This window comes from Hoplias malabaricus, chromosome 5 (assembly GCF_029633855.1).
Source record: "Hoplias malabaricus isolate fHopMal1 chromosome 5, fHopMal1.hap1, whole genome shotgun sequence".
Lineage (NCBI taxonomy): Eukaryota > Metazoa > Chordata > Actinopteri > Characiformes > Erythrinidae > Hoplias > Hoplias malabaricus.
The window spans coordinates 26432391-26486175 of NC_089804.1; the positions used below are offsets into that span (position 1 = coordinate 26432391).

General features: G+C 39.2%; 2 protein-coding genes and 1 pseudogene across 4 annotated transcripts; 1 reads left to right on the forward strand and 2 right to left on the reverse strand.

Moving 5' to 3' along the window:
• Positions 1–445: 445 nt before the first annotated feature.
• LOC136697287 (bactericidal permeability-increasing protein-like) lies at positions 446–18640 on the reverse strand (annotated as a pseudogene).
• A 206-nt stretch (positions 18641–18846) lies between these two features.
• On the forward strand, positions 18847–26977 carry cdk5rap1 (CDK5 regulatory subunit associated protein 1). Of its 3 annotated transcripts, XM_066670581.1 has the most exons (15): positions 18847–19425; positions 20117–20184; positions 21357–21456; positions 21715–21818; positions 21914–21948; positions 22054–22154; positions 23199–23403; positions 24482–24602; positions 24870–25103; positions 25240–25337; positions 25428–25483; positions 25564–25694; positions 26241–26390; positions 26499–26639; positions 26833–26977. In XM_066670581.1, the coding sequence occupies exons 4-15, from the start codon at positions 21741–21743 to the stop codon at positions 26941–26943; spliced, it is 1461 nt and encodes a 486-aa protein (XP_066526678.1). In that variant the 5' UTR covers positions 18847–19425; positions 20117–20184; positions 21357–21456; positions 21715–21740; the 3' UTR covers positions 26944–26977. The 3 variants fall into 3 exon arrangements, with proteins under 3 accessions (XP_066526678.1, XP_066526675.1, XP_066526676.1); XM_066670578.1 differs by lacking the exons at positions 18847–19425; positions 20117–20184 and having other exon boundaries at positions 20873–21456; XM_066670579.1 differs by lacking the exons at positions 18847–19425; positions 20117–20184; positions 26833–26977 and having other exon boundaries at positions 20873–21456; positions 26466–26599.
• Positions 26978–27041: 64 nt separating this feature from the next.
• On the reverse strand, positions 27042–37298 carry LOC136696312 (bactericidal permeability-increasing protein-like). The gene is made up of 16 exons (XM_066670582.1): positions 37178–37298; positions 33831–33951; positions 32960–33074; positions 31652–31783; positions 31214–31369; positions 30471–30534; positions 30321–30381; positions 29697–29788; positions 29427–29603; positions 29027–29086; positions 28411–28578; positions 28260–28327; positions 27888–27930; positions 27747–27810; positions 27586–27662; positions 27042–27250 (listed from the first exon to the last, which is right to left on the reverse strand). Exons 2-16 carry the CDS (start codon positions 33937–33939, stop codon positions 27209–27211), a joined length of 1428 nt encoding a protein of 475 aa, XP_066526679.1. The 5' UTR covers positions 33940–33951; positions 37178–37298; the 3' UTR covers positions 27042–27208.
• Positions 37299–53785: the final 16487 nt, after the last annotated feature.

A 53785-nucleotide genomic window follows, 5' to 3' on the forward strand; every position in this document is an offset into this window, starting at 1 on the left:
AAGTAACCTCTGCCCATGATTGTGCATTGAGGAGGAGTTAAAGTGTTAATTAATTATGACAGTAAAAACAATAAAGCTACAGGAAAAATGTCAGACAGTAAATGATTTCTAAAAACCTAATGTAATCATTTAAAAGAATGGGGATTTAAATGTAATAAATGAATGATTAAAAAAAAAGCTAACTGAAGCTATAACCAGATAATCATATGCATATTTTGAAATATATTGTCAATAAAATTAAGGCATATCAATAAATAGATCAAAATCACTAAATACATTGACATGCATCCAAGAATTGTTCATATTTTTAAAAATAATTATTTATTGTTTTGAATCTCACTTGCATGATAGAAAACCTTTGCTTTTCAAAAACATTGTAAAGCAAATATTCAGTATATATATATATATATATATATTTAAGAAATACAGGTTGATTGTGACTTACCGTAGTGATGGATAGAGTGGAGCACATGGGTCAGGCATCAACAGGCAGCAGCAGAGTGCCAGCACTACAGCTCTCTCCATCATCCTGACTAGACCTGGACACACTGACCAACAGGGAAACACACTCAAAATTACATTTCACAAAACGCTGACCAACTCCTTTCTTTCTTTTTTTTAATCACTGCGGTGGTCATTGCAAAAGCCGCTGACAATGAAACCTGAGGCTGTTTTTCAATACAGACTTACAGATCGGAACTCTAAACGATTTGGTTCCTTAATCATAAGGATCTTAAGTAAATTTGATATTTTATTTTTTTTTTCCCTCAGGTATTCAAAGTCATTGGAAAATATTAGGTTTCAGAGTTAGCATCAAGATAGCATACGTTTATATGCAAATGTTGTGTAACCGTGTTCAAATTACAAGGATTTGTTTTTTTTCCCCACATGTTCCTTTAAAAAGAATAGAATTTTGCCCTTATAAAAACACATACAATTTATTTGCTGAACTGAATATACTGGTGGGAATTAATTATGGCATATATATTGTTATATTTTCCCAATATTTTATATTCTGCAAATAAATACACATTGATATTGGCAGAAGAATTTCATATTTTAATGAATTCTCCTCTGGAGGTGTGTTCATTTATTTTCAGGAATAAAATCACCAGGAGTATTCAAAGTGTTGCCTATGTTGTTAATATAATATGACATATACTTAATGCTAAAAAGTAGGCATCTCAGAGCGTGAAATGCCCAAGTTAAGATCAATTAATTGTAATCAACTCACCTGGTTAATTTCTGTTAGGACTGGTGGGAGGTCTGTCCGGTGGTGTGAAATGTGAAAGAATGGAAGAGAGAAGAGTCCAGCAGTAGGTTAGTCTTTACTGAGGTTTGGTGTCATCCTCCAGCCTTCTCCAGAAAGAAATGGTACTGACAACTGTTGTAGAGTGGAGGAGAATCATCAGCATCAGCAACAGTAAGAGCTTCTGAAACTCTGCTACTCACCACTGTGGAGAAAACCATGTGACATCACTTCACCTACAGTACTGAGAAAGCCTTCAAACACAACTTTATTAATGCAGTTACACCCAACCCCACTCACTCTCTCTAGGCCTCTGTTCTATTTAATGAATTGCATTAAGATTTTAACCAATGTTTAAACATTAAATATATTTATTATATATTATTCCTTTACAATGCGTGATTCAAGAATAGGTCAAACAGAAAATGATAAAACAGAGAAGCTCATCATTTATGACAAATCATATGAATGTCTGTGGTAGAAAAAAGAAATGAAAAAAATTCTTAGATATTATAACATACACGCACAACACTGAGACAATATTTCCTGCAAAATGTCTACCAAAATGTCCAATACATAAATTTAGGTGATTTATTTTGGATATTACTATGTTACATAAGCACAAGTTAGAGCAACTTTAAAGGAAAATATTTGAAAAACAGCAGTTTTGGCCTTGGGCATGTGTGGCAGTGTCTTCACTTGTTGTACCACCATGCTGCTAGTGATTAATGTACAGATATATATATGTGTGTGTGTGTGTGTGTGTGTGTGTATTATAATAATGAATACCCTTTTTGTGAGGTAGTATACTACAAAAAAAGTGTTCAATGAACTCTTGCAGTATTTAACATCTTCAGTATTGATTTGACGTTTTCAGCCTCTCATTACATTTTTAGTACTATTTAAACACTTACAGTGTTCATAAAAATGTCTTTATGTACTTGTACTGATTTGTTTACGTCTCTTTTTTGCTTCGTTTTAAATATGCCCTTTATAAAATGGCAGTGAAGGGGTTACATATGAAGCCCGTTAACTCGTGGACATAAGAAAAATAAGAGTCACTAATTATACGGCTTTCGTGTGCAATTAGTGAAAGTATTGATGCCCATAATGTTCTGTTTTTGAGGGGATTGGTTTTAAACTATTTCCGTAAAACACTAATCCCCTTTATGTCTGTCATATTTTATTAAGCTTTTATTTTGAAAACTACAAGCTTTAGCAAACTCGCTAGCTTCAGTGTCACAGTGTGAGGTTACCCCTGAATAAAAATGTTTTAATATTTAAACGTTACCGTGTTATTAACCCGTTAAATGTGTTAATGTGTATATGTTAAATAACGGAAATCTTTATTTTATGCGTGAAACAATGTGTTGTTTCGAGCTGTTCGTTCATTATTAGGAGAACACGAATTCTATATCTTGTTGCTAATGTAGTCCACATTGTATCAGAGCTCCTCTCTGTGCTCCATGTCCTCTTCATGAGGTAGATAGTGATAGTTTTTTTATTTAGAGATGAAGCTCTGCAGCAGTCTCAGGCTCTTTGTGCTTTCTGTGCAAGCACGTTTGCCTCGACGTGTTCACAGACACAGACACAGATGTTATTGCTCAGTCTCTGCTGAGAACGTTGAGAATTCAGAAACAAGTGTGAAGAGATTTAAAACGAAACTTTCCTCTGGTCCATCGTTTCAGGATTTTATTAAGGTTTCATCAACCTCCAAGTCTCAGGAGTCAAGGTTTGTAACTGTCTGAACAAGTATTCCTTAAAAAGTGTTACTAAAGCAACTGATTAAAACAGGTAAAAGTTGATATTTTATTGTACTAGCCATAGTGATCCACTGTGGCAGGTGTTTGTGTATACAACACAGGTTTCCTGTTTCCTGTTATAGCATGAGGAAGGTGAGTTCCAACCTGGAATCACTGGGCACGAGACAGGAACACGCTCTGGATGGTGCACCTGTCCATCACACACACAGCTATGGACACTTCTGAGAAGCAAACCAGCTTTTCTGTTTATATAGAAAACTACTATAGAGCACAGAAACGATTCCATAATCAACATGCTCACATGTGACAATATGGAGACCACTGTTAAAGTTAAAAGAACTCATTCCCTAGTCCTTTGTAATGACAATCAAGGGAACTTTTTACAGCATTCCAATAGGAATCATCTTTTTCTGCACTGTAAAGTTAGGATAATTATGTATAACATATTTACAGTTAACAGGCTCCAGTCACTGCTACCTACACTAGAAAATCAGTGCAACTGTCTCAAAAACTGATGTAGGGAGGAGAAATGTTCCCTATTTACAGTCTAAATGTAAACAGAGAAACGTGTGGAGTGTACTGTAATTAAGACGAATAAATAATTTCTATATTACACTGTTAAGATTCATTCTCTAATCACTGTTCCCTACACTGGAACTGCATCACTGAGGGATTCTAATACTGCGTTTGGTTTTTCAACAGAAAACACATGCTTATCACCGTCTCCAGGATGACATCCCTGCGGAGGTAAAGCAGAGGCGTCTGGAGGAGCTCATCTCTTTTGGAGGCCGTCTAGGGCAAATACTCTGAAACACTTGCGCACTACATTGAAACATTTGCACAACACACCGAAACACTTGCGCACTACTATTGAAACATTTGCTCACTACATTGAAACACTTGTGCACACTACACTGAAACACTTGCGCGCACTACACTGAAACACTTGCGCGCACTACATTGAAACACTTGCGCACACTACACTGAAACACTTGCGCACACTACACTGAAACACGTGCACAGTACACACTGAAACATTTGCACTACACTTCACATACACATATACACACACATATATATATATATATTAAACATGACGTGTGTGTGTGTGAGAGAGAGAGAGAGAGAGAGAGAGAGAGAGAGAGAAGATGCACTCAGCTGTGTAGCACAGGGTACAATCTTTTATGACTAATTCCTGTGCTCTGTGTCTTTTCAGAGATGAACAAACATTTGTTCTTATTATTTTTTATTAGTCTTTTCATATTTGATCAGCCATTGCGTGTTTCTGGTAACAGTGAGGATATCCGTAATTTTTTGCGTGATGTCCTGCGTTGTGTGGAATCCATAAAAGATGACCCGCTACACAGACACTACACTGAACTGGAGCACCACACAAGAACCATTCAGTCAATCATACGTGTAGTTGGGCGCAGAGAAGGTCCTGTGGTGAGAGAATGCACGACTCTTTTGGAGTCTTTATATCAGTGTCTAATTCTCATTTTACAACAATCTCCGGACCAAAGACATCAAGGCAACAATATTCTCATAATTCCTCCAACAACTTCCAGGGGCACGTCCGGTCGCCCACGGTATGATTTAACAGCAGACCAGATTATCCACTGCCTAAATCTGGGATTTAATTGGCAAAGAATCGCTTCCATTTTTGGAATTGATCGACAAGTGTGCAAGTGTTTCAGTGTGTAGTGTGCAAGTGTCTCAGTGTAGTATGCGCAAGTGTTTCAGTGTGTCATGTGCAAGTGTTTCAGTGTAGTATGCGCAAGTGTTTCAGTGTAGTATGTGCAAGTGTTTCAGTGTGTCATGTGCAAGTGTTTCAGTGTGTCATGTGCAAGTGTTTCAGTGTGTCATGTGCAAGTGTTTCAGTGTGTCATGTGCAAGTGTTTCAGTGTAGTGTGCGCAAGTGTTTCAATGTAGTGTGCGCAAGTGTTTCAATGTAGTGTGCGCAAGTGTTTCAGTGTATTTGCCCTAGACGGCCTCCCATACATCTCTGTGTTTAGAGAGGAGGCGAATAAGGTCAACTCCACATTGATTGGCAGCACACAGCTCGTCCTAGTGGAGGGGGTGAGTATTACATTTGAAATGCGAGGAGAGTAAGCTGGTGATAAGCAAAAGTAATTAATGAATTCCTTATTTCAATAACAATTACGTAAATGTTTCTGGATGGTGCAGGAAAGTAAAGGGTCCTGTCAGGACCTCTGTGGACGGAACGATGGGAACTTGAAGGTGATATTTCCCAGAAAGGATTTGCTCTCTGAGACCACAGGCACAAGAACTGTCCCTGTTAAACACTCTCACCCTCTTTACAACACTCTCAAATTAGTAAAAAAAAAGTACATGTAGCATTACTAAAAATAAAAAAGAAATAAAGATTTAAGTGGTTACACATCGCTACCTTAAAGATGTGACGACTGGCTGGAGGAGTAACACAGGCCCTGGCTGTATGACGGGAGGTGGGGGGTGGGTGGAATAACGGAGAGTAGTTGGTGAATGTGGGGAGACGAAGCGTAGATACGGCTTAACTTAGCACGAATTTTGATGTCTGCTATTTACACTAATGCTAAATTGTTAAAGCTACAATGTGCTAATCTTAAAAGCTCACTCAAGTCTGGGCGCGCTGGGAGACTCACCTATTGGGGTCAATGGCCATTTCCAGTCGCCGGCTCAGGTTCGTTTCTAGAGTCATGGTTCGTTGGTGGAGGCAAAAAATATTCAAATGCCCGGTTCACATCTTGGAAAGTTCGTTAGTATAGGCGTTCATTAGTAGAGGTTCTACTGTATTCTATACAGTTGGTATACATGTTTTTATGAACCTCTCACCTTTCTTGAGACATTTGAAATATTTTTCACACTCATCTCCTTTGAAAAAAGTGTTTTTAAGCAAACCAAATGATTTACTTTTTATTTTATTATTGGGCAAAGATTGATGCTGCAGTTATGGCCCAAACAGCCGCAGAAACATACCTTGTAAATATAAAGCTCTGTGTTCACCAGGTTCATACGTCCAATGGCAGGGACAGGATAACCTATCTTCAGACGAGCTGTGGAGCAGGGTGACTTTAATTTAAAAAAATGCTTTCCAGCAAAAAAGTCATGACAATTGTGTCATTTACTCACCATTGACCTTGGTGACAGCAAATTTCAAAGCCATCTTGAAGATGTTCTCAATGGGTGTTACCTGTTAAATATATTCATGGTTTTAGTAGAGATTTTAAAAAATATTTTATCAACCTTCAGATAGGCAAATTATTATTATTATAATATTTTTTTTACCTCGAATGGCCCAACATAGCTTGTTCTTAATGTCATGCCAATTCTGTGACAGAAAATGAGTGCATTAAGATAAAAAATGTATATGTGAATATTTTTCTATATTAAATTGGTTTTAAATCAGTTTTGTCCAAAATAAATTTTTTTTTGGTTAAATTTCCTAAATAATGTTTATTAAGAATTTTATTTTGTGTGACGTTTTAACTGATTACTCATTTCTTTGATGTTTGTTGCAAGAAAAAAAAAAGCCAAGATGAAAATGTTAGTACAATCCAAAATATCCATTGGTAGTTGGATTGGTGACTCAAAGGTATCCGTGTGTGTGAGTGAGTGGATGTGTTGCCCTGCGAAGAACTGGCACTCCCTTCAGGGTGTGTTCCTGCCTCTTGCCCAGTGATTCCCAGGTAAACTTCGACCCCACCGCAACCCTGAACTTAATAAGTGCTTAGAGACTATGAATGCATGAATGGATATTATGTTATTGCAAATAGGAATTTGTATCAACACTTCAGAAAATTGTGTATGGCAGCATAGCCTTAAATTATCCTGGATTACCAATAGTGCCTTACTCCTTAAGTGTCAGAGCTCCAGCCACTTTAAGCCCAGTCACATAAATCTCTGCAGTCACGCTGGCGTTCTGTGGGCAGAAAATATGTCATTGAAAATACCTCCAGTCCAAACATTGCCCCAAGGTCACTTTTACATTACTCACCACATTCAGGGTAAAGAGAGGAGCCAGGGTGGAGTTGGGCTGAATGGCGTAAGCTGTGACCGTGCTGTTAACCTGCAGAGTTGCATTGCTGGGCTCGAAGGTGACGTTTGGTTCTTTCACTGTCTTCACCAGGAGCTTCATCATCAGGCCTGGGTACTGCTTAGCGATCTGAGAGAGACCAAGAATCAAGCTAGATATCTGCTTTAAAGAATACTTCATCTTAATATGTTTAATATGTAAAATGCAATCCTTGCTTTGCATTTCGCTTTGGCACATTCACAGCGCCACGCATTGGAACACAACACAGTTGAGCTGATTCAATTCTTACACAAATTCAACATTTTATTCTTTAAATGGAAATCGAAACTCGTGGTTTTTTTTTCTGGTAAGAGACAGCGGTATTAAATCAATGTAATGAATATTTGTTTTTGATTATGGCACATTTTCTGCACGTCTGTGTTCTCAATACACCTGTAATCTCAGGTGTATTGCATTTCAATGAGACATTTATTCTTGAATTATCTCATGATGTAAAGCAATACAGTTGTGTACTGATTACATCTCTAGGTGATTGTATTCAATTCTGACACTAGTTCAACATGTAATTTTTAAAATGCAAATCCTCATGTGTTGTTTTTCAGTAAATAAAATTTTATACTAGCACAACCCCTATTTATAAGATATATCATTTTAAATAATAATAATGTTTGGTCCCTAAGATATTTGCACGTTACTCCACCTTCACTGGAAGTTTCTCTGAGTAAACGGCTGCATTAGGAAAATGACAAATCCATTTTTAATTAAGCTGGGTGTGGCATAGTGTTGCAGCAGGTAGTATCGCTGTCATACAACTCCAACGTCCTGGAGTTATGTGTTCGAGTCCTGCTCCGGGTGACAATCTGGGAGTAGTTTAGTGTGTTCTCCCAGTGTCTGCATGGGTTTCTTCCAGATACTCCGGTTTCCTCCCATGGCCCAAAACCATAGGTTGGTAGATAAGCGCTTGCATGAATAAATGAATGAATAATTAAACTGGAGTTGTGTCATGTTTTAGGAGCAGGTAGTAGAGTACATTTTGTACGTACCTTCAAACAAATAGGTGAATCCAGATATAAACACATGATGCTAAATGGCCTTTTTCAATTAAATTATGACCAAATAGTTTTAAATTTAACATTTTTGAAGTGGCAGTGTTGTAAGTTATTTTGAGACACCTATTTATGACCTTCAACCAGAATCCAGACACTTATTGGAAACTATAGGAAGCGTTTAGAGGCTGTTGTTTCTGCGAAAGGAGGATCTACTGAATATTGATGTATTTTTTCTGCTGGGGTGTCCACATTTATGCACCTGCCTAATTTTGTTTAAACAATTATTGCACACTTTCTGTAAATCCTATAAACTTCATTTCACTTCTCAAATATCACTGTGTTTGTCTGTTATATAATATATTTAACTGAAATTTCTGATCCGAACGACCAATGATTTATAAAGGAAAATCCTGGAAATTATCAGGGGTGACGAAACATTTTCATACCACTGTATAAGAAAAAAGTGATTTACTTTCAACTTGCTTTTGCTACACAAGTCAAACGCACACAGTGTACTCTCGACCAGGAACGACCGTCCACCTGAAGGACTGCATCGGGTACTAGGATTTCACCCAGGACAGAGCGCCAATCCATATCTGGGCACACACACATTCACTCACAAATACAGACATTCATTCACATACACACTCATTCACTCACACACCAGGACAGTTATTAGACAGAAGCCAATTCACCTACCCTCCATGTTTTTGGACTGTGGGAGGAAACCGGAGACCCCGGAGGAAACCCACGCAGACACGGGGCTCCACCCAGATTGGGCCTGAACCCAAGATCCCAGCGCTAGGAGGCGAACATGCTAACCACTAAGCCACCGTGCCTTAACTTATGGCATAAGTTAAGTGACATATTTCAAGCCTTTTGTTATATGTTTTTTAGTGACTTACTGAAATCAATTATCTCTAATATTACTAACTACTAATTGGTCATTTTTATATTTTGATGTGGCACTGTATAATCGGACATCTGGGAAACAGTAAAGAAACTTAAGGAAACAGTAATTAACAGGCATCATTAGGCACAGTACATAATGAAAGTGAGAAATTTAAGGCTTCGGTGTAATTTTCAGTTAAATAGATGTGTTTATAATACCATTTAGAGTTTTCAGATGGAGATTCATCTTATTTATTGCATCATAAACTAGAGGACAGATCTGAAACAAAACACATTTGCTTTAGTACATATAAGTATCATAAAGGATTTATTGTTGTTTACTGTTTGTTTAGTTCCTACCTGGCCCTCTATGGCATTGCGCAGTTTGTCATCAATAAAACCACTGAATAGATTGTACAGCCAGCTGGTTTCGGAGAGAACAGTACAAAATAACAATATATCGAATGTCAGTCACTGTGCATAACTTGAAGTAAATCTCTCAAATCCATAGGTTTAGGATTGCTCTGAGCTCAGGGAAGAATAACTGTTGAGGTTTCTGATCTGGTACAGATCTCGGATCAAAAGTAAAACTAAAAAAACCTAAAAAATGTGGGAACAGAGAATGATGACTTTTTCTCTCATTGAACACGTGAAGCAAATGTGGACAAACTGTAAACCATATTTAGAGAAGTAGCATGTTGTGCTGTTACGAGAGGTTTCCCATTCACTTTCATTCCTACACTTTTAATTAAATTGACGGGAACACTATTCTACAGTCATTGTCCGTTTTATTATCTCCACTGATCATATAGCCAAATGTTGCATTGTTTTAACCCTTGTGGCTCACTTTATTAGTAGAAGAAAACTTGAGGAGAGAAAATCGTCAGCAGCATGACCTGACTGACTGGGTGACAGAGAGAGAGAGAGTGAGAGAGAGATGCTAAAATCTTGCTTAACGGCAAGTTTTCATTTTACTTACAAAATTCATTCAGGGCATCAAAAAAAAAAGGAGTTTCATTCTATGTGCAAGCATTATTACTTTGGTGTGTCAATCACTTGCTTAGTACCCAGCGATTGACTAGATTTCTCCTGTTTCTAAAATCTGAATAAAATTCATGAAAGACTAAATATAGTTTTTAAAATTACTTCCATAAATGATAGAGCTCACATTTTGTTTATTGATTAAGTTTTTTTCTGTCTCCAAACATTTGGCCTCCTGTTTTTGTTGCCTTATGTATTTCCCTGCAAGGCTTTGAATATACTGCCTGATTCCAAAATACATACTTTGTAAAAGACATAGTGCACTATTTAGGGAGCCATGTGAAATGCAGCATCTGATATGTAAGTAGTAGGTGACATTACCTGGCTCCACCAGAAAATGTAATATGGGTGCTGCCTACAGAGGCTGCACAGTTGAGCACGATGGCTGTTGGCCGGCCAGTTTCATCACTCTTAACTGCGATGTTGGAGGATATTGTCAGTCCACTCACATCCAATGTAAAGATCCCACTGTCCGATCTAAAGAATCAAAGGTATTCAAGAACAGACCAGTTATACCTGACTTGCTTAAATAATAACAATAATAATATAATATATTAAAGTTGCACATACTAGGATGTTGTCTTTGGGTTAGGCATTTTAATTATTTAGATGGACAACAACAAATGTTTCTTTTTCTTAATAGGGTTCATAGACAAGTGCTTAGTTTAATTTGGGAATGTGGGGCTTATGAGGAAAATGTTTTTTTTGGAACTTATACTAAAATATTAGAGTTCACAGGCTCAGGCATCAGTGCCTATATGATTAACATCCCTATGATTAACTAGGATAGTTCTGCTTAGGGTAGAACAATATCTAGGCCTTACATTAATTTTTTTAAAGCATTACAACATGATAATAACAAACCTTTTTTTGTCAACATCTGGTCTTAATTTCTTTTATATATGAATAAAAGCCTAATAATTATTTCACTTATAATTCAGTAGTTACTTGGAACATCAGTCTCAGGATTTGATAACACCGGGCCACAAGAACTTTACTGATTTCAGCCACTGCACTCGGATGATAAGTTTTGGATCAAGCTAATGCTAGTTCAGATTATTTTACAGGTCAAATATTGCACCATTAATCTAGAAAGCACTCTGGGTTTTCATAAACCACTAGCTGATATTTGGCATTGGGCATGGAGATCTGTGGCCTTATAAGGTTTTTAATATATATATATATGTGTGTGTATATATATATATATATATATATATATTACATATAACACTTGTAACTGTAAATCAATTCAAGTATCATCACTGTCCAATTAAAAACATGTATTTTTAAAAATTAATTTTATTTGCTACATTATTTGAACACAACAGGGGTCCTTCACAATGTGTGAAAATTATATGACAAATGTACCATTAGAAATGGTCCAGAATTACTTGGAACCAAATCTTCGTACATTCACTTCACATTCACTGAAAGGTTTCCTTTCTCCTCTAAAGTTGCTATTTTGGGAGATACATGTTTACTTGAACAGTGACGACATACCAATTGGGAGGGATCTCTGGACACTTTGGGACATATATCATCATTTGATTCTGCTTACATGAAGCCCATTAAGTATTCTACTCCCCAGTTGCCATACAGGTAAATGAAGGCATTGCCTATGTACAGAGTGACACCAGTACCAGGCAATAACCTAACATCAGATACGGGGAAACCCAAATTCATGATGTGTATCCTGTTGAGAAAAAGAGAAAACAGCTGTGAAACAGGTCAGCTCTATGTAAAATCCTAAAAGATAACTCTTTTTAGTCTTTTAAGTTTTTACTTTATTACAATGGTAATAAGAAAAGAAGAGAAAACTTAGTTATTCATACATGTACAATATATCATCACTGTCCAATTAAAAACATGTATTTTCCAAAATAGTGACTTTACAGGGGAAGGTAAAAACCTTCTTAACTTAAGTGGAAATGAATGTAAAAAAATTTATTCCACATAATTTTAGAACATTATTGTTGGCCTATTCATCATGAAATCTGCACAATGTGAAGAACAGCTGCTTTGTTCACTTATACAGGAATTATGACTAGTGTTTTAATATATACACATTTATCATAGATATAAAAGGGGGTATGGTTCTGAAGCAGGTAGTGTGCAGTCACACAGCTTCAGAGGCTCTGGGTGACTGTGAGGAGTGTGGTGTGTTCTCCCTGTGTCTGCATGGGTTTCCTCTGGGTGACTGTCTGTGAGGAGTGTGGTGTGTTCTCCCTGTGTCTGCGTGGGTTTCCTCCGGGTGACTGTCTGTGAGGAGTGTGGTGTGTTCTCCCTGTGTCTGCGTGGGTTTCGTCCGGGTGACTGTCTGTGAGGAGTGTGGTGTGTTCTCCCTGTGTCTGCATGGGTTTCCTCTGGGTGACTGTCTGTGAGGAGTGTGGTGTGTTCTCCCTGTGTCTGTGTGGGTTTCCTCTGGGTGACTGTCTGTGAGGAGTGTGGTGTGTTCTCCCTGTGTCTGCGTGGGTTTCGTCCGGGTGACTGTCTGTGAGGAGTGTGGTGTGTTCTCCCTGTGTCTGCATGGGTTTCCTCCGGGTGACTGTCTGTGAGGAGTGTGGTGTGTTCTCCCTGTGTCTGCGTGGGTTTCGTCCGGGTGACTGTCTGTGAGTAGTGTGGTGTGTTCTCCCTGTGTCTGCGTGGGTTTCCTCTGGGTGACTGTCTGTGAGGAGTGTAGTGTGTTCTCCCTGTGTCTGCGTGGGTTTCGTCCGGGTGACTGTCTGTGAGGAGTGTGGTGTGTTCTCCCTGTGTCTGCATGGGTTTCCTCCGGGTGACTGTCTGTGAGGAGTGTGGTGTGTTCTCCCTGTGTCTGCGTGGGTTTCGTCCGGGTGACTGTCTGTGAGGAGAGTGGTGTGTTCTCCCTGTGTCTGTGTGGGTTTCCTCTGGGTAACTGTCTGTGAGGAGTTTGGTGTGTTCTCCCTGTGTCCGCGTGGGTTTCCTCTGGGTGCTCCGGTTTCCTCCCATGGTCCAAAAGCACACATTGGTATGGGGATTGGTGACTCAAAAAGTGTCCATAGGTGTGAGTGAATGATCAGTTTGTGTGTCAGACTCTTGGCTTTGTCACACATAAAATTTTTATACTAACTTTATAAATTGAGGGCAGTGAACTGGGCAGTACCCTGTAAAGACTATTCGTCTCTGAGAGGTGCTGTAAATATTGTATATTGTTATTGAAACATTTTATATTACGATATATATTAATTTTGAATTGTGTCCAGCCCTAGATAAATTAGTGCATTTTATACTGATATTCATTTCAATATTCACCTCCATTTATTATATAAATTAAAATAGATGTATATGTGATGTGTCCACGACCCTGAATTGGGAAAGTGGTTACAAACAATGAATCAATGAATGTGATATGTCTTATTTTTGACTGTGGATGGAACTAAATGGTTGTAGGGCAAAAAGTGTCTGTGCCTTCATTGCAGGTTTTTAATGTCCAAATAAAATGCTTTCATTTTTATATATGGAGGATAGTGCTAACTACCCTTTTAACAATATTAACACACTGTCAAACTTTCATAATTTTATATCTTATTTCAGAAAAGCTGAGCTGGGCTATTTGTTGGCATAAATCTTTATATTTTGCATGCCTGAAAAATGTTATGCTGTAGCTAGAAAGCTACAGATCCAAAATAACAGTAGTAAGAGGAGGCCTCCTCACCGTGTCATACTGTAGGATACCTCACCAATTGGAAACACAGACTCTGAGCCAATTATATCGAATATTGATGCTTTTGAGTTTTTCCTGCAGGATTGTAATCCCGATCTGGCGGCCTGCAGTCAAAACAAATACACAAGCACTTTTTACACAGCCACAACAGGGACTACAGCAGCATCACTCAACTGCTACCTTGTGCAACACTTTATTTTTCTGCTCTATTTCTGGGTCAAGTAATGTTTCCATGTTTTTCAAGGTTTCTGTTTGTTTGTTTTAAAATATGGATTGCCATTTTATCAGCTATACCTGCTATATATATGTGCAACTTGTTGGTTTGCAGTTACAGACTGTAGCCTGTTTTAGCTGCAAACTGTTAGACCTCTACTGTATTCATTTGTGAAAAATGGCAACTGTGCTATCTTTATAAGAAATGGTGATTAAAAACTCTAACTTGTTTTTACAATTCTCCAGACCTATCTCTAGTTATTTTTTGACCAGTGAATCCATGGAAACACCCAGCCTGGATTCTGCTTTAATTTGTTTCCCTTTGCCTCAGAGAAAATACAACACATTTATATAAATCACAGTCAGGATCAAAGTGAAAAGGACTGGGAACACTAAGAGCTGTGGAAAATAGTAGTCCTCTGAAGTAACTTTGCTGAATTCAAATATTTGTGGTCAGGTGATTATCAATTAATTGTGACCGACATGGTAATTGATGACCATGTGGTGGTCCCTACACTGTAGAGGTGAGGGGCTATATTCAGTAAATATATACCTACAGTGCCTACCTATATGGTGGGTCTTTCTGATAAAATAGCTAATCATTGTATATGAAAGGTAAATGTACCTAATGGACTGGAAGTTGTATTCAGGCTGATTTGTGATATACTCACCATAATCCAGTCCCTTCTGAGTCACTTTTGCCTGAACTCCAGGATTACTGCCTGAAGCCTCTGGACAAAGCAAGGTCAGCAGGGTCAGCACCCACCACAGTGTCACCATGTTCACTCTGACCTACGAGGAGAACACACAGTCATCACAGTTGTCCAGCAGCAGGTACGTTGTCCCTCCTCTCAACCAATAGGTTTCCACTAGAATAAATATCTAGATACAGAAAACTAATTCTGTTTACACTGGTGTTAATTGTGGAAAATATTAATCTCTGACCACCCCTGAAAGCGGTTTGTGTGATCTAACCATAATCCAATCACTTTGCATCTTGAGGGTGTTTACATCTGGCTTATCATGCAAGTCAATAAAAATACATAAGTGATCAGATCACAAAAATATATAATAATGCCAGGTGTAAACAGGCCCATTGTTTGGACAAAAAACACCAACACTAAGAGCTTGCTGAGATCTCCCCCATCTCTTGCTGCCTTTCTCATTCCTCAGGTCGACTGCCCTTTGCCATAAAATGAGCAAACTGTAAGAAAACGTTTATATCTGTTCGTTCATTCATTCATTAATTCATTCATCCATTCATTCATTATCTTTAACTGCTATTGGACGTAAGGCAGTAATACACCCTGGAGGATGCACCAGTCTTTCACAGGGCAACACACACACACTTTTTTGAGTAGCCTACCAAAGTGGAAACCTACTCGGACACAATTCAATGTTAATATTTATCGCAATATAAAATGTTTCAATAACAATGATATAATTTTTAAACACATTTTCAATATTTCAATATACAATATTTATAGCACCTCTCACAGACTGCCCTCAATTTCTAAAGTAAATTTAAGGATTTTAATTATGACAAAGCCAAGAGGGCAACACACACTTACCATTCACTCACACCTATGGACACGTTTGAGTCACCAATCCCCCTATCACCGTGTGTTTTTGGACCGTGGGAGGACTGTGCAACTTCCCAACCTGACAGAAGGTCTGTTCAATCCCTTTTACTTGATAATTTTCACTTCTGTACTCCAAAGAGGTAAGGTGGACTGAGTATAATAACATGAGACATAGCAATTGAATAAAACATGTATTAGATTATACAACGACATGTTAGATAAAAATATTCATTTCAAGAATCTGGAGAGATAAAGGGCATTCCAGAAAGACAAGCAACCATATCAAAGCAAGAACAGAAAAAAAGATGCAAGTGTCGGCATGTCTAGCAATCTCCTGACACAAATTCCAGTGAACATTTAGGGAGGAGCTTGTAAGTGTCCAACAGAAGGAACAACAAAACTGAATACTGCAAGAAACTTGCTTCTTACTGTGTTGTGTGCTGCTGTTACTGCAAATAACACATTTGTAATATGATATGACAAATAAAGGCAAAAAAGCCAACACAGGTTCATAATGTACAGAGGTGGGTCAGTTTATAAAGATGGGGAAATGCTGCATAGTGTGCAGTATTCAAGTGGGTACTCTGTATTTGCCAAATAGGCATAATTCATGAATCTCCTTAATTCTGCAGTGGAAATTTGGACCTTGTGTGTCATCCTGACCCTACTGTCCAGAAGCTCCCACAAGTTTCTAGTTGCGTATTCAGCATCTCACCAAGTTACACAGTGCAGGGTTCTCTCACAAGAGCATCAGTGATTTTTGTTTTCATTAAATGGTACAATTAGCTTGTGTTGCCAACCATCCCGTAAAATACGTGGTCGTCATGTTTTTGAAAAGTGAAAGATGCGTTCCGATTTGAACCGATACAGGAAGCGTTTTATTCTGTATTTTTGAGGGCACACTGTTATTGGTGATGGTTTGAGACAGAGACACGTAGCACATAAGCAGACTTTCACGCATGTAGTTTACAGCAGGAAAGAGGCTGTTTTCCAAAGCAAAGAAAAGCTTTATCTTTAAGAGTGAGTAACTTTAAATAGACAGAAACACGAGTTTGCCTTTGTTCACACTCCTTTACAGTTTTAAACAACTGGATGACCTTCAATGTGTGTTATTATGGTTGTGATATATTGTTATTCATTTTATATTATTATTTTTCTGCCAATTTTTTGCCGCGTAACTAGTCCCACAGTTTTTGAGCTATCAAAATGTGATTCGGGTTTGTATACAGCTTTTTTGATATGCATACTTCTTTGCCCGCTACACTTGTTTTTCAGTCTGCTTTCAGATAGAACTAATGTTAGCACAGTGTCCTAGAGAAACTACATTTCATTCTCCCCTTTAACACATCACAGATGAATTTTTTAATCAAAGTAATTCTTTGTATATAAAATTCACATTCGATAATTTCATGAAGATCAACAATAACATTAGCAAACTATTATTAGAGTGTACGACAAATTAGTCCAATATAAGCAATTCATTCTATTAACGTTTTGACTGGACATAAGCTAAATATGATAATGTAATGAGGATGAGTCTTTTAGACTCTTATAAGATACTTTCACTTCAGATCTTATTGTAATTAATGAATAATTTAAAATAATACATTTGTTTAAAATGGATAATGCAGTATTTGCCAAATACATGGACAGACTCTGCTTGTGTTCAAAAAGGCTACTGACAGGCACTTACAGTCCTGATGGCAGATGGCTTAATAAATGTCTGACAAAAAAAATGTTTTATCTGACTACAGTCGAAAAGTGCATACTGGTCCCCCAGCCCCTTATTTCAGAAAGTTGGCAACCCTACAATTAGCACAACTAGCAAATTAAAGACAAATAAGAGTTTTCAAAAACAAAGTTAAGTTTTTTAAGTCAGTTTCTTAAAAAAATAATAATTCAGAAATGTTTCATGGGATTTAATTGAATTGTGAGTAGACTAGTCACTATTCTGTCCATTATTAATACATTGCATGCATCTTTGATTTGACCCCATAAAATAAACAAATATGAAAAAAACTGTTTGCAACTTCAAGTTCTGTTTTATTGTTTTTTTCCTTCCCAAACCCCATTCAGAACATTGTAATGAGTAAAATGAGCTTAATGCAAATTTACCTTGTATTTTTGCAGTGAAGTGCTTTGGTCAGACTTTTCCATTTGTTTTTCTCTCTCCCTCTTTTCTCATCAGATAAACTGCAGCTCTCTGACTGGCACCAATGTAAGACTGAAATAGGGAAGTGAAAGAAACCTACAGAGGCGGCACGGTGGCGCAGCAGGTAGTGTCGCAGTCACACAGCTCCAGGGGCCTGGAGGTTGTGGGTTCGATTCCCGCTCCGGGTGACTGTCTGTGAGGAGTTGGTGTGTTCTCTCTGTGTCCGCGTGGGTTTCCTCCGGGTGCTCCGGTTTCCTCCCACAGTCCAAAAACACACGTTGCAGGTGGATTGGCGACTCGAAAGTGTCCGTAGGTGTGAGTGAATATGTGTGTTGTTGCCCTGTGAAGGACTGGCGCCCCCTCCAGGGTGTATTCCCGCCTTGCGCCCGATGATTCCAGGTAGGCTCTGGACCCCCCGCGACCCTAAAATTGGATAAGCGGTTACAGATAATGGATGGATGGATGGATGGAAGAAACCTACAGAATCACTAGGAAGTACTGCTCCTAAATTCTAACAAAGCTATAGTTTATCCCATCAAAGCGTTCCTCGCCATTCTTTTGAGCTATGAACGAAATGAAACCATGTGACCTTATGTCTATGTACCTAAGTCACATGAAATAAAACAGTTCTGTGGCAGTGAACAAGCTTGTCATGTTTGGAGAAGGATAGGATGTGTCTAAATTCCATCATCAGTCAAGAGACAAAAGGCAGATCGGGTTTCTTTTTCAACGTAAAACCCATAATTACCCAAAAAAATTACATTGACATATATTTTGCAGTAAAGAAAATACATGTTGAATATGGTAATAGATACAGTGAGGTAATTAGTCAAAATTACAACATATGGGTATAAGCATCTTGACAGAGTGATGTGTCCGTTGCTGAAGCAACCTCTGCTCATGATTGTGCATCTGGGAGGAGGTAAGTGTTAATTGATTACGACAGTGAACACAATATTTTATCCTAACAAAGCTGCAGGAACATGTCAGACAGTAAATAAGCTAAATGATTTTTAAATATTAATAATTTTATAATTTAAAAGAATGAGAAATGAAATGTAATAATTGAATGATTAAAAGAAATAGCTGATGCTATAACCAGATAATAAAATGCATATTTTTTATTGACAATTTTGTAGATAGATAGCTAGATAAAATCACTAAATACATGCATTCAAGAACTGTTCCGGTTTTTAATAAATAATTATCAATTGTTCTGAATCTCTTGCATGACAGAAAACATTTGCTTTGGATAGACTGGAGTACATGGGTCAGGCATCAACAGGCAGCAGCAGAGTGCCAGCACTACAGCTCTCTCCATCATCCTGACTAGACCTGGACACACTGACCAACAGGGAAACACACTCAAAATTACATTTCACAAAACGCTGACCAAATCCTCTGACAATGACACCTGAGGCTGTTTTCCAATACAGACTTACAGATCTCTAAATGATTGTGTCCCTTCGGGATCTTAAGAAAATTTGATATTTGATTTTACAGGAAAAATATATTAAAAAAAATTCCCAGGTATTCAATATCATTGGAAAATATGATGTTTTCCAATGATAGCACCAGCACCAATGTCAGCACCAACCTAGAATACGTTTATATTCAAATGTTTGTGCAACCTTGGTCAATTTTTTTTACAGGACCTGGAGGTTGTGGGTTCAATTCCCGCTCCGGGTGACTGTCTGTGAGGAGTTTGGTGTGTTCTTTCCGTGTCTGTGTGGGTTTCCTCCGGGTGACTGTCTGTGAGGAGTCTGGTGTGTTCTCCCTGTGTCCGCATGGGTTTCCTCCGGGTGACTGTCTGTGAGGAGTGTGGTGTGTTCTCCCTGTGTCTGCGTGGGTTTCCTCCGTGTGACTGTCTGTGAGGAGTGTGGTGTGTTCTCCCTGTGTCTGCGTGGGTTTCCTCCGGGTGACTGTCTGTGAGGAGTGTGGTGTGTTCTCCCTGTGTCCGTGTGGGTTTCCTCCCACAGTCTAAAAACACACGTTGGTAGGTGGATTGGTGACTCAAAAGTGTCCGTAGGTGTGAATATCTGAGTGTGTGTGTTGCCCTGTGAAGGACTGGCGCCCCCTCCAGGGTGTGTTACCGCCTTGCGCCCAATGATTCCAGGTAGGTTCTGGACCCACCACGACCCTGAACTGGATGCGCTTACAGATAATGCATGAATGAATGAATGTTACTGGTGGGAATTAAAACATAATAAGTGTTTTCCCAATATTTTATATTCTGCAAATAAATACACATTGATATTGGCAGAAGAATTTCATATTTTAATGAATTCCCCTCTGGAGGTGTGTTCATTTATTTTCAGTAATAAAATCAAAGTGTTGCCTATGTTGTTAATATAATATGACATATACTTAATGCTAAAAAGTAGGCTTCTCAGACAGTGAAATGCCCAAGTTAAGATCAATTAATTGTAATCAACTCACCTGATTAATTTCTGTTAGGACTGGTGGGAGGTCTGTCCGGTGGTGTGAAATGTGAAAGAACAGAACAGAGAACAGTCCAGCAGTAGGTTAGTCTTTACTGAGGTTTGGTGTCATCCTCCAGCCTTCTCCAGAAAAAAATAACAAATAATAGTAACGTCTGTGGTAGAAAAAAAAATGCAATTCTTAGATATCATAACATACACGCACAACACTGTGAGACAATCTTATTGGCAAAATGTCCAATACATAATTTCAGGTAAAGCACAAGTTAGAGCAACATCAAAGGAAAATAATTGAAAAACAGCAGTTTTGGTTGCTGCTAGTGAATAATGTACAGTAAAAAAAAAAAAAAAAAAAAATATATATATATATATATAAAAATGAATATCACTTCTGTGAAGTAGTATACTACAAACATATGTCTTGCAGTATTTAACATCTTCAGTATTGATTTGACGTTTTCAGCCTTTCATTGCATTTTGTAGTACTATTAAAACACTTACAGTGTTCATAAAAATGTCTTTATGTACTTGTACTGATTTGTTTACGTCTCTTTTTTGCTTCGTTTTAAATATGCCCTTTATAAAATGGCAGTGAAGGGGTTACATATGAAGCCCGTTAACTCGTGGACATAAGAAAAATAAGAGTCACTAATTATACGGCTTTCGTGTGCAATTAGTGAAAGTATTGATGCCCATAATGTTCTGTTTTTGAGGGGATTGGTTTTAAACTATTTCCGTAAAACACTAATCCCCTTTATGTCTGTCATATTTTATTAAGCTTTTATTTTGAAAACTACAAGCTTTAGCAAACTCGCTAGCTTCAGTGTCACAGTGTGAGGTTACCCCTGAATAAAAATGTTTTAATATTTAAACGTTACCGTGTTATTAACCCATATGTTAAATAACGGAAATCTTTATTTTATGCGTGAAACAATGTGTTGTTTCGAGCTGTTCGTTCATTATTAGGAGAACACGAATTCTATATCTTGTTGCTAATGTAGTCCACATTGTATCAGAGCTCCTCTCTGTGCTCCATGTCCTCTTCATGAGGTAGATAGTGATAGTTTTTTTATTTAGAGATGAAGCTCTGCAGCAGTCTCAGGCTCTTTGTGCTTTCTGTGCAAGCACGTTTGCCTCGACGTGTTCACAGACACAGACACAGATGTTATTGCTCAGTCTCTGCTGAGAACGTTGAGAATTCAGAAACAAGTGTGAAGAGATTTAAAACGAAACTTTCCTCTGGTCCATCGTTTCAGGATTTTATTAAGGTTTCATCAACCTCCAAGTCTCAGGATTCCCAGACTGAATATGAAGAGCCTTATCTTCCACAAATATCTCCTACAAATTCACAGAAAGGTTTGTAACTGTCTAATATAAACTTTTCAAATTGTATTGTGCTTTTTGTATTAAAAGAAGTATTTTAACAATAAGGAAAAACTCCAGATTATTACAAACAGCCAAAAAACATTAATATGTTTTATAATTGACAATTTTTTTTTTTAGAGAATTTCCCCCTGAATTGTTTCCTATAGTTTGAAAACATCATATAAATATTGACAAGTTTCATTTCATTTCAACGTTGTGTTTCCATGTTCATGTTCTCATCTCTTGTAGTGTATTTTGAAACGTATGGCTGTCAGATGAACGTAAATGACACTGAAATTGCATGGTCCATTCTGCAAAAGGGAGGTTATCTGAGAACGTCTGAACTTTCTGAGGTTAGCTTTTGGACTTTTTTATTTATTTTTGTCAAAGAACTGCCTTCATTTGAATGCTTTGAATGATTCTCATGTTTCTCCACCTTCTCCCACAGGCAGATGTGGTGCTTCTCGTCACTTGCTCTGTAAGGTTGGCAGTAGTTCTCGTATTCCTTCTTGTTTTAGAAGCAACACGTTTGCATCTATTTTGTCTGGAATGTTTCTTAGCATTCAGTAATAATTTCTCTTGTTTCAGGGAAAAGGCAGAACAAACCATATGGAACAGACTCAAACAGCTCACAGCACTTAAAACAAAGCGTCTCAAGGACAAAACTCAGTTAAAAATTGGAGTTTTAGGTAATTATTTTTCTGATGTTCCTCAGCCTCTTCCAGGGCTGTATTTTATTGTAACATGTTTATAAGAATATTTGTGTTCTAATATAGGAAAGAGTGGGACAGTGTTGTTAAAACAGTAATAATAATAAATGTTATAGTTATTAATACAGAACAGTAATAAAAATAATAAAAAAGAGACAAGCTACTGAGATTTTCTAGGGAAAAAAATTAAAAACAAACACTGAATAGGTCTACAAAAATATTAAATCAATTAAACATAGTCATATATAACATAAATAAATAAATGATATATAAATGTTAGTGAAGCAGGTAGTGTCGCAGTCGCACAGCTCCAGGGGCCTGGAGGTTGTGGGTTCGATTCCCGCTCCGGGTGACTGTCTGTGAGGAGTTGGTGTGTTCTCCCCGTGTCCGCGTGGGTTTCCTCCGGGTGCTCCGGTTTCCTCCCACAGTCCAAAAACACACGTTGCAGGTGGATTGGCGACTCGAAAGTGTCCGTAGGTATGAGTGTGTGAGTGAATGTGTGTGTGTCTGTGTTGCCCTGTGAAGGACTGGCGTCCCCTCCAGGGTGTATTCCCGCCTTGCGCCCAATGATTCCAGGTAGGCTCTGGACCCCCCGCGACCCTAAATTGGATAAGCGGTTACAGATAATGGATGGATGGATGGATAAATGTTAGTGATTTCCTATAGCCCTATTTATATCAGTGTAAGCAACCAGTCATTTTATTCAATGCTTTTTCTTTTGTACTGAACTTTTTAAGCATGGCTGACACCTTGTGGTGGGCCAAGTCTATGGAGCATAATCTGATTCATTTAGGTAGTACATGCTTGTTATTTTTTAGTGGTAAAAATAACTGATTACACCTTTGATAGTTTACAGGCTCTGTAAAAAATCATATACTTAATCTCTATTTAGATGAAGCGTATATTTATCTTGTTGTATAGAAATGCTGAAATTACCAGGACAGCAATTGTCAGAAAAGCTCAGAAAATGAATATAATTAATTTGGAAACTATAACAGATTAATTTACCCATCTTGAATCTAGGCTGCATGGCAGAGAGGCTGAAAGCAGAGTTGTTGGAGAAAGAGAAGCTGGTGGATGTTATTGCAGGGCCGGACGCATACAGGGATTTACCCAGGCTGCTGACTCTCGCACATGGAGGACAGAGGGCCAGCAATGTCCTGCTTTCCCTGGAGGAGACCTACGCTGATGTCATGCCAATCCACACTTCAGGACACAGTGCGTTTGTGTGAGTGCCTCATTTCTAGCTGCATCTCAAAGCCTACGCTGCAGCCGAGGTAGGAAGTGTTCCCAGCTGAACTGTCTTCTGTAGACTTCTTTTTTTAGAAGCTGACAGGTCATTATAGTGACACAGTCTAACAAGGGGGTGTAGTGAGGTAATCTGAGGAGTTTCCAACTCGCAAAACTTTCATTTCTTTTAGAAGCTGTTTCACAGGAAGTGCTTAATCAATTCAGATCCATGAGAAAGATACAGAACGTAGTTACCCATTTTATTTTTTTGTGTCCTTGGTTCACAGAGAACTGTGGGTAACTAAAGAACAAGACAGGACCATGTTGGTACCATCCTTGATGTAACTGCAGTGTATGCTGCTTTTATGGACTGTATTGTTAGGATCATATAGATTGGAAAACTATTCTCTGAAGTAAGGCCAGAGAAATGCAGCTTACCACGACTGAAACCTAGGTGTGGGCCGCTGTTGTTGCTTTTGTTGTTTTTTTTCTGGGCAGTGTTACTATTAAGGCTGCAATATTCAAACTATATCAAAGCACATAAGTTAGATTTCAGAACCTGCAAACATCATATACAATGTCAAATGCAGCATTTGCAATAGGTGGCAATATTTGTATTTGCAAAATAGTTCTGTGTTTGTTCCCAGTGTTTAAAATGACACAAATACAGTTTTACTTTAAAACTTTATAGTTTATTCTGTGTTTAGGTGAATCACATGGTTTACAACATAAACACTGCTGCTGGAGTATGACACACTGATCCAAAACTTTCCAAGAACTCACCCAGTCTATTCTGTCTGGTTACTAAGGTATTACAAAGATCTTTCTTGTATCGAGGATGAAAGTAATCAAAATCTTCAAAGGCCTGTCCCAGTGTCTTCAATATTTCTTATGCTGTTAGATGTTCCACTTCAAACAATACCTAATGGTCAGCCTGTTTTAAAATGTACAGCTGTAAATGCTGTACACCTCTGTGGAGTTTACTTTGCTTAACGCAATTTCAGACCAGTTAGTGGCATGTTTTGTTTATATTTTGTATTCTGATTTGACTATATTTTGTGTGTCTTTGACTGCAGGTCTATTATGCGAGGCTGCGACAACATGTGCAGCTTCTGTGTCGTCCCATTCACTCGAGGGAGAGAGAGAAGCAGACCTGTGTCCTCCATCCTGGAAGAAGTCAGCATGCTGTCTGACCAGGTTTCTAAGTTTGACACCTATGTATTGATTAGGCTACACGTTGTGTTTAAAAGGCTCCTAAATGATTTACTTCATCTGAAGCTGCTTATAACATGTGTAAGGACTTTGTAGCAAAAAGATTTGTTGTTATATGTTACATGTTGCAACCTCTCAATGTCCCGCAGACTGATGTGTATCGATGATCTCTCTTTGATGTGCTGTCATTATTGTAAGCAGGAAGCTATGATGCCAGAACTGATGCTAATCCTGGGAAATGATTGTGTGCAGGGTGTGAAGGAGGTGACGCTGCTGGGGCAGAATGTGAACAGCTACAGGGATGTGTCAGAGGCACAGTTCAGCTGCTCTGAGCTCGGTTCACGTCTCAGTCGGGGCTTCAGCACTGTGTACCGTGCCAAGCAGGGCGGCCTGCGATTCACTGAACTTTTGGATCGCGTCTCCCTTGTGGATCCTACCATGAGGATACGCTTCACTTCCCCGCATCCCAAAGACTTTCCAGATGAAGTATGCGTCATTTAATTTAAGTTATTTCTGTATATTATATGACGGTCTACATATAAAGTAGTTTGGACTATTAGACTCCTTGGTTAAATTCTACTGCTGGGATTCAAAATGTGTTGTGTATGTGTATGTCCTTAAGGTGCTACAGTTAATCCAGGAGAGAAAGAACATTTGTAAGCAAATCCACCTGCCAGCCCAAAGCGGCAGCAGTCGGATTTTACAGACGATGAGACGTGGGTGAGACGCAAATCCCCGATAACATCAGCAAATATTGTCAAGTTTTATATCATACATTTACTTTAATCCACCGTACTCTGTTATTTTTAGGTACACCAGAGAAGCGTATCTCGAGTTAGTGGATAACATTCGAAAGATAATACCAGGTATCATAATACTATCTATTTGAAGTAATCAAACGATCGACAGTGTTTTTACAGATTTTATAATGTAAAATGATTTTCAGGGGTCAGTCTGAGCAGTGACTTCATCACAGGATTCTGTGGAGAGACAGAGGAGGACCACCAGCAAACCCTGTCTCTGCTTAGGGAGGTGGGCTACAACATAGGCTTCCTGTTTGCCTATAGCATGAGGAAGGTGAGTTCCAACCTAGAATCACTGGGCACGAGACAGGAACACGCTCTGGATGGTGCACCTGTCCATCACACACACAGCTATGGACACTTCTGAGAAGCAAACCAGCTTTTCAGTTTATATAGAAAACTACTATAGAGCACAGAAACGATTCCATAATCAACATGCTCACATGTGACAATATGGAGACCACTGTTGAAGTTTGTAATGACAATCAAGGGAACTTTTTACAGCATTCCAATAGGAATCATCTTTTTCTGCACTGTAAAGTTAGGATAATTATGTATAACATATTTACAGTTAACAGGCTCCTGTCACTGCTACCTACACTAGAAAATCAGCACAACTGTCTCAAAAACTGATGTAGGGAGGAGAAATGTTCCCTATTTACAGTCTAAATGTAAACAGAGAAACGTGTGGAGTGTACTGTAATTAAGACGAATAAATAATTTCTATATTACACTGTTAAGATTCATTCTCTAATCACTGTTCCCTACACTGGAACTGCATCACTGAGGGATTCTAATACTGCGTTTGGTTTTTCAACAGAAAACACATGCTTATCACCGTCTCCAGGATGACATCCCTGCGGAGGTAAAGCAGAGGCGTCTGGAGGAGCTCATCTCTGTGTTTAGAGAGGAGGCGAATAAGGTCAACTCCACATTGATTGGCAGCACACAGCTCGTCCTAGTGGAGGGGGTGAGTATTACAGTTGAAATACGAGAAGAGTAAGCTGGTGATAAGCAAAAGTAAATAATGAATTCTTTATTTCAGTAACAACTACTTAAATGTTTCTGGGTGGTGCAGGAAAGTAAACGGTCCTGTCAGGACCTCTGTGGACGGAACGATGGGAACTTGAAGGTGATATTTCCTAGAAAGGATTTGCCCTCTGAGACCACAGACTCCAGAACTGTCCCTGTTAAAGCTGGAGACTATGTACTGGTGAAGGTGGGTGCTTGTCTCTGTCTAGGATTGGGATAATTCTTGTTACCATCAGTTAATTAAACTTGATTGCTAAAATACTAAAAACCTACACAGCATCTCAAATATTCTCTATAATCTTCTTTAACCTACTGCAGTTAGCTTCAGATTAGCAACTGCATTGCTGTGTATTGCTCACTACACTTATGCTGTTTTACAGATTACTTCAGCAAATTCCCAGAGCCTGCGAGGCCAAGTGATTGGACACACCTCCCTGAGTGACCACAGAAAATCTGAGACAATTCCTGATGAACAGGTAGCTGTGTGTTAACCAGTTAGTTCTTCAGGAATGTGCTGTGGTTTTGTGTAACATAGACTTATCAAACGGAGAAAAAGAATGTTTATTTATTCAAAATCATTTGAAATCATACAAAGGTCATGTATTATAATAAAATTTGTTACAAAAATCTCTAGAAAATGTCTGGTCTGTCTAAGCAAGTTTTTTTGATTGGAAAATCACAGTTGTACTTTGGGAAATGTAGTTGAGAATTGAATACAGAGTTTGTAGTTTCAATACTGCGGGCAGCAAGCAATGCTCATCCAGTGAACTGAACATCTGTCCCAATCAACATGTAGTCCTGAAAGAACAAGATATAATCAAAGCAGAGGTTTGGAAAGGGGTGGATGATAAGGTAATATTGCAGTACTCAAACACATTTAAATAATATTGTATAGTATAATATACCTCTGATCAGTTCCTTATTCCAGATTTTAATTAAGAGTGATGCTGGTTATTATTCAATAATAAAATAAATGATGGAAATAAACTTTTCATAATTTTTTATTAATTAAAGTTCAGGAATGTGTTAAAGAATCTTGATGTGAAATTTCTTGGAACATTTTAAAAGAAAATAATTCTTCCTTAACAAAGATTGTTGCTTCACTTATGGCCCAAACAGCAGCAGAACCCTACCTTTAGGGTCTGAAGCTGAGTGTTCACCAGATTCATATTTCCAATGGCAGGCAGAGGATAACCTTCCCGGAGGTGAGCTGTGGAACAGGGAGTCCGTAGATTAACAAAAAAAATGCAATCCAGAAAAATAGATCATGAGTTTGGTGCAGTCAGGTACTCACCGTTAACCTTGGGTATGACCACAACTTTCAAAATCATCATGAAAATTTTTTCAAGAGGTGTCACCTGTTAAATATATTAAATGATTTATGGTTGTTTAATTTCTTTATCAGAAAGTTGCAGATTAGTACTTGTTGCTTTACCTCAAATGGCCCCACATAACTTGTTCCTAAGGTCATGTCAATTCTGTAACAGAAAATTAGTGTATTAAGATATGTGTATACTTTGCGCTGTTCCAGTGATTTTTAAACCAGTCCTCGGGGCCCCTCAAAGGTCCATGTTTGAAAACTACTGCTTCATTATTTGTACATTGCCCACCAAAAGGTTGTAGACATTTTGCCTTTTGTTTATTCTTGAAGATTCCTTAATAATGGTCTGATGTTTATTGGTGATTTGTTGCAAAGAAAAATTCGATATAATCAGCTTTGTTTTTAATGCTTTTGCAAATGTGTATTAACTTTTTAGAGGCCCAAAACTAGCCCTCAACAAGCCTGAATGATCATTCAATGTCTTACTCATTAAGAGTCAGAGCTCCAGCCACTTTAAGCCCAGTCACGTAGATCTCTGCGCTCACGCTGGCGTCCTGTGGGCAGAAAATTATGTGTCATGGAAATTTTTTTATCTCCAGTCCAAACGTTGCCCCAAGGTCACTTTTACATTACTCACCAAATTTAGGATAAAGAGAGGAGACAGGGTGGAGTTGGGCTGAATGGCGTAAGCTGTGACCGTGCTGTTAACCTGCAGAGTAGCATTGTTGGGCTTGAAGGTGACGCTTGGTTCTTTCACTGTCTTCACCAGGAGCTTCATCATCAGACCTGGGTACTGCTTAGCGATCTGAGAGAGAGAGAGAGAGAGAGAGAGAGAGAGACAGAGACCAACTTGAAATCAGTATATAGTATATATTCATGCCAACAGGTGAGGGTTTACCAATAGAAACAAAGAGGCCTATGTTTTATCTCCAGTTCTGTTGATCTGAGGTTGACCTTGGGTTTTAGCTATCTTGCTGACTGAAATTCAAATCTATTAGGTATTCCCTGATCATGGTACTGATAAATGAAAACGTGTAGAGATATAACAATAACTAGTACTGTGTTTACATTAACACAATTGCAATATGCCTTCGTGAAATCTGATGATAATGTGCTGTGATTACAATTTGACTTGCATTATTTGTTCACATTACACTAATCTGTTTGATATTAACATTGCAAGTCCAGTAATAATTCTCAAACGCTATATTGTTCACTGAAAAAATAGGAGTAGAAGGAGTAATACGTCATACTTGTGGAATGAAGGCTCCAAACGCCCTAGTGTTCAGACGAATTGGAGAACTTGAAGGAATCTGTCAGGAGAAAAGTTATTAGTTTATTCACGTAACCGTTTCAGTGGTCATTGTCTGTTCACCCATCCTACTTCTTATTCTAGGCCACAGCTGATGAATTCTAGACCCAGAGGGCTGATGTCAGGCACAATTTGGTATTTCCCATTCCTGACCACATCTATTACATCTGAGGTGTCTATGCGTAAGGTTAATCTAAATCTGGAAAAAGAACACTGTATAAGCATCCATGGGGTATATAGGACTTATTTTTACAGTGTAGTGTTCCTCTACGAACTGAGAACTGATCCAGAACCAGACCCATCACATGTTTTGCTGATAACTTCCACTGGTTTGTGCTCACCATGTCATCTGTGATGTATAAGCTGAGGGCTCCAACACTGTTGTAAACAAAGCCTGCTGAGTTGGGGGTGAAGGCAGAGAGTCCAATGTAAACCATGTTGCTGTTTTCCGGAGGCAGGGTGAATGGGATAGGGGAGAACGGGGGCTCTTTATGCTGCCCAATGTTGTAGAATTCCCCCTGTGTAGAGAACAACGGGAATGGTTAAGAACGTCTGGAAAAAAAGGTGAGTTTAGACTGTTCTCTAAATTAGAATTGGTTTAACAGTCTTACCTTTAAACCTAGATCAATAGAAGAACTAGACACGACAGGCGAATCCACCATGGAATATTCGATTTCAGCATACTGGTCCACTTTGGCTAAAACTAAAGGAATGTAGAGGGGAAAAATCAAATTCTGGGGCTTCAGTTCTGTTAAGAGTTTAAGAGGTTCCTCACGTAGAAGTGTATAGATAACTGTGCAAAAATCAGAGACCACAATTTTGTGAATCCTTTTTTAAGAAAAAGGAATCACAAAAAAAAAAAAAAAAACTACACAGGAGCAATGGGTTAAAAGTACTTAAAGCGTTAATCTTTGAGAATTAGGGAAAAAAAAAAACTATAGCTCATGAAGTTTACTATCTCAAATTTTATTATTTCTAATTATTTAATGTGGCACTGTATAGCAATTGGACAGCTGAGATCTGGGTCTGAATTTGTGATGTAACCAATTACTACAATTGAATACAAGAAGCTTGGAAATATTTGGAAGACTGAAAGCAAGTCTCCTGAAAAGAATGGAAGCAGAAATAAAGGCAAAGGCGGGCACAATAAATAGTGAAAATTAGAAATTTTAGCAAGTCGTTTAGCCTTCTGTGTAATTTTCTTTTGAATATATGCTTTTAATAACGTATAATACCATTTAGTGTTTTAAGATGGGGATTCATCTCATTTATTGCATCAGCCACTAGAGGACAGATCTGAAACAATATACATTTCCTTTATTAAATGCATTACAAGTTATGTATTGTTGTTCAGTTATTATTTTCTGCCAGGTTTGGTGTCCTACCTGGTTCTGTAGGGCTTTGCGCAGTGCCTGATCAATATAATGACTGAACAGATTGTACAGCCAGCTGTTTAGGGAGAAAACCGTATTTTGAGAGACAGTTATTCTGCACAGCTTAAAGCAAATCGCACAAAGTCCATACATCTATGATTGTTTTGAGCTTGAGGAACAACAGCTGTTGAGGTTTTTATTCTAGTTAGGACCTCATTCTTGGAGCAGAAGTTAAGAGAACAAATGTGGGTACAGTGAATAATAACTGTTCCTCTTATTCAAGCACATGAACTAATTGTGTAAAAACAAGTAAATCATATTTAGAGAAGTAACACACATTGTTTTTATAAGAGATTTCCTATTCACGTTCATTTCCACAGTAAAAAGGAAGGTGATGTGATTTTGCAGCTAATCTTAATGTTACACACCCTTTGTGGCCACAAACAACCCACTCTTCTATTCAGTTCAGTTCAGTTTATTATTATTATCTCTCAAAGAGAAGCTTGGTTTGCGAGCAGTCACTAACAATCCCATCCATACATACAGTAAAATGTATATAGTGTATATTCTACACTCATTTTCCATTTTCCACTCTCCTTTTTGTTATAGATTCTAGTATTTAGTCTCAAAACATGTCTCCCTAATGTACAACGTGATTGCAAAAGCCATACTTTTTTAAGAGATAATGCCCTATATATGGATTAGGGAGCCAATTTAGATCCAGCCTCTGATATGTTAGTGGTAGGTGAGGTTACCTGGCTCCACCATGAAATTTAATACTGGCGCTGCCGACCGTGGCTGCACAGTTCAGCCCGATGACCGTTGGCCGGCCGGTTTCATCACTCTTAACAGCGATGGTGGAGGATATTGTCAGTCCACTCACAGCCAAGTCGAAGGAGCCACTATCTTTTCTGCAGAATTGAGAAGATACACAGGAATACACCAGATTGGCCTGACTTGATTAGAAAATAAATAGTTGTACCTACACGGTATGTCCACAGTCTATTAGTGTTAGTATTAGTAGGAATTTTACAGCTTCTTGTCTTCTGGGAAGGGTTTATATTAGATGCTGGAAAACTGCTGTCAAGATTGATTGCATTCAACCATATGAACATTTTTTCTCACCATATATTTAACAAATTAGAATGTCTGGACACCCCAGGACATATAATGTATTTACTGATGCTGCTTACATGAACTTAAGGTATTTTACTCTCCAGTTGCCATGCAGGTTAATGAAGGCATCGCCGATGGACAAACTGACCCCAGCATCAGGCACTAATGTCACCTGTGACTTGGGTAAACCCAAATTCACAATCTGTATCCTGTTGAGAAAATGAAAGTTCAACTGTGAAAGGTGTCAGCTCTTTGCAGCATCAATGCAACTCTATGTATGTGACATATTAGGGGTGGGCGATATGGCCCTAAATTAATATCACGATATTTCAAGGTATTTTGGTGATAATGATATTGTTGGCGATATAACAAAATACTTTTATTAATGTCAAGAACACACTGTTGGAACAAAATAAATGCTATATTAATTTAAATTAAATAAAATTAAGTTTTATTTTTATACAAATGTAGCAGTTTCAAACATTTAGAAGAAGCGACGAAAATATCTATCAATGTTTTGTAAGCAGTTACAATCTGGAGGTTGTGGGTTCGATTCCCGCTCCGGGTGACTGTCTGTGAGGAGTTGGTGTGTTCTCCCCGTGTCCGCATGGATTTCCTCCGGGTGCTCCGGTTTCCTCCCACAGTCCAAAAACACACGTTGGTAGGTGGATTGGCGACTCAGAATTGACCGTAGAGGTGAGTGTGTGTGTCTGTGTTGCCCTGTGAAGGACTGGGGCCCCCTCCAGGGTGTATTCCCACCTTGCGCCCAATGATTCCAGGTAGGCTCTGGACCCACCACGACCCTGAACTGGATAAGTGCTTACAGATAATGAATGAATGAATGAATGAATAAATCTACCACACAACAAAAGAAGTATAGAGAATGTAGCGTGTGCATATATACAGCAAACATAAACAATGACTTGTTTGTAATAATGTTTGCAAAGGATTGTAATCATGATTATCACAATATTGATTTTGTTACTGCAATATAATTGCGAACGATACGATTTTGCACAGCCCTAATGTATACGCATGCAACTTTGTTGTCATTTGCTGCTCTGTATTGCACCTTATATCCAAGATGCAATCCAGACTGAATCACTCCTAATATCTTTGATGATAATGAGTGGAACTAAATCATTGTAGGGTGAATAGGTGATATGTCGCAAATTATAATGAAATCTATTTGTTACTACACATGGAGGATAGAGTTAATGAAACATTTGAACAATATTCACACACTATCAAACTCCTCATTACTCAACAGCTGAAGATTTGCACCATTCAAGAGAATAAATCACTATTATATGCATGACTGGATAATGTTAAGCAGCAGAGAACTACTAAATCCAAATTGAGAGAAGGAAAAGAAACCTACTCACCCTGTCAGGCTGTAGGAGACTTTGCCAATAGGAGCCACAGACTCTGAGCCACTCATATCCGGAATCTTGATGCTTTTGAGTTTTTCCTGCAGAGCTGTAATCCCGATCTGGCGGCCTGCAATCAAAACAAACGCTCAGACGCACTCATTGTAGAGCCACAACAGGGCCTACAGCATCAGCACTCAGCCACTCTCTTGTGTAAGAGTCTCACTTTTTCTGCTCTATTTCTGGGTCAAGTAATTCCACTGTGTTTTCTCAGTTTTTTTGCATTATAGTTTGAGTTGTCGTTTTATCAGAATTATCTCCTATTCTGGTGCAGTTTTTCCAGTTACAGACTGTAGACAATCTTTAGCTGCAGAATTTGTTAGCCCCTATACTTCATTCAACAGTGAAAAAAGACCTCTGCAGAAGAAGTGCTGACTGGATATTATTCTGGTAGTAGATCATTCTCAGCACAGCAGTGATACTGACATGGTAGTGCGGGGGGCTGGTACAAGTTATTTAAGCACTGCAGTGCCGCAATGCTCTTTTAACACTGTACACTATCGATATGTAATGGCATTAAAGTTTGTATACTTTCCAAACACATTGGGTCGGCCTGGAACCTAATAACACATTCACATAAATTGTAATCGTTTCTAAATTATTATGACTAGGAATGCTGTGGAAAGTCGTAGTAGTCACCTGAAATAACTGCACAGTGCTCAAATATTTGTAATCAGGTAATCATGTAATAATTGGGTTGGTCCCTTTCCATTGACAGATGCTGTAGAGATGAGGGGCCACTGTGTATATGAATGGCCAATCAGTGTATATGAAAGGGAAGTAAGATGCTGGCAACTGTATTCAGGCTGATTTGTCATAAACTCACCATAATCCAGTCCCTTCTGAGTCACTTTCACCCGAACTCCAGGATTACTTCCTGAAGCCTCTGGAGAAAGCAAGGTCAGCAGGGTCAGCACCCACCACAGTGTCACCATGTTCACTCTGACCTACGAGGAGAACACATGGTCATCACAGATGTCCAGTAGCAGGTATGTAATCGGTTCCTCTATAAGTCTCTGGCTTTTTAGAAAGCACACTGACATACTTTCTCCAGAGCTCCTACTGGGTCTCGCTTATTCAGCTCTTCTTAGACATTTCTCATGCTTTGAAGATAGTTTGTTTCCATGTCCACTCTTTGTAATTCTCCAGTAACATTTTAGCTTTGGCCATAAGAAGAAGCACAGTGGCAGCATCAGGTAGCACAGGTAGCATCTCTTTCACAGAGCTCCAGGGCCCTGTGGTGGTCGATTTAATCCCCACAACAGGTCCCTCTCTGTGAAGAGTTTTGTATGTTCTCCCTGTGTCTTTGTGGGTTTCCTCCCACAATCTATAAACACATGGTAGTCTGTGGATTCCCTATGAAAATATGCCCACACGTGTGAGTGTGTGGTGCCCTGTGGTGGATGGGGACACTGTCGAGGGTAGGTTTCCTTGTCTCATTGATTCTGCGTCCGCTCCCGACCCTCCACAACAATCAGTAGGATTGAGCGGTTACACGAAATGAATAGATGAATGAACGAACCTTTCAGTACTTATACACTGTTTTGCATGTAATATCTCACACCATATCTTCATTACTGGAAGAAGTAGTAACCGTTCTATGTACTACAAGCTTCTAAAATGGTCATTTTGCTAATAGTGTCATATATTTTGAATTCAGTGAAGTGTGAATAAATATTTTTGCTAATAGATAGTTTGTTAAGAGATAGGTGTTAGGGGATTTGTAGCCAAGTCGCCCACATCCTTGCTTGTGAAATTCGGCATCAGGGGTGAGAAACTAAGGGCAGCTGTGAAGGGGTTATCAGAAATGCATTAACGGTGCCAGTGGGGCTAGGTACAGCCTTAGTCACCAGGGAGGCCAGTGTGGATTTATGGTTGTTGATGGTTAAGGGTAAGGTAGGACTGTAAAGCTGGCTTGGGGGGGAGTGGGTCTGGGACACCAGACTTTACTGTCGAGCCCTCTGGAGGTGTTGTGGGCTATATTCAGTGAAACACCAATAAGAAGAGCTAGTGATACAGTGGGTGGTTTGTGTACTCATTAACTGGGCTCAGTGAGTAACCGTAGTTTTTAAGGATAGCTGGTTGCTGATCGGATCAAAATCGGTCACAGTAACCTTATTGTTGAAGTATAGGATTCAATGGAAATGTTGTGGTTGCAGAGAGTGTGGTGGGCCTTATGTGAAGCTCTAATGGATTGGCATAGAATATTTTACATCTTATCTTGTGTATGATTATAATTAATGTATTATCCAAACAAATCAAATCATTTTAATGACTATATTAAAAACACATCCCTTTTTTATTCTTAAAAAAAATAAAAGTTGGAAGTTGCAAGCAGTTACGCAGTAATCTCTGATTCAGGATTGCAGGATGGTCTCTTCACATTTCATGCTTTTATAGCCTTGACCTATTTCATCCCATTTGATCATCTCAAACTGACAGTAACTTTCTCTTGCAATGACTTGCAACTTCCCAGCCTGACAAAAAGGCTCTTCAATCCCTTTTACGTGATATTTTTCACATTTCTGAGGTCTTTTAACGTCAATAGGTAAAGGAATCACCCAAAACTGGAAGAGAGTTTTGTTTGCAGAGAGTCTATATAAAGTTAAGCCAAAACATCCCAAGAAGAGAAAAGAACACATTGGTTCCTATGCTGCGATATGCTGGAGTACACAGAGAATATTTGCTTGTACTTTAAAATAAGCCAAGACCTTAGAATTTAGTCACTTCACATGGTAAGGTACACCACATTATCACCAGTGTCTAATAAGGCATTCTATTGTGGCTAATTTTAAGTTTAAACTTGGTGATTAAATGATTGAACTTATTAACAACTATGTGCTGAAGCTGAAAGGCTTAATTTTGGCTGATGCAAGAGACAACGTGGGTCAGTATCTGGCCAGATCTGAGATTTAACAGTGTAGATGAATATGTGTTCACTTTTTGGCACACAACAGGTCACTGTTACCCTTTCTATCTATGTGTTACAACGGATTATTAATGACATTTAATGTGTTTGCAACCTAACAGATAGTAATCCATTTATAAACCTTTATAAGTCTAGTCCTATTCTAAAGTGGTACCAAATATTTTATATATTTTATCTAGAAAGATTGAAAGTTGTATGAATGATTGCAAGAACACAAGTCCCAAAGGGAAGTGTGGTGAGAGTATCGTGATCCGGGCTGGTTTTCTACCAAAATTACTGAGCAACTTCAGTAACAGAGGAAAAAAAGGACATGTTTGATAAATGTTTGATTCCAGAATCCTGAGAGAAGATGAGCATTTCACCAAGACAACGTCCCCAATCATACAACCAAATTAACTCAAGACTGCTTTCTAAAGAAACATATGAAGGTGCGTGTCATAGCAATCTCCTGAAAGAAATCTCAGTAAATATTTGGTGTTTGAAATCTCCTGATAGAAGGACAAAGACGAAATGGAACTACAATGCTGTAAGTAAATTGCCAACAATTTTACTTCTACTTAAGTCATAACGTCAATAATAGTAACAGTACTTTTACTTGAGAGGCTCCTCTATTCACCTCTTATCATATGACCAACACACTTCCTCCTTCTCCTCCTGCTGAGATTGACTCAAGCACACAGTAGGTTTTACTGTGAAGCACTGAAAGGGTTGTGTGTTTGTCAGAGGCACAGGCAGAAGCCACATGACAGGGGAATGGTTTAGCTGCCCAGTCAGGCCTATATTGAATTAAGCCTGGCTTTAATTAAGTCTAGAATCGGAGCATGGGCTGGACCTTTTGAAGGATTCTGTCTATCCGCACAACTTAAATTGCATTGGCTCGCTAAGTCCAACTAAGAGAGGGGTCTCCCACAACTGCATCAGTGATTAAACAGTAGAAAAAGTGGAAAAGAACAATCATGTAAACATACTTTGTAAAACTTCACAGGACATTATATTAATTGCCAGTAAACTATTCACTATTTTTATCCCGTTATTAATATATATCTATAAACAATACAGACATTTATGGGCTGCACTAATATCATGTTATTAGACTTTTTTAAGCATTTACATCTTTCTTCACTCTCCCCTGACCCCTACAATAAGCAACTGTGAAGAACTGTCTGAAAATGCAATTCTGTTTTGTCAGATTTTCCTTCCCAAACCCTGTTCAGAACATGGTAATGAGTTAAATGCAAATTTACCTTGTATTGTCGCAGTGAAGTGCTGTGTGGCTGCACTCCTTGCTTTCCCTGTTTTCTCTCCTCTTCTTTTTCTGTTTTTATCAGTAAAGTATCAGCTCTGACTGGTAAGAAGGCAAGACTGAAAGAGGGAAGTGAAAGAAACGCATGGCCTCTAATTCACCAGGAAGAGACTGCTCCTTAATTCACTTATAGCACATGCTCTTTGACCACAAATGAACCAGAAACCAGTTTAACAGCGTGTGAGTTACCTTTTTATTAATCTGCCTCCAGCCCTATTCCATGTCATCTTCAGGATTCAGTCCTGTCCACTGATAATACTAATCTGAGTGCAGAAGAATATGTTCATAAACATCAACAAAGGAATGCTCAAAACACAGTTCAAAAATGCAACTCTTTGAAACAAATTGTGTTCATTAGAAAATAATAAGAAGTGAAGGCTGTTGAAAAAAAACAAAACAAAAAAAAAAAACAATGTGCTTTCACAAACATCTGTCAAATAGAATACATTGTTATAAGCAAGGAGACTGTTTCCAAGTACTAATAGTCAGTATGTGATAGCATAGCTTCACCAGCAGATGGCGGTATACTTGTATGTAAATTCTGGTATTTCCAGATAGACGTTAACTGGTGTAAAAATACTGTCTTTGTGCTCCAATTGCATCTGCCACTAAACAACTGGAGAATATTAAAGACTGTGTAGCAGCCCCCTTAATAGAATTCTAATCTACATGCTGCCCCGGCATAACAAGTACACTTCAATTGATTATGTAGCATATATCCAATGACTATGGTGGTTATTATATCGATTGTCATTCAAGCCCATTCAAAGTGCAGTGCCCTGCTGCAGAGCGCACAGCCATGTCACAGTCACAGCCATGGCCTCATCTGTCAGTAGAAGAGGGAAGGATTGATGGGAGTTAATGCTGCAGGTACAAGCACACGCCATTGCAGAGAAAGGGCACTGAGATTTAGCTGCTCCAGTAACGTGGTGGGTTATATTCAGTAGGCCGAACCTTAATGTAACAGATCATTTTTTTTAGTTAATCTGTATTTAAGAAGAGGATAATTTATCATTTTTAAAGTTCTCTATAAAGTGCTACTCATAAGAGATGAACAACCAAATTAATTTGCAGTCTCTGAATAACTCAGTTTATGCTGCATGGAGCGGGTCCGCCATCTGAGAGCAGCCATGTTGAAATTGTGTTTGGTACAGAAGCTCATCCAGGACATTAAATGTCAGTATAAGTCTGTTTGATAATATGAATAAGAATCCTTGCATAAAAAGACGTATTGGTCCTTTAAGTCAAAATTAAGACATTGTATAAAATATTTTAAATAAATAAATAAATAAAACATAGCAATAACTAAAGACCAAAACTGCTTTATGTAGGACATGTCCTCTTTGACTATACAGTGTTCATTGAATAATGTTTGATGTTACAGTTACATTACTGACTCCAAATTCGGAAAGTAGCCGTGTAAAAGTAAACACAGAAAAAAGGTGCTACAAAACTAAACAAATGAGTGAATAAAACAGTGAATACAAACTTACATGCAAATTACATTCTACCACGAACAAGTTACAGTGGGTTTCTTACTCAAACACCACCTTAAAAGATGGCTTTTCTGAATAAACACAAACCAGAGGGAGAGTTTATTTTTCTGTGAGAACCTACTGTTCTTCAGAATCAACTAAATATATATGTTTTGTACCTAAATGCCTGTATTTTATGTTCATTTAAAGTGCGTATAAAATTGAGCATTGAAGATGGTCAAAATTCAGACATGTGATGGTCCTCTACCCCTCAAAAATGTGCAGGTGTCTGCTATTTTTGAAAACTGTAAATGGAAGTTCAGAGATGTAAATGGAAGCCAAGTCATTTTAAGCTGTTTTAAGCTGAGTATTATGGTAATGTTCAATGTGCCATGCTGACTTATATATAGTTATATTTATATTTTGCCACAAGATTTTCTGAGATAAAATATTGGACAAAATGTATAGTTTGTGAGCATTTTTACTTAATATAGGATGTGATAGTGACAATTTTCCAAAAACGCTGTTACCATTTTTAACATGAACAAACTCAGGTAGTTTGGTGTGTGTTGTTGACTACAGGAAAGCTACATGTATTCTGGTTGAATATCTGAATTTGGATGTGACATAAGTAATAACTCCCCTAACCAAGCCACATTAACACAAAGGCAAACACACACAGGAATGACTTTCAGCAGAAATGTGTTCAGTGCTTCATTCAGACTGTATGAGCAACACGCTTTTGATTTTCTTTTTCTTTTTCTTTTTTTTTTTATTCCAAACGATCCTTTGAGCATTCGAGTACTCATTCATCTCTCTCGGAAGTCTTGAACAGGGCTGCAAAGCAGTCCATAAAACAGTTTGTCTCGAGAGTGGCTTTAAAGCAGGACAGTGGGACTGAATGTGGCACTACCACTGTTTTTGATGTGAGGTGAGTAGCAAATGCAACTTCCCTTCACTTTCTGCTGCCATATTGATGGATGTTGTGCTGCCATTAGAGTAGGAAAGTGACACAGCGGTGCTGCTATGAATGCTGGGAAGGCATTCCAATGGGATCATTTATCAGGGTGTGACACTACTGTAAATGCAGGGATTATTTATTTTGACAGAGCATTGCTATGTATGGGCTTTTCAGAGAAAACCATTCAACTGAGACATGTTCAGGGTCCCGATGATGAGATACAAAATGTCTCTTGCTTTAAATAATGTTTTGGCTGGATCTCAAAAGACAACAATGCACTACACTCTAGTTAGTGAAACTGCCACTTAGGAATCTAATTGTTTACCTTGTTGGGCATTATATTATGTTAAGTATTTGAATGGGCGGGGCCAAACTGCTTTAGGGAAATATGCAGATTTCTATTTCACGTTATTATTATTATCTATCGAGTTTATTTAGATCACAGACAGTGCTGGCTGCCTCTTTGTGCCTAGAATCTTTAAATCTACTGCAGGGGGGAGAGCATTTTCATATAGAGCCTTTTGAAATGAAATTCCAGTCCATGTTTCAAGTCTCAGCTTTTAAGTCTAGGATAAAAACCTATTTATTTAGATTCCTGTTCGATAAAAGCTGATGATCTGGGGGTTCATGGACATACTGAGATGTCAGTGCTGTCTTCCCTCCGCTCACATGCGATCTCTCATGCTTGTTGACAGCAGAGCAGACTGCTGGTGATATGTCTGGGAAACCTCATGTCTGTGCTGCCTCTGTAGCTCTCCCCTTTTATTTACACTGTTCTCATAATGCTCTGTCACCTAGAGTCAATGCTGGGGAAGGATTGTCTGAGTGGGGTGTCCTCGCGCCTATGTAATCTGGCATGTTCTGACCACGAGACACTAACAGAACAGGCTCCAAGGTTTGTGGATTCTTGCTTATCCCTCATCTTCATGTGCCCTAGTGGCTCACCTTCACCCCACCGACTGACTCCTGAGTCTGGGCCGTGATCAACAAGTCGCAGCTATTAATTCGCTCAAAACAAAATGATCTAGACCACTGTACACTCATTATAATCTCATAATTCTTTCTCATACTTTCTCTTTGTTCGTCTCACAGTTCAGTAAAGCTACTTGGTGACAACACCTGTTTTAAAAAGCATAAATGGTGTACTAATAACTCTCCATAATGCACTTTAGCTCCGCCCATTCTCAATTGATGCAATATATAGAGTGGACTGCTGTTAGTACATTCATTCATTCATTCATTCACTCATTGTCTGTAAACACTTATCCAATTCAAGGTCGTGGTGGATCCGGAGCCTAGCCGGAATCTTTGGGAGCAAGGCAGGAACACACCCTGGAGGGGGCGCCAGTCCTTCACAGGGTGACATTCACACACTCACACCTATGGACACTTTTGAGTCACAAATCCACCTACCCACGTGTTTTTGGACCGTTGGAGGAAACAGAAGCACTCGGAGGAAGCCCACGTGGACACCGTCACCCGGAGTGGGACTTGAACCCAAAACTTCCAGGTCCCTGGAGCTGTGTGACTGCGACACTGGTTTTTTTTGGATGAAAATAATTGCTAGACTCACTACTACGATTAATGAATTACTGCAGTCATGAACACATTTAAGCTACATATGACTTTGCAGTGTAGTGAAAAGTATTGAATCTGACCTAAACCCGGGCTTGTGTTGTGGAGGGCACATTGTCAGACCCCTTTGAGAAAAGACAAAGTACAAACAAATTATGCAGAAAGACGAAATAAAACACACAGGAATAATTCTGGCTGGAAGCGTTAAAGCAAATAAGCCCTGTTCAGACAGAACAACGACACACTCTTGTGTATTGTTATTCAAAAAGATCCTTTGAGCTTTCGAGGAGTCATTCTTCTCTCTCTGAAGCCTTGAAAGGATCCAAAAAAGCGATCCATAAAGCAGTTTGTCTCCGGAGCGTCCTGAGACTAAAGCTCTTGTGTGGAGTATTTAGCTGCAAACGAGGTCATCAGTTTTTCTCTGAATGATTATTAAATGTAATCTCTTGATTCACTCGTGTTCTTAAGACATGGCGGAGTGAAGCTGTGCTGCACTGTGCGGTGAGGCGACACAGAGTCAGGATCAATGGCCCTGTGTGTGGAGGATAAAGAGAGCAATGTGTGTGTGGCTGAAGGCTTTTCTGTTCCCTCTTCGGTGTGTTTGGGCAATGCTCCATGTGCCTCGCCACATCCAAAATGGAGTCCACTAACGGGAGATGGAGAATGACTAAAACACTCAGAATGCTGCGTGTTTATTTTTGTGTCATTGTGGGACAATAGTCACTTGAGATTGTAGGAGCTACAGGTAGAAAGTGGACGTCAGGTCCAGATGTTGGTTGCTTAGTCCTGCACCTTATCTGAAAACCAGTTGGTGTTTTGTTCCATTTTGTTGCAGTACTCATGGCAAGATGGGTCTTTGTGTATGTGTGTGTGTGTGTGTGTGTGTGTGTGTGGGTATGTGTGTGTGTGTGGGTATGTGTGCATGTCAAGTCTACTACTCTATGGACTACTACGTCTACTACTACTATATGGAAGACTATAAGTGTATAAGGACATATTTGTGTGTCTGTGTGTGTCTCTGTGTGTGTTTGTGTGTGTGTGTGTGTGACAGTGATGCACCCCGCTGGGATCTGAGGTTCCTGATGAATGCACAAGGCCACCTGTCACAGTCGGAGGGGAGGTGAGAGATTCGTGTGAGGAATTTAATGAAGTCTCACAGTGGAGTGTATGCACAACACAATGCACATACATATCTCTCTCTCTCTCACACACACACACACACACACAGCTTTTAAATGGCGACATGTTCCTTTGATTGCTCATTTGATAAAAGATATTTCAAGCTGCTGGAATGCTGAAAATTTGTTTATCACTGAAGTACGTCTAGTCTGAAGTTTTACAGCAGAACACGATGCTCCTGCAGGTGTTAAGCCAATTTAATCAGTGACATTAACACAGAACCAAAGGGGAGCTGAAAGCAAGAAGCCTTTGGGAAAGAGTTCTGTAGAGCCATATAAATCTAATAATACAAATGTATTTAATCACAATAAAACTAATGTGACTAATGCTATTCATTATTTTCATTCTTTTTAATGACTCCACAACCTAATTTTATTTACATAGCACTTTCAATATGAGGCCTGGCCCTAAAGCAGCTTTCCAGATGTGACTGCAGCCCCTTAATAAGGATCCCCATACCAAGCCTGATCCTGTGATTTATTGCCCTTAGAGTGTATACACGCCCTCCTGTTCAGTATGTATAATATATATTAATATGGCTATTCAAGATCAGATTTAGTGAGAGTCTTCCTAGTGTATGGAGTCACCAGGACTTCATATCTATGGAATCAAAAAAGGGTCAAAAAGGTTCTGACTTTGTAACTGCGTTTGAGCAACTACATACACACAAAACTAAAATCCACAAATGTATTGGAATGCACAAGTTTAAAAAACAACAATAATAATTATTTAAATTCACAAATGTGTAAAAAAGATTTGCATTTGTAAATCAAATGTCGTGAATGTGTGAATCAGTACCTTCTCAAACGGCTTAAAATATGCAGAGCAGACCTTTTTAAGGTTCCAAATGTGACAGTGGGAGTTTATGAATGAGGTAGAAAAAATGCACACATTCGCCTTCTCTGCTGCGTGGGCGAATCTCTTTTTGCAGTTGCGGATTTAAGACCCTGTTTTGATGGCCAATTGATGGACCAATAGGAAAGCTTTAGCTGGACCAATCAGATCGTGAGGTTTGTTTAACCAATCAGAACACTGATTTGTTGCTGTTGTCCATAGCGCTTTTCCACAAAATGAACTCAGGTTCTTGAACCGGTTCTGTTCCTGATTCTTGGAACCAATGTGGTTCTTACACATTTGTGATTTTAAGTTATTATTGTTGTTGTTGTTTTAAATTTGTGAATTTCAATACATTTGTAGATTTTAGTTTTAATTGTATCTAGTTGCTCAAACACAGTTACACAGTCCATTACATTTGTGAGTATTGTTTTATAAATTCAAAATCTTTTTGACCCTATTTTGACTCCATATATATCCACTTAAAGGGTAGATCCCCTGGGGTTTTTGCACCTGGGGCTCCATCCATAAACAGTTTTGGAGGTAATGCAAAGGTTACAGTCGTCAAGGCAAATCCAAATTGAAACACTTATGTGCTGTTGTGTTTCTGGGAAGAGAGGCAGATAGAAAAGAAGTGGCTGGCGACTGAGAGCTGCTGAACTCTGCATGTGTCGGGTTCATTAAGGTCACGGTTTGTTTTTTTTAGCGCTTTAAGTGAATAGGATTTCTTCACTGGTCTGTAACAACAAATCTTACATTCTGTTCTATCTGCTGACCAAAAGCTAAAATGAGAAGTTGAAAGAGCTTCCTGTGCTCTGGATTATTGATTGAGGCACAGTGGAATTTTTAATTTTTTAAGGCTCTTACATGAATGAGAAAAAAACTTCCTGACTTTTTATAAAACATGTTTCATTTCTTAAAATTGAAAAACAATTTATTTTGGTCACTAAGTGTAAGGTTTGAAATAATTTTATTTCGTTGGTGATTTATACAGCTCTAACCTGGGCTTGGCGCTGGGCACGAGGTCCTGAATTTGCAGCTTACTGAGTCCATGCTTGTGAAAAAAACGAGTCACCTTGTAAACGGCATCAAAGTAATGTACAAATATATACAGCTATATATGATATATATATATATATATATATATATATATATATATATATATATATATATAGCAGTAAATATATGCAAACATATTTCCGCTTGCACCTAATGTGTGTTTGTGTTTGTGTGTCTGTTTCTGAAGATACTATATGCACTCTTTCTCTGTTTGAGCAGCAACTCCATACCTTTCTTCATTTGCTTTGCAAATGCAGAAAAAGTAGCTCTTCAGCTCAGCTCAGCTGTTCTCAGCTCTACTTCTCTAGGCTGTTTCTTTGTATCTCAGACTCTCAGCCTCTTTCCTCCTCATCAAAGCACTCTGAATTTTCCATACAAATTCCAAAGCTATGGAAAGATTCTGTGCCCATAATCCAGACTGGGTTCCCTGCACTGATAACCCAAACACTGCACCCCCACTGGGGACTTAAAAACACCTGCAATAAACTCATACTGACAACCACAGGTGGGTAGTCACTGGTTACATTACTCAGTTACATGTTCTTAAATATTATGAGAAATTAAAATGGTTATTTATTCAAATACTTACTCAAAAATTTGTTATACATTCATCCATATATTGCTATCTAGTGGGTTCGATTCCCACTCCGGGTGACTGTCTGTGAGGAGTATGGTGTGTTCTCCCTGTGTCTGCGTGGGTTTCCTCTGGGTGCTCCGGTGTCCTCCCACAGTCCAAAAACACACGTTGGTAGGTGGATTGGCAACTCAAAAATGTCCGTAGGTGTGAATGTGTGTGTGTGAGTGTCTGTGTTGCCCTGTGAAGGACTGGCGCCCCCTCCAGGGTGTATTCCCGCCTTGCGCCCAATGATTCCATGTAGGCTCTGGGCCCACCGCGACCCTGAATTGGATAAGCGCTTACAGATAATGAATGAATGAATGTTGCTATCTAAACTGTGTGATATATGTCCTTCTTATCAAGACGAGTCAAGTCTAGACTTGCCAGACATTTAAGTGACTCAAGGCAAATTACTGGAAAATATTTATTCGTTCATAAACCCCGGTGTGATTAAACCTTGTTATTCCCGCTTTACAAGCTCAGCAGAGTAATTAAACCTCACTAAACACACTACTGAAATATTAACTCAAAAAAATACATACAATTCATTTCAATACTCTAAATTTGCTTTAAATACTTATTTTTATTATTTCTTGAGTTTAATAAAACATATTGATTTGCTCATGCAATAGATTACTTTTGGGTTTTTTGGACCTAGCTTGTAATTTACTCCTTACTTATTCACTCACATTTAGCAGGAAGACAGTTATCCACAAGTAGGCGCTATTAGCATGTAAACAGCTTCATAAGAGCAGTGTTTTTGTTATGGCTAACCATATTTTTCCTAATGTTTTTCTGTCATTTTTAACTAATAGCTACCTTTCTTGGTCCCAATAAATATGAGAAAATATATGATGGTATTTTTAGATTATAACTGCAGCTAGTTCTGCCGGCTCTATCTATTGCTTAACATTAGCAGGTGGTGGCTTTGGTTGTTACATTACTACTTTCTAACTATAGTAATTCAATAAACTGTTTTATATGAAATGATTTTAACTACACAGTTGTCATCAGTGCAAATCATGGGACATTTCCGCCCCCCCTCTGTTAAGCAGTTAAAGCTGGTTTAAAGATGTGAAGTGGAGGAGTGTGTGAAGCAGCTGGGAAGCAGAAGGTAGCCACTTTACTTCTTTTACATAGGTCAGACACAACACACAGCCACAGCATTAACACACTCTGATGGCTCTTAATGAATCTGGTAACTGACAGTCAGAGAGTACCTTCAGGAGAACAATGCAGCTAATGACCAAGCTCTAGGTTAAAAGTGTCCATGTTCTCCAGGCTTTAATGGAGCATTGACCCCTCTTGTGGTCCAGCATGTGGGATTTTTACACATGTAAATTTTGCAATGCAATGCTAACCTGGACCAGTCATGCAATAAAAAACAAAACCTGTGGATGCCACATGTGTACCATAATTTTTTCAGTTGGATATAGAGCCTAAGTACAGCGTTTTCCAGGGACCATGTCATTATTGAGCTAATTTGATTTGCTCTCCTTGTAAATCTTTTAATACCCAGGTGTAGGCCCATTTTTTATGCAGGGTCTAATTATGAAACCCTGTGATTACTCACGCTGCATTTATAGATATATTTTCATTTAAGCGCACAACAAAATAGCAGTAGATGGCCGTTTGAGATGTGTGTTTATGTAAAGCCTCCAATGATATGTACAGGAGTCTCTAAATCCCCCTTCTAATTATATATATTGATACCTGACTGGAACTGAATGTGATCATATTCTCACAGTAATGTTTCAAAATGTGGTCTAAAGCATTCTCATGAAATTATAGACTACTGCAGCAAAGAAGGGGAACGATCTGTAACAGTCTTCTTGATTTCAGAAGAAAGGTCCAGGTGTACACAACATTTGACTTTTGGTTTACACTCTTAAAAATGAGGTTGCTACAAAAGCTTCTTTGAGCAATGCCATAGAAGAGCCACTTTTGATTTCACAAAGAATCATTTTGTTTATGAAATGCAGGTGTGAATAACCTTTTAAAGGTTTAAAAATCCATCACTTGGTCTTACTGTTCTTCACCCCTTTAAAAATATCAGCAAAAATTAGTTCTTTTATGGCATTGCTCAAAGAACCTATTGTAGCACCTTTATTTTTAAGAGTGTACCTAGATATTGACTATGATCCATTTGAAGATCTTTCTAAAAACAGTGTAGTTACTCAATAATAAAATGTATCAGTGTGACAGTATAAATGTGATGTATTCACTGTTTCAGATGGATTAATGTTGTTCAGCTTTTGTAAATATATTGTCAATGTCCAACGGAAAATATTTATAACAAAATTAATAGCTTTAAATGAGAAAGGAAAATAAACGTTCTTAATTTCCAATGGAAGTCAATTTTAAAAATTTTGGAGCATTTTTATTGGTCCATTCATCATGACATTTCTGCTCAAAAGAGGTAGAAAACTAAAAATTACCAAAATTGAAGAAATACAACATATATTAAATGCAGATCAAATAAAGTAGGACAGAGGGCTGTGAAAGAAAAAGTGTGTTACTCAGACTTTATACAATGTGATGTGCTTGGATCAGGCATGAGCATCTCACTTCCTGTTCAGCTGTGGGAGCACAATGTGGAAATGGATTGGACGCTACTGGACCACACATGAGTGATGGAGCATGACAGGGTGTGTCTCTCTCTCTCTCTCTCTCACACACACACACACACACACACACACACACACACACACACACACACACACACACACCTCACCCTGCAATGACCTCGCTCTGGGAGACAGTGCTTTCCTGCATGAGTTCTTAATTAAAGGGCCATTTGAATCTGGACACTTTCTATAGTGAGGCTGGACACAAAGGTTAGGGGCTGCTTCTCTTACAGTGAAGGGAAGGGTGGGTGAATTAGAATCAGAGAGCCAAAAAATGGAGGAGTTGACAAAGAAACAGTCATCTCCAAATAAACAATGAGAGAGGGAGAAAGAAAAGGATGGATAGAGTGTGGTAGAGTATAGCGAAATATATATATATATATATATATATATATATATATATATATATATATATATATATATAGAGAGAGAGAGAGAGAGAGAGAGAGAGAGAGAGAGAGAGAGAGAGAGAGAGAGAGAGAGGGAGTGAGAGAGAGTGGGAATGAGAGAGAGAGGGAGAGTGAGAGGGAGTGAGATGGAGTGAGAGAGAGAGAGAGAGAGAGAGAGAGTGTAAGAGAGGGAAAGAGACCAGGTTGCCTTTGAGTCTTTTGAAAACAGTGCAAATTAGCAGACACAGCTGTCCTTATCGGTTGCTACCAGGCTTCTGACAAAGTCACACACACAGCAGCGGCCCACCGCCAGCACACCCCCCGTCAGCTGATGGTGGGGACGCTGCAATGTCATGCTGGTGGGGTTTTGCTGCCAGGCCTGATGCTGGAGTTTTCTGTGTGCCCAGTGCTAAATTACAGTCGTATGCAGTTGTGAAGTTTTTAGGCACTGGTCAGATTACACATTTTTGTTACTTTTTTTTCATCTTTTTAATTTTATTGTTGAACTATAATGTTTGTGTCCGGTGATTTCTATGATTCCCAACTTAAATAATAACACTCCCATTGCTTAAAATTCAAATTAAAAGCCAAATATCTACCCAGTAAAAGAAATAATATAAAAGAAATAATGTCCAGCCCTAAAATCAATTTACAGTTAATTGCTGTAAAATTAACAGTAAAAGCTTGTATTTTTGGATTACAGCAACATGCTATAATTGTCATTACAGTATCAGTACTGTAAAAAAACAGCACAATACTGACAAAACTGCTGCCAGTAAATTACTGTAAATTTACAGGAAAAAAATGTACAGTGCAGAAAGGCAGAAGCTACAGTGTGCCTGGCAATGCATGTGTCCAATGGAACCCACATCAATCATGAGGAAAGCTCCCTCTATTGGCCACATTATCACACTTCCAACAGCCACCTACTTTCCTGGGACGTCTCCCATCCAGGTACTGGGCCCAGCCCAAACCTGCTTGGTGGCAGTGGATTTGCATGTTCTGGTGTTCAGGCACTATGGCTGCTGGCAATGATAGGGCTCTAATTATCCTAGAAATTTCAACGAGGAATTAAAATGGGTCCATATTACTGGTAAAGGGCCACAGAGACATTGCATTTTTTTCCCTCTACTTCTTCTACCTGAAGCCTGGGTTGACACTAAATGGCCCATGAGTTCTTTTCAGTGCCCTGAGAAAGGAACAGCATCGATTATCCATCCACACTCCTTTTGGGAGCCTGCGATTGACAGTTCATCGAGCCCTGGTGGAAAATGCTTGGCTGGAGAAATATTAAAGGTGCGAGGGGCTGGATGGAGGATTGCATTTAATCAGCATTCGCCTTGCTTCAGCACTTCTGTACGCTGCACTGCACCCAGCTGTCGCCGCCAGGAGCTTCTCAGGGCAGGATGCCTGGTTCTTTGAGGGAAGCTGCCAGTTTACGCTGATGGCAGACCAGGCTGTCAGTTTGTTTGTGGAAGTTACCAAAAAAGTTGAGGCACAGAGTCACATTTAAACAGACATACCAAATGCAGGCGATTGATACGTGGTGTCTGAGGGTTGGCTTCTTTAGTTTTGGGCTGGATTTAACAAGTTATGGATGTAAACAAATGGCCAACTTGGACACCTGCTCATCCAACATTTCTTCTGAAATGAAGGATATTAAAGACATGTTGTGCACATTGGCGGCAAAACCAGCTTCAGGAACATTGCTCTGAGGAGCTGATTGCATTCAACCACTTCAAATCATCCCAAGGGTGTCCCCAAGCATCCACTAGCAGTGGGATTGTGGTCTCTGGAGTGATGGTGTTCCATCCAATAAATTTAGAATGAAGTCATGTACAGACCTCATTATTCCACATCGGTTCCTGACCTCAATCATGATCTTGAGGTAGAATTCAATCAAATCCTCACTACATTGTTCCAGCATCTACAGTACATTCTTCCCAAAGTCCAGTTGTAACAGTTATGTGAATCTATCAGAGCTGGAATAAATCTGATTCCTTTTTAAGTAAGAGTACACTTACCGTACACTGTCAGAAAGAAAATATTCTCTACATTTCCTGACCCTTTGACAAGTGCCCTCTATTGAGCTCCGTTCAAAAGGCGGTCAGTAGTCAGGATGTATTGCTGGGCGACGGAAATAAATCTGCTGACAGAACCGATCACTACTAACATGGCCAATGTTTCATTCCAGAGCTAAATCATTCATCACAGCAGTGCTGCTGCTGCTGTGTGTGTGTGTGTGTGTCAGATAGGGAGTCAGGGGGCTACATTAGTGTACACTATGTACCCAAAAGTTTGTAGACACTCCTTCTGTTTCATAAGCTCAGCTACTTTAAGGTGCATCTTCTGCTGATACAGCTGTTCACTTGCTGACACAGAGCTTGCCTTGAATAATCTCCAATATAAGGCATTGCAAATGGTATGGGATGCCCTTAGGCTCTAATGAAGTTCTAAGGTCACCATGCCCAAGGCCAAGCTTTGGATAGAAGGGTATAATGATGGCACTCTCTCAGTCTAGAGTAATGGAGCACCATTCAAGACCTTCTGGATCCATGGTTAATCATGTGAACCCTGTCTCAGACCACACTAATGCTAATGTGGCCGGATGCGACCAAACCTTACCTGTAAGAGATAAGTACCTATCAGTATCTTTAAAGTAACAAGTATAGCCATTATAGGGTATAATGGCTCCTAAGTATAGCCTCCAGGGTGTGTTCCTGCCTTGCGCCAAATGTTTCCTGGTAGGCTCTGGACCCACCGCGACCCTGAACTGGATAAGCGCTTACAGATAATGAATGAATGAATGAATAAATCTGGGCATTGTCAGTCAGTTAAAGCTATTATCAGCTGTATATTTGGCTAAAAGGAAGGTTATTTACAATGACTTTTATGTATATTAATGGTGTATATGTATATGTATGGTGCCTGAAATACGCTCTTAACTGACTCTGACTCTGAATTGAAGACACTGGAAACACATATAAAAATGAAAACGAAGCCTGAACATAGGTTTTTTCATTCTTTCAATAATGCAGTTAGGTTCTGTATACTTTTCACCCTGATCTTGGGATCCACAGTCATGTGGAGACAGGGAGAACACACCAAACGTCTCATATAGCCCTTTCCCATCAAAGAGAAACTGGTTTGGTTCTCGCTTGCAAACCTAATTTGGAGCGGTTCGGCATGTTTCCACCAATGTAAATTTCTTTAGGAAGCAGCTGGAACCAAAGATATTGTAGGTTCTTTAGTGTGAACCGTGACTATGTCCATGGGCTTGAGCTAAAAGAGCTCCAGAAAGATCATTCATTCATTCATTGTCTGAAACCAGCGTGTGATTTTTATGGACTGTGGGAGGAAACCGGAGCACCTGGAGGAAACCCACGCAGACACAGGGAGAACACACCACACTCCTCACAGACAGTCACCCGGAGGAAACCCACGCAGACACAAGGAGAACACACCACACTCCTCACAGACAGTCACCCGGAGGAAACCCACGCAGACACAGGGAGAACACACCACACTCCTCACAGACAGTCACCCGGAGGAAACCCATGCAGACACAGGGAGAACACACCACACTCCTCACAGACAGTCACCCGGAGGAAACCCATGCAGACACAGGGAGAACACACCACACTCCTCACAGACAGTCACCCAGAGGAAACCCACGTGGACACAGGGAGAACACACCACACTCCTCACAGACAGTCACCCGGAGGAAACCCACGCAGACACAAGGAGAACACACCACACTCCTCACAGACAGTCACCCGGAGGAAACCCACGCAGACACAGGGAGAACACACCACACTCCTCACAGACAGTCACCCGGAGGAAACCCACGCAGACACAGGGAGAACACACCACACTCCTCACAGACAGTCACCCGGAGGAAACCCACGCAGACATGGAGAGAACACATCAAACTCCTCACAGACAGTCACCCAGAGGAAACCCACGTGGACACAGGGAGAACACACCACACTCCTCACAGACAGTCACCCGGAGGAAACCCACCCAGACACAGGGAGAACACACCACACTCCTCACAGACAGTCACCCAGAGGAAACCCACGCAGACACAGGGAGAACACACCACACTCCTCACAGACAGTCACCTGGAGGAAACCCCCGCAGACATGGAGAGAACACACCAAACTCCTCACACAGGACAGTCACCTGGAGCAGGATTCGAACCCACAACTCCAGGCCCCTGGATCTGTGTGACAGCAATATGCGCCTCCAGAAAGATCACAGAGCCTCAAATAAAGAGTGGAGCTGGACAGGGTAATTTGCAGCATGTTATATTATTCTCAGTGTTGTGCTAGGTCAAAAACCATTATCATTTTGAAATGGGAAAATGGAAAAGGGGACACAATCTGTAATCTGATTATAGATTTGGAAAGAAAACTGAGGGGGAAAAAAACAGGAAAATGCTCCATCTGTGTATTTTCTGGGGTTGTGCCACTGCTACAAGCAGAATCATGTATCACAGATCGGAACTGGCTGTAAACAGTGGATAAACAATTACCATTCCTGTTGAATTGTGCCGCAGCAAAACTCGATCAGAGCAAACACACAATGCCCCGCTCTCCACTTATGTACCCTTGTGTCCTATCAAAACTGGTAGACATACAGGCCTTTCCACACGATAGCAACCTGATCGAAAACAGGTTGAATAACCAGAGTTGTTTTGGTGGATAAAGGGCTAACAGACAGTTAAGAGGCCAGTATCGAACTCAGGACCCAAGACATTGGAACTATGCGACAATGACACTACCAGCATGTGTAATATTACTGTATAGGGCCGCAGATCATTAAAAACTTATGTTCACATTTGAGAATTCAGTGGTGTAGGCGCTGGTCTGCAGAAAAAAAAGTGATATAGTCAAATGACTCATGCTTCACCATATTCTCCACAAGTGGGAGAGGATGGGACAGTCCTGGGAGTGTGATGGGCCTACCCTGTGTTGGGGGTGGGGGGTGGGTGTATTTTGCGGGGATGGTTTTGAGTTCACTTTCTCCCTTAGTGGGAAAGTCATTGTAAATCAGTTTCAATTTATTCTGACTGATCATCTTTATACTGTGATAAAACATTAATATCCTGATGGGAGTGAGTTTTTTTTTTCATTTTTGTTCTTCTGCATCATTGAAACATGGGCGATCTCCACATCATTTGCATTGTGTGAAACTTTCATGAAGAATGGGGGTTTAGAAAGGCTCCAAAATGACATGGAATAATGTCTTAAAGTGAAGTAGGTTTTCTCCTACTCCAAGATTAAAATTTGAAGATGCTTTTTAAGAGCACATGAGCCATTAGAAACCCTATGGGAGATTTAGGCCAGATGTATTGTACAGTGCTCTTAACTCTTAAACTCGTATCCATCATTATGAAGGCACCACTAGAAAAACAGCAGCAACCAACAGTTTAATAATTGGAATAAGTGAACTAGCTGTGAATAAAACATGAGGAGGATAATCTTAGAAAATATGGACAGCCAGTAGCAGAGGCACATGCCCAGCATGTATCAGGGAGGAAACTAGTGGACAATAAATGGACTAATGTATCATGTGCTTGCATGATTTATATGAAGTCCTGTTCATAATGTCTGCCCCCACAGGATCTTGGTGCTTTAAAAGCTGAAAGGTTGCAGTTCATTACCTGCACTCGTCTGTCAGATTGGTACATTATAAATGTAGTCCTAACAGTGCTTATTTGGATGTCTGAGAGAGAAGTTGCATCCATATTTAAACAGCTATTGCAGTACTAATCATGTTTATGAGCAATAAGTGTAATATTTTCTCTGTGTCTTTAAATGCAAAGGCGT

Coding starts and splice junctions, on each gene's coding strand:
- cdk5rap1 (XM_066670578.1), top strand. CDS start 21,180: ATGAAGCTCTGCAGCAGTCTCAGGCTCTTTGTGCTTTCTGTGCAAGCA. Junction 24,603..24,869: donor TCAGCATGCTGTCTGACCAG/GTTTCTAAGTTT, acceptor GATTGTGTGCAG/GGTGTGAAGGAGGTGACGCT. Junction 26,391..26,498: donor AGCTCGTCCTAGTGGAGGGG/GTGAGTATTACA, acceptor TGGGTGGTGCAG/GAAAGTAAACGGTCCTGTCA.
- LOC136696312 (XM_066670582.1), bottom strand. CDS start 33,939: ATGGTGACACTGTGGTGGGTGCTGACCCTGCTGACCTTGCTTTCTCCA. Junction 33,075..33,830: donor TCAGAAGGGACTGGATTATG/GTGAGTTTATGA, acceptor TTTTGATTGCAG/GCCGCCAGATCGGGATTACA. Junction 27,251..27,585: donor CTCAGCTTCAGACCCTAAAG/GTAGGGTTCTGC, acceptor TTGTTCTTTCAG/GACTACATGTTGATTGGGAC.